The following is a 72,089-nucleotide window of genomic DNA, read 5'->3' as shown; positions in this document are numbered from 1 at the left end:
GAACTAAATGTGCAAGAAAGAGTCCTGAATCCGCCTACGACAACTCTGACTGCCTTCTTCACCTTATGCCAGGAAGATGCTTTTGCCATAACCTTGATGTATTCAGAAGTGCCCTCTTAACCACAATATGCCACAGAGAAACGTGGCGGGGTACAGCTAGTTTAGACATATTTTTTGGCCCTGGAAGGGAAATTATTTCTTTAAAGTTGATCTTCTTGGCATTTTTTTTTTTTTTTTTTGGTGTGAGAATGATAAAAAAGAAACGCCTTTAAACTAATCTTTGAGCTACTTACAACTACCTACCTTAAGAACGTACACAACGACAACCTATTTATTAAATTAAATCATAAAAATTATTCAATTCATTTCTTAGGATTACTAAATGTCCTAAAAAATAACTTTTTGAATGGGTTTAGTCATCTACTAAACGAATTATTATCAAGCCACAAAATATAATCGAGCGACAACGTTTTTTAATTCCGCTCACGACTATTCAGTAGGGAGCCAACCGCGCGAGTGAGCCGCGGGGCATGATTATTTCGTGATCTTAATTCCCTTCCCGAACCTTCATACTCGAGTGAGTATGACAACTCTACAACTCTACAACGCATAGTTAGCCGCCGACCGGATATTTTTCAAATTTTTTAATTCGAGATTTTTTTTGAACACAATGTCATTATCTAATAATTCAAAATGTTATATTAATGTTGTTCGGAGGGGGGCGATCCTGCCGCTACAGATCCTGTACGGGAAAATAGCTCCCGCGACGCAGTCAAAACATATATAACCCGTACTGGTTAAAATCATAAGTTGGGGCGTCGTGGAGGTCGAATAATTGGTTCAGCTTTATTAAGCATCAAACATGGAACTAACTAGCTTAAACATAAGGGCTGCGCTCCCAACAGATAAGCTAAGCTTAACGGTGCGAGTGAGGGCATGAGAAGTGGAGCGCGAACTAGCCGTCCCTCAGCTCGCTTAGCAGCCAGCGAAGCTCGGGAACTCGAGAGCGGGCGCTCGCGAACATCGAAGAGTGGAGCGCGGGAGCGCTTAGACTAGCCCGATGAGCAGTGCGCGAGGGGCCGACTTGCGGGAGTGCAAGAGCGGCAAAGCTTTGGAAACTTGGTGGACAGATGCGGAGCCGCGTCCGCCGCGAAGGGCCATCTGACGTGAACATTCTCCCCCCCCCCCCCAATCACTCGGGTTGCAACATATTCGTCCTGTATAAACGCTGCCAGACGGAAATTGTCTATGCGCACCGGAGAGCAGCTGTTGAAGTTCGGCTTAATATATTTCGGACGTGGAGGTTTGCTTATATTTTGCTCAGAAAATTGGTCACGAATTGTGGATGGATCCCGTAATAAATTAAATACGGATTTAGAAATGTATTGGTCGGAAGTAATTAATTGTTGCCAAATTTATTCATCACGGATCCGAAATGGTTCAAATAAACCCTTGGCTTTTGTTTTAGAGAAAACTCAGTGGGTGATGCCGTCGGCAAAGCAGTGCGCATGAGCGGAACTCAAAAGAACCAAGCGGCAAGAACAACACACCCGTTGCGGCGGCTAAGTTGAAACGATTAAATTAAAAATTAATTTACTTAAATTAATTATTCAAATTCAAATTCTGGGTCTATTGATGGATGTTGAACTATTTGTTAATTTTTAAAGTTATGAGCCGCAGATGTTTAATTATTTAAACGCCGGGAAGGTAGAATTTAAAAACAAACATCCGTTTTTGGTCGCGGAGAAGAGCTCACTGGGATAAGCCGTCGGCAAAGCAGTGGTGAGTGAGGGACCCAAAGAACTGAAGGGCAATAGCAACACAGCCGTTGCGGCAGCTAAATTGACGACAATTAAAAACAGTCTCGTTTGAGTTTGACTTTGGCTGCTCAGCTCAGAATAGTGCGAAACTTGCCTAATATATTTATGTAATGATTGTGGAGATCGATGCTCAGCACAGAATAGCGCGAAGCTTGCTCAATGTATATATGTACATATGTAAGTAAATTGGTATTTCTTTGATATAAATGAAAATAGGATAAATAAAATTCGGATAATTTTAAATCCTTTGTTCACGAACTTTATTTCTTTAAAGTTGTAGATGGCGGATTTTGTCTTGTTGGCACCGTTCAGCTGTGGAATGTATGAGAGCAGGTGCTTGTACACGCTATAGGCACAAAGAGGAGACGAAAAAAAAGACAAATAATTGCTTGATATGCCCTTATGCGGGCGTGTGTATATATGTATGTAATAGCTTGCAGATCGGTGCTCACCGCAGAATAGCAGGAAGCTTGCCCAATATATATGTATGTATGTAAAATCATCTTCAGGATTAATTCCAAGAGTGCTGAGATCGAGCGCTAGAATAGATTCGGTACCCGAATGTGCAGCGGGAGTGGCCGTACCGCCGGTGATTTCTATTTTGTTCCCTGGGGGGTCGCAAATACTGACCCCTCAAAGTACCGTGATTATTGCCCAGGGTGTTAGGCCCGGAATACCGGCCGACAATGGCACGGCAGATACCCAATCTTCCTTGCCAAAAGCCCTTATAGCGGTTGGTCCGACGAGACATATTTTTGTTTCGCGGCTCTCCTCTGATCAAACATCGGAAAATGTTCTAGCCTTTATAACATAGAAGGCAACACTAGAGCCGACAATTTTAAGATAAAGGTGGAAAAGTTTAAATTTTCTTATGCTAGGGGCATTTCATCTTTCAAAATAAATGTCCCTAACGAGCTCTTTAACACTATTTGCTCTCCCAACTTCTGGCCAGAATACATCGTTGTTAAGGAGTTCGAAGCGAAGAAAAAGAAAAAGCGGCCTGTAGGAATAACTCTTCCCGGGCCTGATCATACCACTGCGCCTTCTACGTCTTCCAATCCCGACCCAAAAAACTAACCTACTCCCTGGGTATTTCCTATCAGAGTGCAAGAGGCTTACGTAGTAAGCTTCCTAACTTGTATTCTAATAGCCTTTCGTTTGCTTCTCAGGTTATTGTGCTCACAGAAACCTGGTTAAATCAGGAGATTCTGAGCTCCGAGGTTTTTCCAGCTGTGTTCACAGTATATCGGCTAGATCGCCCTATCAGGGGGGGGGGGGGTGTGAAGTTCTTATAGCGGTGGACTCCTCACTCACGTCACAATTATTAACCTTCGAGGAATGCAACGATGTTGAACTCCTCTGTGTGAAGCTATTTATCAAAGGTAGCTCCATTTTTATTACCTGTTCCTACATACCTCCACTGTCGGAACTTCCTATTGGAATCACCTTTCCGCTATTCAGATGGTTTCCAGTAGACTTTTGGATAGAGACCAGTTGGTAGTCCTAGGAGATTTTAATACCTTGGTGCTATTTGGTGCTCAAATAATTCCATCAATACTCACCATACACCTACACAACATGACTTTATCGCTGGCTTGTTTGACATTTCGCTGTCTCAAGTCAACCATGTGCGAAATTCCTTACAGCGCTTGCTTGATCTTTGCTTCGTCTCTGATCCTGCGAGAGTCAGTTTAGCAAGGGTGGCGCCTCTGACGCAGCCCGAAGATCCTTATCATTAAACTTTCGATATGACATTGGGTGTGATGACAGAATATTTCTGACCGTCCAGCCAATAAAGTCCTATGTTTTACGCAAAACGGATTTTGAACGACTGAATAATTTTATAAACGAGTTCAATTGGTCCGATCTATACATGTGCACTGACATGGCAGTTGCCGTTGATATTTTTTACAGTGCCATGAATTCATTTTTTACTGAATGTGTTGTTTGCCGTGGTTTACTTAAGAGTTGAGCCGACTTAAAAATAAAAAATCTAGACTGTATGCTAAATTTAATATCACCGGTTCTCAATCTGCCCTTTCATTTTATTTATCAGCTCGGTCAAACTTTACCGTGCTGAACGCGCAGTGTTATAAAAACTATTTCAATCGTTGTAGGGCCCAGTTCTCACAGGACCCAAAACAGTTTTATAATTTCGTTAACACTAAACGTAAACCTAAAACAAATCCTTCCTCGCTTTAATTTGAAAATACTACCGCAAATAATGATCAGGCAATAGCCGATCTATTTTCGCAGTTTTTTCAAACAACCTATTCTAACTCTTCGTATATATACCAGACTTATTCCTACGACATACCCAAATCGAACTTAATTTTCTGTCCTAGCCTAAACGAAAGCTCTCTCCTTTTAGATCTTCATCGTGTCAAGCCAGTTTATTCGCCAGGTCCCGACGGAATTCCTGGCTGTGTGCTCAGGTATTGTGCCGACGCCCTGTGCTATCCCCTTCTGAAATTGTTTACCTTGTCCTTAGAAACCTCCCACTTTCCCATTATTTGGAAGGAATCGTTTATTATTCCTCTCCACAAAAAAAGGTAGCAAATTGGATGCCAGCAATTATAGAGGAATCTCTAAGTTGTCGGCCATCCCAAAATTATTTGAAAATATTATCACCCCTCACTTACAGCACCTTTGTAGATCGGTTATTTCTCCATATCAACATGGTTTTATAAAGCGAAGGTCAACAACAACAAATCTTTTGGAGCTCTCTTCCTATATTATAAAGGGCTTCCATAATAATTGTCAGACAGATGTAATCTATACTGATTTCACTAAAGCATTTGACTCTGTTAAGCATTCTCTCCTCGTTAATTGGATCTCAAGTTAATTGAATGGCAGGACGCAAAAGGTCCTCTTTAAGAATAATTTATCCTATGTTCTAAGGGTTACATCTGGTGTCCCGCAAGGAAGCCATTTGGGACCCTTATTGTTTACATTATTTATAAATGGCCTGCCCAAAGTCTAGACTAACTCCAGAGTGCTTATGTACGCTGATGACGTCAAGCTTTGCGTGGAATACAAGGACGTCGCCCTCCCGTCGGATTTACAAACAGATCTCAATATTTTTCAAACTTGGTGCCGTGTGCACTTATTAAACCTAAACGGCTCGAAATGCAAGCTAATGACATTCTCACGTGTCGTTCCAAAGTCTAGACTAACTCCAGAGTGCTTATGTACGCTGATGACCTCAAGCTTTGCGTGGAATACAAGGACGTCGCCCTCCCGTCGGATTTACAAACAGATCTCAATATTTTTCAAACTTGGTGCCGTGTGCACTTATTAAACCTAAACGGCTCGAAATGCAAGCTAATGACATTCTCACGTGTCGTTCCTAAGCTTGATACTTACACGCTGAACTGCTGCTCTTTGTAAAGAAATAATTCTGTTGATGATTTGGGCGTCCGCTTGGACCCAAAACTTGACTTTATTGATCATATTTAGTCTATGGTGATTAGAGCCAGGGGAGTGCTTGGATTTATTAAACGGTGGTCGAAGGAATTCAATGACCCCTATGTCACTAAACCTAGAACCTCCTTTGAACTGCATGAACCTTTTAGATTGTTATGTGCAAATTATAATGATTTCTACACACTTGATACCCTTCCCAAATTAAAATCTTTAATACTAACACACTTAGTAAGCATGCAAGCTTACAATCTGGCAGCACGCCGGTAGTCAATTTCCTCGTATTCTGTCCTATATTTTCCATCGCGCCTACTAACACTTAACCGAAACAGGCACGTGCCTGGAGTCATACGGGCCACTTGAATGTTCTGACCTTAGTGCATCAACGCGCATCGCCGACCGCATACGAGATCACGCTGGCTTGGATTGGACGAGCCCGAGCTGCCTTCATATTAAATCCGAAATGCGGATTTTTATGAGACAAACTCATTTAGAGTTTCAATCTTTGGCGGCTGGGTTTAAGGATTTGGCAAGCCGTTTCCAAAAAACGGAATCTTTTTTTAAATCCATGAAACTGATAAGTGTCACGCCAAATAACAACACGGGACATATTCCTAATAATTTTTTGCCTGTTGCAGACCCTGCGAGCCCTCTTTTGCTGTTTAGCCCACGCAACCCACCAAATGGTCATACCACGGGTGTTGCTGATGACTCAGCCGCCGATGTCGCCGCGTCGGGTCAAGCAGCGAATGCTTCCCCTTGTCCTGGACTAGCTGATACCGTCGCATCTCCAACCATGCAGCCAGTCAACATGGATCTGGCGTCTACGTCGCATGCTGCCGCAGCAAACAAAGCCCTGCCGGCCTCAAACCATCTGAAGAATGCTCACTCTGCGATTGGCCCGGCTGTCATCATCGCATCTCCTCTGACTTCTAGTCCCAGAGTTCAACTTTCAACTATCTCTGGTGTCGCCCCAAGGAGTCCGGCGCCTCTTGCCGGCGTTGCCCCAAAAAGGCTAGTTTTTGTCTCTCGCCTCAATCCAGATGCAACCGCGAAAGATGTCGCGATCCACTTGAGCAACAAATTGAATGTTCCTTTAACTGAACTCTCTGTCTCAAAGTTCAATTTTAAGCAGAAACGAGATATTTCCTCTTTTAAAATTGCACTTTCCGACACGTTATATAGTAAGGTTCTTGATGCTTCCGTATGGCCCGTACATGCTATTGTTCACGAATATCTTTACAAGAGCAACCCACGGGCTGGAGTGCCCCTGACTCCCTCAACCAGGCCTCCAAAAAACTAATTAACTCGTTTTCTTTGCATTATCAGAATGCTCGTAGTTTGTTAGGGAAACTTAGCAAGCTGCACGCTAATAGTGCCTCCTTCGATGCCAACGTTATTTCCTTCACCGAAACGTGGCTTAACTCCTCTGTTTCCGATTGCGAATTATTCGCTGGCAACTATATTGTCTATAGGCGTGACCGTCAAATGCGTACTGGCGGCGGCGTTCTTATTGCCGTGAAATCTGACCTTATTTCTGAACTGGTTTCCACAACCTACTCAGATAATATTTTGGAGTTTGTTGCGGTTCGTGTTCAAGTTCACGACTATTCTCTCTATGTATCATGCTCTTACATCCCACCCCGGTCTGACGCTACTATTTATCTACAGCACCTGTCCTTAATCCAGGGAATTCACTCAACTCTGGGTGTTAATGACCATTTAATAGCTATGGGCGATTTTAACCTTCCTTCCATATCTTGGTTGCCATCACCAGACACCAATTTTCTGGTTCCCACTGCAGCTCATGACTTAGTCCAAGGTCTTATTGACCTTTCTTTGGGCCAATTGAACTACGTCAAGAACTGTAGTGATAAAATCTTGGACCTTATCTTTGCGTCCGAGTTCGCCAACGCCCTTGTCTCAAGAATTGACCCGATCTTCTATCCTGAAGATGCTTATCATCCCACTCTGGAGATAATTCTTGAAGCGTCGTCTCCTTTACTTCCTAGTCCAGAAGTTGAACCGACAACTTTTCGCTGCTTCCGCAGAGCTAATTTCAATGGCATTAACTCCTATTTATCCCTAGCTGATTGGACTTTTTTGGATTCTCTAGACGACCCCAATAACATGGTTATGCGCTTTTACGATATTTTATATTCTGCCTTTGACATTTATGTCCCATCCTTTCCTTCACCTGACGCGTCTTACAAAAACTTCAAGTCGAGGCTTCACAAGAAATTCACTAGGACTGGGTCACAGGTGGACCTTTCTAGATACTTGACAGCTCGCACAAAATTCTTAGCCCACAACTCTGTATGCTACAGAAACCACCTAAATCGGTGTAGGGATGAGTTCCAGGCTAATCCTAAGCAATTTTACGCGTTTGTAAATTCAAAACGAAGATCCCAAAATTTTCCTTCTTGTCTTCATCTCAATACTGAGTCCGCGTCTAACGAGCCTGATATAGCGAACCTGTTCGCAAAATTTTTCCAGTCTACGTACTCATCCATTGGCTACAATACAACCTCTTCGTATCCTTATTCTCTTCCACTTTCTAATTCCATTTTCATGCCCGCTATTTGCGAAGACGATGTTTTTCAGAACCTCAAGACACTAAAACCTTCCTTTTCTTCTGGTCCTGATCGCGTTCCTAGCTGTGTTTTGAGACACTGTGCTGGTGCTTTATGCCGACCTCTGTCAATTCTTTTTCAAATGTCGCTTCGTCTTTCATTTTTCCCTGAAAGTTGGAAGGAATCTTTCATCATTCCTCTCCATAAAAAGGGCAGTAAATCTAATATCGAAAACTACAGAGGTATTGCAAAGCTTAGTGCTATTCCAAAGTTGTTCGAACTTCTGATTACTGCGCAGCTGCAGCACCAATGTCGGTCAATTATGTCCCCCTCTCAGCACGGCTTAAGAAAAACAGATCAACGTCTACTAACCTTCTAGAATTTTGTGCTGTCATTAGAAACGGTTTCAAATTAAATTTTCAAACAGACGTTATCTTCACCGATTTCAGCAAGGCTTTTTACTCGGTAAATCACCTACTATTACTTAGAAAACTTACGCTTCTTGGTTTCCCTGCTTTATTGACTAACTGGATTGCAACATATTTATCCAACCGTAGTCAACGTGTTGCCTTTAAGCGCTCTCTCTCAAACCGGGTTTTTGTTTCTTCTGGCGTTCCTCAAGGGAGCCACCTTGGGCCACTTCTGTTCGGCCTCTTTATCAATGACTTGCCTGAAGTGGTTCTACACTCAAGTGTGATGATGTACGCAGATGACGTCAAACTTTGTTTGCCATTGACGAACTCTCATTCACACAACCTTTTGCAAACTGACCTTAATAACATGCAATCCTGGTGCATTAATAATCTCCTCTTTCTCAACAACTCCAAATGCAAATTTATGTCATTTTACCGGAAGAATTGCCTGCTCGCCAATTACTCTATAGGTGCGTGCGATCTTGAACGCATTTATACGGTAACAGATCTCGGAGTCCTATTTAACCACACCCTTAATTTTAATGACCACATTGGTCTAATTATTAGTAAAGCTCGAGGGGTTTTCGCCTTTGTTAAGCGATGGTCAAAGGAGTTTGATGATCCTTACACATCAAAACTTCTTTATATCTCACTCGTTCGCCCTATTCTTGAATATTGTTCGTGTGTGTGGTCACCTCAATATGCGAAGTATCAAGACCTTATTGAATCTGTTCAGAAACAATTCCTTTTGTTCGCTCTACGTGGATTACACTGGGATCCACATCGTCATCTTCCATCGTATGCCGACAGGCTAAGACTTTTAAGCCTTCCCACCCTAAAGGATCGTCGAACCTGCCACGGCGTTATCTTTATACTTAAGCTTCTCAATGGTCAAATTTGCTCCACGTATTTATTAAGCAAATTACGTCTCGCAGTCCCTGTAAGGCCTTCTCGTCATTTTCGTCCAATAGCCCTTAACGTTTGTAAGACGAATAATGACGAGCATGATCCTTTCCGTGTTCTATGTTCCATGTACAATAAGTACTATTTTCTGTTACATGTTGAAATGTCCTACGAGTTAAATGTCCAAAATCTGTTAACCTACCTATCCTTACCTCTGCCAACCTGATGTGAGTCGGAGCACATCGTTAAAAAACACTCCCTTTTGTTGTGCAGAGGTAAGGGTACAATATAATTTTAAGAATGGCAGTTCATTGCTATTGTCTTTTATAAATAAATAAATAAATAAATAAATAAATAAATAAATAAATAAATAAATAAATAAATAAATAAATAAATAAATATGATATTAATATAAAAGTTTTCTGGAAGGGTATGTGAATATTTAACAAATGGGTATTTTAAGGTTGAGAGCCAAATCAAATTAATAACGATGGAGTTGGGCCTATCTGGGTGTCCCGCGCAGAAGTCGTTGGTAACTCGTTTTACTGGTGATGGTGATTTGTGGAGTGAGAGGCTCAACCTAGTAAGTGCGAGCGGGACAACAATGCTTAATCCTAAAGTATATTATTGTTTTAAAATAGATTTTTTTTAAAGTTAAGCAAAATGTCATGTTGCATAAGGGTTAATGTTAGAAAAAAATTTGTCCGCACACAACCTTTCACTACGAAAAACGACGACGCACTGTATCGTGATAAGATATTTAACTGCAGATTTCCGGAGTCGTTTTTAATAGGAGCTAGTGCTCTTTATTCAATGAATCTCAAATGCGAACTGAGCTTAAAGGTTCGCCCGGTTAACTTAGTTAACTTTTGGTTTATGCTAAAATGTAATTTTGACTAATGATGCACAGATAACAAAAATTGCTTTACTGAATATTATAATAACAAATTATTTCCTTATCTGCTTAGCACGACCGAATTTATTCTCCCTTGTAGCTCCAAACGTGCCTTTAGACAGCTATTTATATTGTGAGACAGGACAGGAAAGCCAAAACTTTAAATATTTCACCTTTTTTTTTGTATTCGTATTTTTCTTAACTGTGTTATTATACCCTTGCAGGTTATTATAATTTCAGTAAGAGGCTTGCAACGCAGTGAAGGAGTCATCTCCGAGCATATTAATGTTGGGAATTTTGTTTAATGATTCACATACAATAATTTATTTACAGGATTGGTTTAAACATAAGTGATTAGATTAGGTTCACAAGTTCCTTTTCTTTTGTTTTTCACACACAGTGTCGTCTCTTCTCTACTTCTCACTAGCTCTCTCAAACGACGACTCTCTTACTTCTGGCTTTTTATTACGTCTTAAAACTATCGACTATTTTTTAAATATCGAAACTGATTATGGGTTGCCAGATAATTCTTGGACGTTGATGCACTAAGGTCAGTACATTTAAGTGGCCCGTATAACACCAGGCACGTGCCTGTTTGGGTTAGGTGTTAGTAGGCGCGATGGAAAATATAGGACAGAATACGAGGAAAATTGAACTACCGGCGTGCTGCCAGATTGTTAGCTTGCATGCTTACTAAGTGTGTTAGTATTAAAGATTTTAATTTGGGAAGGGAATCTACGTTAGAGATTAGTGTGTACAAATCATTATAATTTGCACATAACACTCTAAAAGGTTCATGCAGTTCAAAGGAGGTCCTACAGTGGCGCAACACTAATGGGATATAGGATCTAGTGGTTCTACATGGTACATGGAAATTAAGCTGACTCAACAAGTCAGCACTTTCCACATCACCATGGATAAGGTTAAAAATAAAGGTTATCCCTAGCATCGTTCTACGATTGGCTAAGGACGGCAAGTTTATTAATAGGAGTCTACTAGAGTAGGAAGGTAATCTTTGGTTTGCATCCCAATTTAAACCGCGTAGAGCGAAAAGTAAAAAGTTCTTTTGAACCGACTCAATGCGTTTACTATGGACGCCGTACTGAGGGCTCCAAACGCAGCATCCATATTCTAGGATAGGACGAACTAAGGAAGTATATAAGGATTTAGTAACATAGGGGTCATTGAATTCCTTCGACCACCGTTTAATAAATCCAAGCACACCCCTGGCTCTATTCACCATAGACGAAATATAATCAATAAAGTCAAGTTTTGGGTCCAAGCGGACGCCCAAATCGTCAACAGAATTAATTCTTTCCAAAGAGCAGCAGTTCAGCGTGTAAGTATCAAGCTTAGGAACGACACGTGAGAATGTCATTAGCTTGCATTTCGAGTCATTTAAGTTTAATAAGTTTACACGGCACCAAGTTTGAAAATTATTAAGATCTGTTTGTAAATCCGACTGGCAGGCAACGTCATTGTATTGCACGCAAAGCTTGACGTCATCCGCGTACATAAGTACTCTGGAGTTAGTCAAGACTTTGGGCAGGTCATTTATAAATAATGTAAACAATAAGGGTCCCAAATGGCTTCCTTGCGGGACGCCAGATGTAACCCTTAGAACATTGGATAAATTATTATAAATTATTGCGTCCTGCCATTCAAATAACTTGAGATCCAATTAAGAAGATCACTTGGAAAACCCATTGAATCGAGTTTTCTAACGAGGAGAGAATGGTTAACAGAGTCAAAAGCTTTACTGAAATCAGTATAGATTACATCTGTCTGACAATTATTATGGAAGCCCTTTATAATATAGGAAGAGAGCTCCAAAAGATTTGTTGTTGTTGATCTTCGCTTCATAAAACCATGTTGACATGGAGAAATAACCGATCTACAAAGGTGCTGTAAGTGAGGGGTGATAATGTTTTCAAATAATTTAGGGATGGCCGACAACTTAGAGATTCCTCTATAATTGCTGGCATCCAATTTGCTACCTTTTTTGTGGAGAGGAATAATAAACGATTCCTTCCAAATAATGGGAAAGTGGGAGGTTTCTAAGGACAAGGTAAACAATTTCAGAAGGGGATAGCACAGGGCGTCGGCACAATACCTGAGCACACAGCCAGGAATTCCGTCGGGACCTGGCGAATAAAATGGCTTGACACGATGAAGATCTAAAAGGAGAGAGCTTTCGTTTAGGCTAGGACAGAAAATTAAGTTCGATTTGGGTATGTCGTAGGAATAAGTCTGGTATATATACGAAGAGCTAGAATAGGTTGTTTGAAAAAACTGCGAAAATAGATCGGCTATTGCCTGATCATTATTTGCGGTAGTATTTTCAAATGAAAGCGAGGAAGGATTTGTTTTAGGTTTACGTTTAGTGTTAACGAAATTATAAAACTCTTTTGGGTCCTGTGAGAACTGGGCCCTACAACGAGTTAAATAGTTTTTATAACACTGCGCGTTCAGCACGGTAAAGTTTGACCGAGCTGATAAATAAAATGAAAGGGCAGATTGAGAACCGGTGATTTTAAATTTAGCGTACAGTCTAGATTTTTTATTTTTAAGTCGGCTCAACTCTTTAGTAAACCACGGCGGTTTATTCGAGCTTGGCGGATAATATAACGGAACACATTCAGTAAAAAATGAATTCATGGCACTGTAAAAAATATCAACGGCAACTGCCATGTCAGTGCACATGTATAGATCAGACCAATTGAACTCGTTTATAAAATTATTCAACCGTTCAAAGTCCGTTTTGCGAAAACATAGGACTTTATTGGCTGGACGATCAGAAATATTCTGTACGTCACACCCAATATCAAGAGTCACATCGAAAGTTGGATGATAAGGATCTTCGGGCTGCGTCAGAGGCGCCACCCTTGCTAAACTGACTCTCGCAGGATCAGAGACGAAGCAAAGATCGAGCAAGCGCTGTAAGGAATTTCGAACATGGTTGACTTGAGACAGCGAAATGTCAAACAAGCCAGCGATAAAGTCATGTTGTGTAGGTGTATGGAGAGTATTGGTGGAATTATTTGAGCACCAAACAGCACCAGGGATATTAAAATCTCCTAGGATTATCAACTGGTCTCTATCCAAAAGTCTACTGGAAACCATCTGAATAGCGGAAAGGTGATTCCAATATATAGGAAGTTCCGACAGTGGAGGTATGTAGGAACAGGTAATAAAAATGGAGCTACTTTTGATAGATAGCTTCACACAGAGGAATTCAACATCGTTGCATTCCTCGAAGGTTAATAATTCTGACGTGAGTGAGGAGTCCACCGCTATAAGAACTCCACCCCCGCGTCTGAAAGAGCGATCTAGCCGATATACTGTGAACACAGCTGGAAAAACTTCGGAGCTCAGAATCTCCGGCTTTAACCAGGTTTCTGTGAGCACAATAACCTGAGATGCAAACGAAAGGCTATCAGAATACAAGTTAGGGAGCTTACTACGTAAGCCTCTTGCATTCTGATAGGAAATACCTAAGGAGTAGGTTAGTTTTTTGGGTGGGGATTGGAAGACGTAGAAGGCGCAGTGGTATCATCAGGCCTAGGAAGAGTTATTCCTACAGGCCGTTTTTTCTTTTTCTTCGCCTCGAACTCCTTAACAACGATGTACTCTGGCCAGAAGTTGGGAGAGCAAATAGTGTTAAAGAGCTCGTTAGGGACATTTATTTTGAAAGATGAAATGTCCCTTGCGTAAGAAAATTTAAACTTTTCCACCTTTATCTTAATTTTTTCGGCTCTGGTTTTGCCTTGTATAAAGGCGAGAACATCTTCCGATGTTTGGTCAGGGGAGAGCCGCGAGACAAAAATATGTCTCGTTGGTGGAACAGCTATAAGGGCTTTTGGCAAGGCAGATTGGTTATCCGCCGTGCCATTGTCGGCCGGTATTCCGGGCCTAACACCCTGGGCAGATATATTTATGTGAACGGGACTTTGAGGGGTCAATATTTGCGACCCCCCAGGCGATAAAACAGAAATCACCGGCGGTACGGGCACTCCCGCTGCACATTCGGATACCGAATCTTTTCTAGCGCTCGATCTCAGCACTCTTGGAATTAATGCTGAGGTCGAGGGCTGTGCCGAGGGAGGCTGCTGCTGAGAGCCCGTTGCAGGTAGTTGGGGTCCGTCTACATGCTGCCCACCAGTAGCAGTTTTTTGCGCCTAGGAGACTCATTTAATTGCGTAAGGCTATTAAATTGGGTGTCCAGCGCCCTTAAAACCGCTTTTGGTTTGCCGCATGAAAGACGTCATTTCCCTTTCTACATCGCGACAGGCCTCACAACAGTAACGCAGACCAATGTTTTTTTTTACATCGTCCACCGTCCGAGCTGAAACTCCAATACACTTGGCGTGCATGACGTTGTCGCACAGCCAGCAGCCGATTGTAAGGTCACCTGCAACAATTGCCTTTTTGCAGGCTTTGACGAAACAGACAATATTTCCGGACATTGTATAGACTTACCACTGTACTTGTACTTTGAAAAAATAAAAACAGAGCAATTAAGAAAGAAGTGAAGAGTCTCAGCGAGAGCGAGAGAGCGGGAGAGCGAATAAGTTCAGATTAGATAAGAAGTGCAGCGGCACAGCTAAAGCGAGAGAGTGAGAGAGCGTGGGAGATGGATAGATAAATCGTTTAGCTGTTGCGATGGCGCAAACAAAAGCTAGACGAAGAAGGCACAAAAAGGAATTCAAAATATGCAAAAGCTAACACTAGCAGCACAACTAAATTGGAAAATAAAGCCAATTATGTACACAAATTAGAATAGCTGCATGCACACGCGAAGTGAACGGGAAGTTATAAACACAAATTAGAAAATTTAAGTTAACCCCGGTGGTTAGAATCAATCTTTAATACAAAACGAGAGCGCAAGAAAAAAACACTACCGTTCACTTGGAAAGATGAAATGATTTAACTTAACCCGCTTCGAGTACACCTCGAAGGAAACCCACCTATTTCGAATCCCACATCCGGCCCTCCTGACTGTTCATTCGCCCCGAATGGACCTGGCCATGGTTTCATGAATTCAGAAACGGTTGATATTTTGAACGGACCCTCTGTGTCCCCTATGCGCTCTACTTCATATCGCCCATGATCTTTGACAGCAACTATTTTGTATAGCCCTAAGAATTTCCCTTAAGCTTTAACCCTACTCCGTACTGGGTCCTCTTAATCGCTACTAGGTTATTGACTTTATAAACTCTTTCTTGTTTCCTTTTCAAATCAAACGCTTTCTTTTTCTCTTCCTGCAGCTGTTTGATACTTTCTCTGGCTGTTTGGCGATATTTCTCTCTTCAATCGCATTTCAACTCCTGTTAAAAGCTTAAAAGGCGTGATCCTGGTACTTCTTGGCTCGGTGCTATCTATAATCTGCTGAACTTTTCCAACGTGTTTATACCATGCAAAAGGACTTTCATAACTCAACTTTGCAACCATTGGTACGACGATCTTGTGAAGCCTTTCGACTTGACCATTTCCGCGCGGTACACCTGTCGCTTTGAGCAAATGCTGTACATTTTTCGACTCGCAATACTCTTTGAATGCTTGAGAAGTAGAAGCAGTGCCTCTGTCGGTCACTATGCGACAAGGATTTCCAAAATTTACAGTTTGCTTCTCCAGACTGCTTACGACTTCATCCACACCTGTGCTACAAGTTGGGTAGAGCCAAACATACTTCGAAAAGCCATCTACTACGACCAGAATATGATTGTAGCGCTTGGTCGTTGTCTCCATTGGTCCGAAGTGATCGATGTGGTATGTTATGAAGGGTCGGTCACCTTTGTCAATTGAAGTAAGAAACCCTTCCTTTTTACCCGCTTTGCCATTTACAATTATGCATCTGATACAACTCTCGACGTTTCGCTCTGTCTTTTCTTTCAACTTGTGAATAAAATACAACTTTTCGATGAGTTCTTATGTCTTCTTGGCTGAGAAATGTTCTAGATTTTGTGTATTTTGAATTCTTTCATTTTCCATCGTGGAAGGTACAAAAACTAGTTTGTGATTCGGGTCTTTGAAAAAAACGTCATTCTTCATATAGAAATCTTGGTATGCATCCCTTTCTACAAGATTTCTAACTGCTTGTGTCCATTCATCCTTAGTTTGGGCTTCTTTCAAACGGTGGGTTATAGAGTCTGATAAAAAGAAACACGAGACTCGACTCAGAACATCCGCTCGTTTCATTTTCGTACCGTAACGATGCTCAATCTTGTAGTTGAAATCCTGCAAGTATAAAGCCCAACGAGCTACGCGAAGTGAAACTTCCCTCTTGTTTATGGTCATCTTGAACGCGTTACAGTTCGTTACAATTGTGAAATTTATGTCCAACACATAAACTCGCCACTTCACTAGAGCTCCATTGATAGCTAACACCTCCAGCTCGTACGAGTCATATTTGTCCTCAAATGGTGAAGTCTTTCGGCTCAGTTATTAAACTGAATGAAATAAACTGTCTTCGGGATCCTTCTGCAGCAAGACTGCGCCAAAACCGTACTTAGACGCATCTGTATGGATCTCAGTTTGTAAAGTTGGATTGTATAGCTTGAGGACTGGTTCACTGGTCTTCAACTATTGCCAATCGTTGTTTCTTCCCGAATTTAAGCTTGGAATCACCTTTCAATAAATCCGACAAAAGCCTGGCCAGCGTATGCCTCAATGAATTTTCTGAAGTATGAAGTCAGACCTAGGAATCGTTGAATACCTTTCTTGTCGCGTGGATCGGGAAAATCTTTTACGGCTTGTATCTTCTCGGGACCTGGAGTGATGGTTCCACCTTGGATGATGTAGCCTTAAAACTGTACTCTGCTATGTAATAGTTGGCACTTACTCCAATTGATACGCAAACCGTTTCTAGCAGCAACTTCTAAGACCTCCTTTAACTTAACAAGTCCTTCTTCAAATTCCTGGCTGGGTATAATTCCGTCGTCCATATACACAACAACCATGTTGGTGACGATGAGGTCCCTTAGAACTGCCATGATGAATCTGGTGAAAACTGCCGGTGAATTAGATATGCCAAATGGAACATATAGAAATTCAAACTGTCCTGACTGGGTCACAAATCTCGATTCGTCTCGATTCGTTCCGACGCAGAAACTCAGTGCCTTCCTTGGTAACTCTCATGTCCACTATCTCCAAAATAGTTCTGCCCAATATAGCTTCGAAGCCCATGTCTTCCTCCGGTACTACGTGGAATTCCACATTCATTTGTATGTTGTCTATTTCGGCAGGAAGAGTTATGCTTCCAAACGTCAACACCAGACTCTCGCCTATTCCTGTCAAGCATTTCACTTTCCCAGTAAGAAGTTTACTGCCCAGTTTAGGGAAGATATTCCTGCGCAGTAAACATAAATCTGCACCTGTGTCGACAAGTCCTTTGAATTGGACGACGGAATGCTTGATAACTTTTAGTTCAAGGCCGGAAGCAGTAAGCTCGCTCTTGGGTTTCGAGACTTCACTCTCGAAGTGAACGGCATTGGAGTTTCTCTCCTGTTTCACCTCGACCGTGCACTGTGCAGCACGATGACCTGGCTGTCCGCAACGAAAACAATTGAAGTTGTGCTATTTCTTGCAATCTTTCTTTAAGTGGGACAAATCTCCGCACATAAATCATTTACGTACAAAACTCGGTTTCGAATCCAAACTTTTTGATCCTTCTGTCTCCGTTGCTCGCTCTTCATTCTTGTACGATACCTTGTACGTGCCCCGTACTTTCTTGTAGACTTCCATTTGCTCCCTTAGATCCTTTATCGTTTTAGCCTGGTACAACATTATCATATTTGCCTTTGCATCCGGCACTCCCTTCACAAAGTACTCGATCAAACTCTCTTCATCTAATTTGACTTGCTTAGCAATTTTCATTAAAGCATGCAAATATTCTTGTAATGTTTCTCCTTTTTTTTGCACCCCTTGACCTAGCTTACGATGCACCTCAGCAGCCGATATTTTGATATCAAATTCCTCACGCTATGCTGCCTTAAGAGAATCCCAGTTGCGAATATTAACCTGACTACGAATGAATGATTTTGCGGCTCCACTGAGCAACTGCTTGGCGTAAATGAATAATTGAAGCTGGTTCCACTCAACTGTCAATGCGCATTCCTCTAACTCTACTATCCATTGGTCTACATCTGGGCTACCTGTTCCTGCAAAAATTGAAACGCTGCCTTCTTCGTCTTTAAGTGTAAACAAAGAACGTCTTTCCTGCACGCTACGATCGAGAGCGGTAACTACAGATTCGACCTCAGAAGAATCGTTACCTTCATCATCCTAAATGCCAAAATGGGTAAGAAGCCTATCTTGTAAATCACGCTTCCTACCGGTTGTTACTAAATGTAATTCTCCTAGCTTTGCGCGCAAATCGCTACATCTCATTAACATTATTTCCTCGAGCTGCATTTTGAGAAAATTCGTTTACAATGGTTGATATTATCTTAATGGTAATGTCTGCTTGGACAGCTTGCCATACCATTCCAATTGGTTTTCCGTTCCGTTCCGGTTTACACCTATTTCGATGCACTGCTTATATCGCACTGCTTATCGTATCGCGGTTACTATATAGACCTGCTCTCCAGATTTTGTCACCGCGTCTCTGCTTCCGCCTGCTCCAGCCTGCTTGCTTACCCAGATCTCCTGGCCAACTGCCTCGCCACAAAGATTTGCTTGCCCACTGATGGAGGCTCGTGCCCTCCAAATTCTAACCGTCGCTGATTACCCGCTTGCTCCGCCTGCTCCAGATTTCGTCACCTCGCCTCAGCTCTTCCAGTCTCCGCCTCACGCTCCTGACTTTCTCCCCTCTCCTCTGCCTAACGCTGCTCCCAACGCCTTCCACAGATCCACAGCCGAATCTCCGACTGCCGCTCTGACGATCTTTGACGCACTACCTCCTGGACTGCAGTCGCTACTTCTACAAGCATGTTTTCCAGCTCGTCTCACAAGCACTCACACATGCCAAGAAATGCTGCTCTTCGCCGTCGTTTTCTTAGGAATCTGCAACTGTACTCATGCTGTTCCCTCCAGTTTTTTATTCTTTGTTCATATGTATTTGTGTGTGAAAACGCACTTCGCCACTTCCGGTTGAGCCCCAAATTGTAGGGAATTCAGTTTAATGATTCACATACAATAATTTATTTACAGGATGGGCTTAAACATAAGTGCTTATATTAGTTTCACAAGTTCATTTTTGTTCGTTTTTCACACACAGCGTCTTCTTTTCTCAACTTCTCACTAGCTCTCTCAAACGACGACTCTCTTACTTCTGGTTTTTTATTACGTCTTCAAACTATCGACTATTATTTAAATATCGAAACTGATTATGGGTTACCAGATAACTTAACCCGCTTCGAGTACGCCTCGAAGTAAACCCGCCTATTTTGAATCCCACATTAAGTATATATTTTCTTGATAAGCATCAAAAGCCGAGTCCATATAGCCATATCCGACCATCTGTTTGTCTGTCCGTCCGTCTGTCCGTTTCTGCACAAACTAGTCTCTTAGTTTTGAAAGTATCTGAATAAAATTTTTTAGTTAGTCTTTAATTTACTATCACTTACATAAGTCGGAACGTGCCGGATCGGATATAGCTGCCATACAAACGATTGTTAGATATAAACAAAGCAGTGAATGTGAAACTGTAAAGATAATACGTATAGGTGAATGAAATTAAAGAAGTCATTACTTCTTGTTTTTGAATGTAAATATGTATATTTTCCAAATTGCAATAACTCCTACTATTCGAAGTACTATCTGCAAGGGTATATTAACTTCAAGATAAAAGTAATAAAAAACGAAAAGGGAAACTTTTCTTTCTTGTTTTTTTATTATTTTTACCCCTAGCCATACGTTTTTTAATTGCTAAATTTTTATGCTTTCGTGCTGAATAGCTACCCCATTTAGAACAAACATTACAATATATCCAAATTACAGGTTTACATCAATACCCCTTCTATTCCTTTTGACAATAACATCGGCACACCTTACGGACTACTTAAAAGCTAAATACATTCCTATCATTAATGGTCGAATTTTAGTATGAGAAGAATTCGCATTCGTAAGACTCTTAGCGAATCTCTCAGAATATAGGCGCATAGTGGAGGAAACTGTTGGCATGACCACCCGATCCCCGAAGGTCGCACAATTGAAAACCGATATATCGGAATAAATGTGGGATCCGGTAGGATGCGGACTCACATACTAGTCTCTGATTCTATTCGATAGAATATACTAAAGAAGTAATCGATTGCAGAAAAAGTCTGGCATCTCTTCGCAATGACATTCACCGCCAGAATCTCGTTTTGCTCGGACGTTCTAAAATTAAGAAAAGCACTTAACAACGTTTTCTTAAATTTAAGTTACAAGTTGAATGGATTACTAATCACTGATCACTAAATCAAAGCCGGTGTTACAACTTTATAAAAGAGGACACTGCAATTTTGGGGGCTCGACCGAGGATATTGCCCAGCATTTGACAACTTGGACCTTAAATAAAATATAATTAACAAAACATTGTGCAGTGAGGTGGATGACAAATTTAGAACAATTTGGAACTGGTGAAGAGTTCGGAAAAGCCACGTAAATTGGTCAACGAGTAACAGAGAAAGCATTAGACGCGCAAAGAATTTCATCACAAGGCGTAAAGAAATTCATCGGAAGGCGAAAAGCAGACACACACATGGGCGAGTGAGACGGATGCAGCGAGTGATGATGACGAAACCGAGTGGCGGCGTCTAAATATAGACACATCGAATCAGGCTGATAAAGAGCAGAGATTCAAGAAGCAGCAAGTTTCAAAAAAGGGGATTCCAATTCCTACGTAGCTGAGTGGATAAGAAGGAGGCGAACGCAACAGAAGGCGGTGGACGTGAAAAGAAGCGAGACAGCACAAGGCAAAACAGGGTTGTCGCAGGCTATGTAACAGTCTGATTGTATGTGTGAAGAAGAAGAAGCAAAAGCAGGACTGTTAGTTTGTTTACAATTGTATCGAAAAGAATTAGAGTTAAAAAACAATTTTGTCATCATATTAGTGTAACTTTCAACAGGTTATTTTTGTAAAATGGAGAGAAGCGAGATCTTGGCATTGCGAGTGGAAAAATTGCAACGGATGCTGTCAGAGCTGCAGTTGAATACAACCGGATTGAAAGCTGAATTACAACAACAATTGCTAACTCATTTTGGGTTGATGGATGAGGGTGAGTCAGAGACGGAGGGTGAGCCCGTAGAGTTGCCACACCAACCACCAACCATAACAGAGCAGACAACCAACATGTGAAAGTTTCGCAATATAGATCGGGGTTTACTTTAAAAGATGTAGAAGGAAATATAGATTTGTGGATTGAGGAGATGGAAGATTGTTCAGCTACCGTAGAGTGGAGCCCTTTGCAGCAGTATGTTTATGCAAAACAGCTACTATGTAGAGCAGCCAAAATGTTTGTACGTAGCCAGAGAAACATTAAGGACTGCGAAAGTTTGAAGTTAGCTCTCCTACAAGAGTTCGGAGTGTAGGTTTCTACAGCCGAGATTCATCGCAGGCTAGGAAAGCGTCGTCAGCAAAAAAGTGAATCTTTACGGGAGTATTTATATGGCTTAATTGAGATAGCTAAGCCTATACGGTTGGAAGATGAAAGTCTAATCGAGTACTTCGTAGAAGGTATACCAGATGTTAGATCGAATAAAATAAAATAGTTCCGAAGCATTCTCGTGCATCTTGTGGCTTAGAAGTAAAGTCCGTATTTTGTTCGTATATTGAATTCAAAGAACTTGTAGATACAGGAGCAGAGTTGTGTTTGATGCGTCGGTGTGTATTTTTAAAACTTGATGTAGGCGTTGGCAGTTTGATGGGTAGGCAAAGAGTTTTGACAGGAATTAGAGAAAGTTAGGTGCTGACTTTTGGCAGTTTCAATGCACCAGTTAGTATCGATGGCATAGAAATGTGGATCGAGTTCCACGTGATTTCAGATGAGGACATAAATTTGATGCAATTTTAGGCACTACAATTTAGGAAAATATAGACATGATGGTCACAAAGAAAGGAACCGTGTTTTCAAAAAGAGCTCAAAGTGTGCAGACAGAAGAGGTTCAAGAAGAGAAAGTTCCTGTATGCAGCTTTTGAATGAATTTGGCAGCCTTTGTATGTTAAGTACAGAAGATCATAAGTCAAGGTTGATATTGGATCATTTAAGAGAAAATGACGCTGTTAAAGTACAGTTATTGGTAAAAAAAATTACAATCCAAAGAGAGGCCACAGTTCACCTGTGGAGATGAAAATTTTGCTAACAGACGAGTTGCCGGTATTTCAACATCCAAGGCGTTTGACCTATTGTGATCAAAAGATTGTAGATGATCAACTGCAGGAATGGCTTAGGGAAGAAATAATCAAACCAAGTACGTCAAAGTTTGCTTTGCCAATTGTTTTGGTAGATACGAAAAACGGGAAGAAGCGTTTATGCTGTGATTACCGGAAACTGAATGAAAAGATAGTCAGAGATAATTTCCCAACAGTACACATGGATAGCGTTTTAGAAAAACTTCAAGGTGGAAAGGTTTTCACGACTTTGGATTTGACAAATGGATTCTTTCATGTTCCTGTGCCTCCAGAATCTCAAAAGTACACATCATTTGTAACTATGAATGGGCAGTATAAGTTCATGTTTGTACCTTTCGGTATCACAAATTCTCCAGCAGTGTTTAGCAGGTTTATAATGGCCGTCCTTCGAGAGGTAATAAGAAACGATGATGCAGTAGTGTACATGGACGATGTGATCATTGCCAGCAAAATCGTAGAACAGGGCTTGGAGAAATTAAAGCGAGTATTGAAAGTGGCAGATGAAAGTGGCTTGCGAATATATTGGAGCAAGTGTCAGATATTGAAGAAGAGAGAAAATTTCCTAGGATATATCGTGGAGTTGGGTACAATCAAATCAGGTGAGGAGAAAACTAAAGCGGTTGCAAATTTTCCAATCCCTCGAGATAAAAAGGGAATCCAAAGGTTTTTAGGTTTGACTTCGTATTTTGGAAGGTTCGTAGAAAATTATGATATGATTGCTAAGCCATTGTCTGATCTATTACGTAAAGAAGCTAAGTTTGAGTTTAAAGAAAAGCAAGTAAATTCGTTTGATAAATTGAAAGCAGCGCTAATCAATGGGCCTTCACTCAAAATGAAAATTCATACTGACGCTTCAAAATTCGGATTTGGAGCTGTGTTGCTTCAGCGAGACAAGGAAGATAGTTTGTGGCACCCAATTTTTTATATGAGTCCGAAGACCAAGCCGTGCGAAGAAAAGTACCATTCTTATGAACTCGAAATGCTTGCACTCATTGGAGCCTTGGTTAAGTGGCGAGTTTACGTTCTTGGGAAAAGATTTAAAATAGTCACAGACTGCAATTCGTTTGCCATGACTATGAGAAAGAAAGAGGTTCCGCTCAGGGTTTCGCGTTGGCCAATGTACCTGCAAGACTTCGACTTCATCAGGTAACAAGATGAGACATGTAGATGCGTTGAGCAAGGTGTTTTTTTTGTTGTGACAGATAGCTTAATACACCGTTTACGAGAAGCTCAGCTATCAGATGACTGGACCAAGGCCGTGAAGAGTGTTGTTGAAACAAACGAATATGAAGATTTCTATATATCGAATGGAATCTTATTCAAAGATCCGAATAGGGAGTTGCTTGTAGTTCCATCGCTTATGAAAGACGAAATCATACGAAACGCCCACAAGCAAGGAGTCTTTTCTTCAAAAAAGACTCAAGAATTGATCGAGAAGTCTTATTACATTCCCAAGGTGAAAGAGAAGATAGCGAAAATTGTTGAGAGCTTTGTAGAGTGCATTTTAGTGAATACAAAAGCCGGAAAGCAGGAAGGGTTTTTGACGCCGATAGACAAAGGGGACAAACCGTTGGTTACATACCATATTGACCATGGGGGCCTGATGGAGATAACCAAGAAGCGTTATAACCACATTCTCGTCATAGTCAATTCTTTTTCAAAGTATGTATGGTTATACCCTACACGGAGCACCGGGGTTGAAGAAGATTTGAGTTGTTTGGAGCGTCAATCTGTTCTTTTCGGTAACCCATACAGAATCGTGTCAGATCGAGGGGCTGCATTCACTTCATACCTGTTTAAGGAGTATTGCGAAAAGAAGAGAATCTTGCTAATCGCTACAGTAGTTCCCAGGGGTAACGGACAGGAAGAGCGTATGCACCAGATAGTGGTCCCGCTACTCTCGAAACTGAGCCAGGAAAATCCAGGTTCTGGTATAATCAGGTGGGCAGAGTACAACAGACGATTAACAACACTGAGCCGAGGAGCACTAAAGTTTCCCAGTTCAAGTTGTTAACTGGACTGGATATGCGTGTTTCAAATAATCAGGGAGTGAAAGAAGTTATCGAAGATTGTCTGATTTCCGAGCTACACGATGAAAGGGAAATGTTACGAGAGATAGCAAGGCAGAATATTCAGTATATTTAAACAAAAAATAAAATGGCATTCGACACTAAAAGAAAGATAGAACGTAAGTTTGAGATTAATGATTGCTATTAAACGCACCCAATACGGAACAGGCTTGAACCTAAAAGGAAAGTATTTAGAACCATATAAAGTAGTCAAGGTCAATAATCATGGACATTACGACGTGGAAAGAATAGGACAAGGAGAAGGGCCATATAGAACTAAGACAGTTGCAGAGTCAGGAAGGCCAAATGTGGGATCCAGTAGGGTTAGTAAGGTGGCCAAGGTTACCAGAAGCGGACTCACATACTAGTCTCTGATTCTCTTCGATAGAATATACTAAAAGGAGTAATCGATTGCAGAAAAAGTCTGGCATCTCTTAGCAAAGATATTCACCGCCAGAGTCTCGTTTTGCTCGGACGTTCTAAAGTTAGAAAAGCTCTTAAACAACATCACTTAATCAAAGCCGGTGTTACAACTTTATAAAAGAGGACACTGCATAATTAATCACCGCTAACAAAAACTCACATCACTTAATACAAAAGAAAATATAAATAAATAAATAAACAAACAAAAATATACGGACAACACTTTTGGGATCGAATTGGTGGCATTGTTGTTTCCGCCACGACGCACCCACCTATCCTGTAATACCTCCTGGTCGTTTTGCTGGTCAACGTAGTCCTCTATTTCCCTGGCGTGGATTTCTTCGCCCTTGAATAAGTATTTCTCCCAATACGGCCGAAGTCGGGTCAAACGCCTGCCAGAAATCTACGCCAAGGTACGCCGGCTACTCCAGATATAGAATATAACGTTTACTACCCTTCCTTTGTACTCCTATGATCCTCGCCCGCGGCAGTTCGCAACACCGAAAAATATTTCTGGACCGTCACTCCGAACGCGTCAACCAGTTCCCTGCTGCCTTTTTCGAGGAGGGTGACACTCGCTTCGGTGTCTAATAGCCCAGTCAGCAAAGAGATCGTTATCCGGGCGAAAGGTCTGGGATCGTGGATGTCACCCCGCTTGACGGCCGCGATGACGTCTCTACGCGTTTCCTGGCGTTTTCCAAGCCGATGTCGGGCCAAGCTCATGTTTCGGGACACCTTTCGCATACCACTGATTTTGCTCGAGAATCCGGATCCTTACTTCTAAATATCTCTGCATGCGCTCTTCATTTAGTATCTTAAATTTGCTTTATTATTATTCGTAGTACCTATTTTTTCCCTTTCAGGCTCTTCTATTTCACGGTGTTCCTCCCTGAAGCAATGGTGTCGGCTTTCCCACAGCGGAAATAGAAAATCATGGTTAGCTCCTTCCCGCAGTCACGAAAACTGTGGTCTATGGCTCCGCAATTCCAGCAGCCTACTCGGAATGGATTCCGTGGCCTCTTCCGGACTTCCTCCGCTTCAGTGGGGTAGGCCTCCTCGTCTGACTTCGGTCCCGCTATCTCTGTGACTTTGCTTCGTTCCCCGCCTGAATAGCGCGTCGCTGGGAAAAAAGGGGCGCTACCTTTACCAATTGGCACTCTGACATTGGTTTTTGGGCGAGAGGCAAGAATCTGCATGGCGTGCAGGTAGTCGTCCACGCTCTCCTCTGGCTGCTGCCTCCGCTGCAAAAGCTTAAGCATCCCCTGTGGCTCCATTTCATGGTTCTGGAACCTGTCCAGCAGCTCCTGCCTTAACTGGTTTCAGTAATCCAGCCAGGCGCTCTTCCCGACAACAAAGTGTGGAAACTCTGCAAAACTTCTGCCCACGGGCAGCGAGTCTGCCGCTGTAGGTACTCTAGCCGGAACAGAAGTCGCTCCGCCGTCTTCCTGACGCATCTCCTCGGGCTCTCTTGAGCATCCTGGACTGCTGCTGATGAGGTCACATGAATTCGGACGGTCTTAGCACCTCATTCATTAGCCGCATCAGTTCCAGGAATCCAGCCCGCATCTTGTTCCGCAAGCTTTGGCTGATTCCTTCTTGAACCTGAGGTACGTTTCCACTGCCTGTTCCACGGCAAGGTTCACCGCCGACTGGATGGTGGAATCCACGGACGTATTCTGAAATCGGACTGATTTCCGCTGATCCGCTGTGGACCCGGTAGCATCGAATTCCAGAGATTTCCGCGTGTTCCGCTCTTCCGACTGTTGCTCTATCCGTGGTAATGGTGGCGTCCTCATCAACCCAGATGACACACGCCCGTGGATCACAATTCCTCTTCTTGAGATGGAAGACCGTTCGACTTAGGCTGGTAGGCATTCTATTAAACCCTTTCAATCAATAAGGTTTACCAGCAAAGGATTCCACTATCACGACCTCTACCGCGGTTATTTCCTCTGAAATTTCCACCCCGGTGGGATTAACCACCAAGGGCATGCAATATTGCGTTTGGTTTACCGGTCATCTCACTACTGCATTGTATGTATTTTAAGAACACTTCATTGTCTTGAAATTTCCAGCCATTAAAATATTTCTAAGTCAGTCATGTTCACAGTTTCTAATCATTGTACTTATAGCTTCCTTAGTGCTGAATTTACCAGAATGTTCAGCCGGTAAACCTTCGCCAATACAAGCATCTTTTAGAAGCTTCAGCAGATTATTGATTTCAGTAGTGTTCTTCTCGGGTGCCTTGCCTTTTTGAAGTGTTTAAAGCTCTTTTGCCTTTATTACAGCATGTTTAAGCTTCTCGCTTATTCCAATTATGGTGGTTTCCTCTCGTACTTCGTATAAAGTGCTTCCGTCAATATTTTACTTTTAACCTCCACGGCTATTCCTTCATACAAGCCTTTAGTAAGGCCTACAGCTGGCACTGTAAGATTATGTAAATCTTCTTCTTCTACTTGTAACTATAATGGTTTTCGTCCAGTTCAAATTTAAAAGGTATTTAATACAGAAGGTATTATTATATTTAGTGAATGTTTTTCTTATACGTTTTGTAATTTGTTCCTGAGCTGTGTTAGCAATCTAGATGTTTCTGACCAATGCTTGTTGGTTAATCTGTCTTTATACTCGTATATTAACAGTCGTTCTTCGTTAAAGCATTCTACTAGTAAATGGGCATGATTTTCGACAGTATCTCTGTTTTTAGACAGACATTTGTAAGATTTGACTAATCTTTTTTTTATATCTTGGATACGCTCAGATATTTCTACCCATTCCATAACACTTGAGCTATGGCATGCTATTTTTATACATTTTATTTATATATTAAATTTTTTTTTTAATTTTCTCAAGGTCGTTACACCTTCTGGAATATTTTTTCTTGAGACATCTTGTGAACTTTATATACATGTCTTGAAAGAGAAATTTGCTCATATGATCACCAAAACTACTACTACTACTACTTCTACTTTTTTAATTACATTGGCAGTGGAATCCACTATCTTTATGTCAACTAAACCCACGGTTACTTTAGTTTTCTCGAAATATTTTCCTATAGAATTTGTTTATATGAGTTTTTACTGATAGTATTACTATTCAAAAATTTATTTTTTTTTAGTTCGTCACTAACGATGAATGCCTACTATAATACCTCAGCATTCTCTAATATGGGTTACTCATCAACAACTATCATCAAAAACTGGCAGAGTTGCCAAAAAAAAATTACTTTTTTACGGTACTGAAACAAATAGGTAGGCTAATAATTGATGTCATATATTTCAAAATAATTCTGTTTAGCTTGTACACTGACACGAAATCGCTGATAAAATTGATTTAATTCATTAAATTTATCCATGCCGTATTTTATGCCGTATTTATTTTCGTATTCTTCTCTCGTCAGAACTGCAACTGCCGATCGGACGTTGGCTTCAATATTTATTAGCTTACAAATGTAGTTTTGCTTAATAGATAAGGCGACAGAAAAAAAGAGAGAGAGAGCAATAGATAACAAAGAGAAGAGCGCCTAAGAGCGCAGCAGGTCCAGCGATACACCTATGCGCGCATAATTAGGCGGTAGAGTTATCATGCCCCTCTCCCCTGCCACTTGAAAACAACAGCAACAAAAATCGCCAACACGCAGGACTTTGACGAACACACATACACTGATACATTCATGTACACCCTTTCGCAATTAACAGTCTTATTTTGTCATCCACTCAACACAGTTGATTTGTTCGCAAGTTCTAGCATCTGAAAAAACCTACTCTCATATTCTGATATGCTACTCGACGCTCCGGCCAATGGACTGTAAATCGAGCGGTCTGCTCCGAACATACTCCCCCCGTTGGAAGAGGTATTGTTCCAACTGCATCGTCATCGTGGGGCAGAACGGCTATCTACGAATTTGCGGCCTCCAATTGGCCAATAACTTTGCCGCAATGCGGCAAGCAACGGTTGTGATCCAACATGTAAATACAAAGGTAGTCAAAAGAATTTACACTTCGACCATTTTCACAGCCAAATTTCTTTTTGTTCTTATTCTTGTTGTTGTTCACCGTTTTTCCTTCATTGCGTAGATTGATTTATGCAGAAGCGAGCCAAAAAGGCATTCGAAGGTTAACGGTTCATAGAAAAGTGCTATAAGTAAAAGAATAGATGCACCTACAGTGTAATATTAACACATAATTTGTTTTTGTCTTCATTTTAATGCTATTAAAATTAAATAATTTTTTTGTGACAAACTCATAAGTTACTTTATTAATAGTTAACAAAATTAGCTTAGGTATTGATGAAGGATTTCAATTGGTTGGAATTGAGTTTTTTAAGCTATATTCAAAATAATAGACATATTTTTTTTTACTTTTAATATTGTCCTATGAACCGTATCTTTTGTTTTCGTTTTATGCTTGTTTCTGAATAGATCAATTTATGCAATAAAAAAATTGCATGGCAATCGGTCAATAAAAACAAGAATAATAACAAAAATAGGTGAAAAATAATTGTGATATTGTGTAAATACTTTTGACTACCCCTGCATTTCTTATCCCTAAACGCGACCTTTTACAAATGCGTCGAATGCGTAGACGGTTAAAATTATCTGAGTTGACCGATGAACAGTGGCTGGATTTGTTCAATAATGTTGAAACGGACGAGGAACTCTTGGGTAACTCTAGTAATGACGATGAAGACAGCTTGGATTTAGTAGAAGAAAAAGCCAAGAGTGCCTCGAGGCCCTTATTTACCTTTGTTCTATTTACAGGTAAACTAAGATTAGTAGACACTTCTTGAGGTCATATTTGAAATTAAAAGCTATCATTTACCCCAAAAAATATTATTTAACCTTTTTTTTTTAATATTTCTACAATTGGGACTTAGAGGGTTATGAAATTAAACTCTGATTGCCTTTGTGACTGCATGATCCTTGTGTAACAATATTGGATGCCTCCTCTCGCAGTCCAAGTTAGACTTCTGCAGCCTTCCGCCAATGCGAAGTAATCCATCCAATCTGAGTATTGGCCTCAGTGAAATCCGTTTGCTTTCCTAAGGACACGGCTTGCCCTGGCTGAGAACCCTATACTCTATGGCAAAGTAAAGCTGTTGGATGCTCCTCAGAAGCAGTACAGTCCCATGTTGATCTCCTCAACCGAAAGAAGGCCTTTTAACGGGACAGCTTTGGCTTTGCAATTGGCAATGAAACGATGAAAGTATACAAATACGCGCTGCAAATAATCAAAAGTGTTTATGAATTTGCAGCTCGAAAAAACGTCAATGCAAATGGCTCCAATTAAAGTTGCTAAACGACGCTCTGGAATATCCTTAAATGGCTCCAGCAGAGAGGGACAACTCGACGAGCTTTGACGAAGGAAAGAAGATCCGTTAGCCCAAAGGGAATGATCCAGCAATTCTCTTGGGGTAGATCCTCGCGACACGACATCTGCCAGGTTTAAATTTGTCGGAACGTGATGCCAAGTCATGTCTTTCGTCATCTCCTGTATTTTCACGATTCTGTTTGACACAAATACCTTGAAGTCCCTCGGGACTGGCGAATCCATGCCAACACAATAAATAAGTCAGACCAGCACTGAAATGCGCAGTCGAAATCTATACTTTCCTTGATGTTTACGATAAGCTCAGCCAATAATAGTGCTGCTGAGAGTTTCAATCTTGGGACTGTCAAGGCCTTCAAGGGAGATACTCTCGACTTGACACAAAACAGATGCACTTTTAATTCTCAATTAACCTCCGATCGCAAATATAAACACGCTCCTTACGCTATAAGACGCCGGATGCCAGGCCAATCTCACGGCCTCGGCGATGTCCGATCCATCGTGGAATTTTATGAACTGTTCCCTGTCGCAGTCAGACTCCCCTTCGAGGGTTCCTGCATCATTCGAACACCATTTGCGGATTGGAAATCACCACCAGAAATTAAATCATTCACATAGAAATCCCTACGAACAATTTTTGCTCCAACTGCGAATGATTTCACTTTCTCATAAGAGAGCTGATGCATTGCTCTTATAGCCAAGAAGGCAGCTGGCTTTACTACGGCAGCAAGTGTGTAATCATCAGTATGATGACTAGGATCCTTGACGATGGCAGCTAGGATAGACTTATGATTTGACGCATTTGGCAGCCCTCCAGACAAGGTGCAACCAAGTTTGGTGTTCTAGAGTGTTGGCAACGCGCTATCCAAATGAATTTGCCCCGTAGCCATTATTTCAAAAAAGAGTCCAGCACCAATTATAAGATATATTCGATCTGATCGATTGAGGTAAGGCTCAGCGAGCGATATATTTTGCGGAATTTTCAATGATGTGGCTTTTATGTTGAAATGAGGCTGATAATCAGTGATACTGTTCGTTACAACCGCGGAGAATTAGGCACGATAGCCTGCATCCCGGGATTGCGCTACAATGTCGACTGCCTTATCGGAATTCAAAGAGGATTTCCCAATCCCAAAGACTAGGGTATGCGATTTTCGATAATTCAAATGTAGATTGTTTGCTAGGCGAGAAGTTATGAAGTTTAGCTGCGACGCCGGCAAGTCCGAATTTTCCATCATCATACACCTTCTCTGCAAGAACGACTCCATAGAATCCCACGTAGCTAGGTTGTTGATGGACAAATCCTCCTCCCATTTTTCCCGCGTCCTCTGATCGAGCTTCCGTGCGACGATGTGAATCAGCGATCCGTCCAAGATTTGTTGCGTAGTGGCCAGGATACGGATTGCTCGCAGATGCGAATTAATGCAATCGCTTAACTCCCGAAGACCCTTGGCTGATCCCTTCTCGACACCCTTTGACCCAAATATTGCCTGTACGTGTGCCTGAAAATGTATAACTTTATTATCGAAGCGATTTTTGAGTAAGTCCAAAGCCTTTCTATAATTGGCATTCGAGGGCTCAAGCGAACGTATGGTCTCTAGAGCCACGCCGCCTAAACTTGACTTTATTGTAATTTTTTAATACCACTTAGCTCTTCATCATTTCAGATGACCGTGGAGAACGTCGCAATAAAATCCGGCCAATCAGAATAGGATCCATGGAACCGAGCTATCTCCAAAATTGGCAACCGAGGCTTCCTAGATCAGAAAGAAATATCCGGATGATTAATAATGTCTATGGATGTTGAATTTGCAGCGGTTGCAGCCGGCAATTGCGATTTGCGAAGCGCCTCTAAACCTCGATTTATCTTTACCTTCACATCCATGAACGCCGTGGAGAATTCGATCCGATGGTCGCTTGCTATCTCAGAAAAGTCCAATATTTCCAGCGAAGTCTGTGCGGAATTAAAGGCCAGGTTTATGGAATTAATCCACTCCAGTCGCGCCAGTAAATCAGCTTCATCAAACTGATCTACAGTCTCCGGGCTTATATAATAATTCATCGAGCTCAATTGCCGCAAAAGGGATTGGACTTTGGCTCGGTAGAAGTCCACTTCACTTGGCGGCTCATTTTGATGCTGAACCGAGTTTTCCGTATTGGACATTTTTACTTTCTCAAGCGAAAAGAATTAAAAGAAAAATGTCTGACCGCTTCGGTATGTATGAACCCGTTTAGTCTTCACCGCGCAAAGTTAGAAGTTAATCAGCATCACCGAGATGCAACGGAACCTCGACAATGTTGTTGTTGCAATTGTCTGCCTCGCAACAGCGGAGTTTTGGCACACGCGCGTCTTTGCTATATATGCATATGTATACATATGTTCAATAGGCGCTATTTACGACGCTTAAGCGCGAACCACCTTTGTATATAAGGTTTGGCACATCACAGCTTTGTTTCAACAGCGCGATGTAACCGAAAAACAGCGGGCGGCTATATGCACTCAACTTGTTATGTACAAGGTATATGTGTGAGTTTGCTTGTGTGCTTATGACCGAATGCCAGTAAGCGACAGCGAAGCAATGCGATTTGTCTAAACAATATTTAACAGTGAACACCGGGTTGCAGGATCCGAGTCAAAGAATCACGTCGGGGTCACCAAAATGTTTATGGGAAGACAACGAATTTGCCACCCTTAAGCAATAATAACTAACGCACGAACTAGGTTGATTAAACGCTGTGTATTTTTGTCGTTTTCACTTTTCTGGTCGGAGCTGTAACTACCGATCGAATGCTTGACTTCAACATATATTAAAACGCTTACAATGTAGCTTAGCATAAAGATAAGGCAACAGAAGAAGAACAGATAGAGAAATAGATAACGAAAGAGAAAAGCTAGGAGCGCAGCAGGTCCAGCCATACACCCATGCGCGCATGATTAGGCGCTAGCGGTCTGCTCAGAACAAATAGAGTACATAAAAAATCTGCGCTCAATAAATAAACACGTCATTAATAAATAAATAAATAAAAACGTAATCAATAAATAAATTAATATAAAAAAATACTGAATCAATAAATAAATAAATATATAATGATGAAATAAATTAATAAATAATGATGTAATAATAAATAAAGGGGGAGATGGAGACGATCAACCGCCGGTGAACTACGTGCCAGATTCTTGCGTCTTCAAGTCGTCCAGTGGTCCCTACTCGGGCCGTTCGTCAACTGGACTAACTTTCAGGTGTCCTGAAAGTCGCCAGTTGAGGACAACGGCCTTCAGCAGTATACCGAAGGATTTTCCTTAGAGAATGTGGCTTGAGGTTCCACTTGTGTTGATCGTGCAGTGCGCAGTGAATCCTGCGGGTCACGATGCCCCCTCCAAGATGATTTCCAGAAGTCACATCCAACTGGAAACCCCAAGGAGCTGCACAAAAATGACATTAACACAATGAAAACACCCACACTTTATGTTAATTTAACAGGATGACATGTATCGCTATCTAGTATATCGCTTATTATTATGGCTGGCTCAGGATGCCCAATGCATAATCGTGTACCGATATATCGAACTTCTAGCAAAAGATCAACGCTTAAAAAACGCACATCACTATATCTAACAAAATAAATAAACGGACAAATATCAATGAACAACACTTTTGGGACCGAAATGGTGGCATTGTTGTGTCCGCCACGTCCCATCCTGTGATGCCTCCTAGTCGTCTTGGGGCATCACTCATCTCCGGCAGGCCGGAGCCTGTTCTTGGCGGTCTGGCGACTGGCTCATTTGTTTCCGGCAAGAACGTGACCTCAGCCAGGGATGAGCTCTCGCCAAGGCTGCCTTAAAAATCTCCGAAAATTTGCAGAGTAGAAGCGGTGGTCCGCTAAGAACCTGGCCACAGCTTTTCCTCAAAAGACTCCCTCTTTCCTACCTAATAAAAGAAATAAAAGAGATTTGTTTTTTTTTTAAGATGTGCAGAGATTCTTCTTCTTCTGCGTTCTCTATCGGTTGCAGCACTTGTGTTCCACAAATCGCGGATAAAATCGCACGATAACGCGGAGGACAATGTGAGCAACTTAAGAACACAAACAATTAAATAAGAAGACTAACAGATAAATGATTATTATTATATTCGGCAGCACGGCGCTAGTTGGGCAGGCCAGGATTGGTGACCCGCATTGTGGCCTGTAGCTGCCGGGACAGCGAATATGGCCCACAACTCCCAGCCGGAACTGATGCTCCGAAGGTTGCTGCTGGCGGCTCTGGGCGACGGCAAGGCTGTGGTTTCCCAGCGGCTCTGGGCGACGGCACGTTTTGCCGGATTTTTTTCTAATCCCCCTTTCTGCCTACACCTCTCAATATACTCTCGGTCCATTCCCCGAGTTCCAATCTTTTGCAGAACCGTTATTTTTCGGAGTTCCGCCTAATGGCCGAGAGAAAGGTTAATTTCCCGGTCGCTCTGATCTTTCCTGGCTCCTGGTCCTACCGATCCTACCCCTATCGAGATATCGATAATCCTCCGACTTTATCTCCAACAGTATTAAGTTCTAGTGATCGAACTTCAATCGGCAGGGGTATACAAACTTCGGCGTTAGCTGCCTTTCTTTTTTGTACCTGTTTTATGACACTGTCTATAAACATACATACATATATATATATATACTTACCGTAGACATGTTGTGATAGTGGGCAACAAGCAAAAATGGCATAGTAAAAAGCGTAGAGTACATAACACCTGCAGTCCAACTGAAAATTAAGACACTTATTTTTGATCGTGATAAAGCCATAAGTGCCATTCCAACGCAATAGAAACCCAGTCCTCCTACATAGACCGTTTTAGCCCTATAAGAAATAAGGGCATATTATCAACTTTTTAAAATGGTACCTAAGTTTATTCCACTAACTTATTTGATTATTTTTTTATTATTTCATTTAACTTGGTTAGAGAGGACAACTATTATTTTTTTGGTCCACAGTGGAGTTATGTAAGCTCTTCATCATAACAAAATTGAATTTTAAAATGGTCAAAAGTTTGCTACAGATTTTAAGTTTTAGGGACTTACTTTAATATATGTTTATTGTGAAATTAAGTTGAGAAACTTATATTTTTAGAGTATTTTTAAATGATTATACTTTTTTTGTGTCTTATGTGAACGTAATTTTTTTAGGTTTAAATAGACTTTTACATTAGTTTCCCCCCGATTCCCCTTTGTGAGTTGCATCAGTGTGTTTGTTAATGTTTTAAGGTAACAAAAATATAAAATGTAGCTTCTGATATTTGTTGATTTGTCTTTACTCTTTAGTACCATTCCCATCGGATTCAGTTCTGAATCAAATCGGATTTGAGGGGACTCCTAGCTCAATTATACCTGAATGCGACCTAGCTAGGAATTTTTCGTGAACACAATACGAGTTCCCCCGATACGAATTCCCCCAGAATCAGAAATGATTTTAGAAGCGGACTCTGAACAGAATCAGCCAGGAATTCCAAAAGAAATCAGTCAGTAATCGTAAGGGAACTCAGAGCAGAATCAGACAGTTCCAGAGGAAAACGTGTCGAAAATCACACCTCCTAGTAAATATCTGGCGCAATTTATAATTTATTTATTTATAAAATTGTATAATTTTTTCTATGATTACCACAATTTTTCATATCACAACTCTGCATTTCTTCTTAACGGGTTTTGCGTTCCGACTGTTGGCCAGTTAATCTATTAATGAAATACCTATCTACATACATACATACATATATGTATGTTAGAATCTAATTGACAATATTTAGCATAAATATACATACTAATTAAAACGAAAACAAATTTCGTAAATATAATGACTTTCCCGTTCATACCATCTAGGTTAAGCGTCCAGGTACCTTTTAACAATATTTAATATCCCTTCAGTACCATTCCTTTAGGATTCAGGTCTGAATCAGGTTGGATTGGAGAGGCCTCCACCCTGAATCATTAGGGAGCTTTCATACAAGCCATCCAGGGATTTCCATACAGTAGGCCCCCTTTAGTACCAAAATTACTTTCCTGTTCGATTCCTGGTGTCATGTTCTAATAACAAATACAAGTCTCATGGGTTTCCGTAAGACAACTCCGAAACAAAGTAGGCAATGAAAACTCTATCTGTGTTCGGATACTGCCAAACAATTAATTTTTGTTTTCGAAAGGATTCGGAACAGCGGTTTAAAAATTAGATTGAGATGATGAAAAATATTATTTAACGAAGAAAAAGAATCGATAGTCTCGTTAGTGAAATCAATTTTTACACAGCTCTTATGACAGCTGAAGTATTCACAAGTGTTTGGCAATGTAATTTATTAAATATTGTTAAAGGGTAATGGGGCCCATCCACAGTAGAACATGTTGGCCGTTTTTTAAATAAATAAATAAATAAAAAAAAATGTATTATAAATTGCGTCAGATATTTACTATGGGGCGTGGCCCTTCAGTACCATTCCTTTAGGATTCAGGTCTGAATCAGGTTGGAATGGACTGGACTCCATCCTGAATCATTGGGAGCTTTCATACAAGCCATCCAGGAATTTCCATACAGTAGGCGCTAACAAACCTGAATTCGGACTACCCGAGGAATTTTCAGGGAATCATAAAGGAATCCTGCTAGGAATTTGTCGTGAATTTCGGCACGAAATCTCCCCTGAATCGGAAGGGAATTTCGGAAGGGATTCTGAACAGAATCATACAGGAATTTGGGACGGAATCAGGCAGTAATCGTATGTGAATTTATAGTAGAATCAGATAGGACTCTCAAAGGAATACCAGGCGGAATCACCAAGGAATCGTAGTGGAATTTAGTGTAGAATCAGATAGGAATCCCAGAGGAAAACGTGTAGAAGATCCCTGGAACCGCCCCCCCCAATTTATAATACATTTTTTTATTTTTTTATTCATTTAAAAAACTTTATAATTTGTTCGATGATTACCACAATTTTTCTTATCATTTCATATCTTTCATTATCATTCTTATCTTTTCCCCTAAACGTATGTTACGGGTCTTTCCTTCCGGCTGTTGCATCGTCAATCTATTAGTAAAATACATATGTATATACATATGGATATTAGAATCAAATAGACAACATTTTTAATAAATATACACACCAATTAAGAAGAAAACAAATACTGGATATATAATGGCCTTCCGTTCACACCGTCTAGGTTAAAAACGAGTCCAGTTTCAAAAGCAATTCTTGAAATGAATTTATTAACTGAATACAAATATGTCACTTACCCTTTAACAACATTTAATAAATTACATTGCAAAACACTTGTGAATTCTTAAGCTGTCATTAGAGCTGTGAAAAATCGATTTCAACAACGAGAATCGATTCTTTTTTTTTTTTCGTTATTAATTTCGACCAGCAGTGTGGGAGCACGAGCTTTCGCTCTCGCTGCTCCCGGCCGTCGCTCGCTCCCTCTCGTCTCGTAGCCGAAGGCGACTCCACGGTCCCAGCAGCCCTTGAGCGGGGCTTTAGTTTTAATTGGAAACGAAGTGCCTAATAAAACATACCAAATTGAAGCTAACTACCCTCTGTTTTACTGTGGAAGAAACATAAGGTGGAACAACAACAACAACAACATCAAAATCAACCCCTGCCATCGACACACGAGGAATTACTGGCTGACGGCGGCAATAGAGTTTTGGACACCATCCGCCCACTCCATTTCATGGTCCTTTGAGCCGGATCTATCCTGATCGCACCAGTGCCCCTTCGCGGATTTTTTTCCAAAGATAAGTACGACTCGCCTTCCAAAGTCCATTCGTCCGTAGTCGCCATATTCCTTTTACGACGGCGTTTTTTTCTTTCTATCCGATTCCGATCAAAGTGAAAAGTGCCAAATAAATATATATATATATATACATCCAAGTGCATACCTACATACATATGCCCAGCCACAGTGAATTTTCTTCTTTTCTAAGTGCTTAAGCGCTTGCCAATATCGGCCCCCTACTTCGTCTCACTGTGATCCGCTGTTCCAAGCATATGTATATATATGTACATATATATATATATATATATATATTATTTAATCCAGAGGCCTATTCACACACATAAGTACCAGTGTCCGTCATTAAACTGCACTTAATTTTTTTAATATACAATACGAAAATATATATATATATATATATATATATATATATATACACACACACACACATGCACAAGGCCACAAGGCTGCTACCTGCAGTTCCGGCAGAGGAGCCGGCCCTGGAGAGTCGAACCACCAGCCGGACAAAAAAAGGACTCCGGGCACAAATGGCGGGCTCGTCCGCTCAAGACCCGAATGCAGCTGATCCAACTCAACCTGAATCACTGCAGGGCTGCGCAGGACCTGCTGACGCAGACGGTGCGCGAGGTAGGGGCGGATGTAGCCATAATCAGCGAGCCCTACAGGGTTAGAGAGGGAGGAGTGCGGGCCAAGGACCGCTCTGGCAAGGCGGCCCTGTGGCTCTGTGCCGACGGCCTGCGGCAAATGTCCAACATCCTGGCTGCAGATGGATTCGTGAGGGCGGAAGTTGGCGGCTACCATATCTATAGCTGCTATCTGGCGCCTAGCCTCCCGCTGGAGGCGTTCAGCAGGATCCTTGAGGACCTCAGCAGCGACCTGCGTGGAAGGGCCAACGTCATAGTCGGAGGCGACTTCAACGCTTGGGCCCAGGAGTGGGGTTCGGTCCTGACCAACGCAAGAGGACGCGTGGTGCTGGAGGCTTTGGCCGCGACAGACGTCGTCCTCCTAAATAACGGGGGGCGGCACACGTTTGTCAGATCGGGAGCCGCCTCTGTCATCGACCTCACATGTGTGAGCAGAGCAATCTCCCACTATGCCAAATGGGAGGTAAGCGAGGTCTACACCGGGAGCGACCACGAGGCGATCCTGTGCTCCGTCGGAGTGCCTGTTGTAGGTACCCGTTCGGCTCTGCGGCCCGAAAAAGCTTACCAGCCGGACACGCTGTGCATCCGGACTTTTACTAATGTGTTGGATGGCATGGAAACAGGGGAGCCGCGTGGAGCTGAAGGGATGGCAAACCATGTGGCAGCAGCGCTGGAGCATGCATGCGACCAGAGCATGCGGCTGAGAGGGTCGTTTCGAGGAAGTCGCAGGCCAGTCTTCTGGTGGAGCGACGAGATCGCCGATCTGCGATCCACCTGCCACCGTGCCCGCAGGCAGCTGACTCGTGCGCGCGGCTCTCCGCGAGCCTTGGAGTGTAGCGAGGCCTTCAAAATTGCGAGGAAGGCCTTCAAGGTGGCCATAAGAGGCGCAAAGAGGGACCGATTCCTGCAGCTCTGCGACGAGGCGGAGGAGGACCCTTGGGGCGGTGCGTACCGGATGGTGGTCAAGAGCCTGAGAGCTGGCAGCACAGCTCCATCGGACCCCGAGGAGCTGGATGTCATTGTGCGAGCGCTGTTCCCGAGTGGAGCTCCGGTGACCGTGGAGCCGAGCGCGGACCGCCACCCTGATGTCGACTGCGAAGTCTCAGAAGAGGAGGTGATTCGGCTGGGAAGGAGCGTGCACCACAAGAAGGCGCCGGGCCGGATGCCATACCCAACAGGGCCCTGAAAATAGCTATAGCACTTCATCCAAGTGCCTGGAGGAGGGAATCTTTCCGGAGAGGTGGAAAAGGCAGAAGCTGCTGCTGCTCTCCAAGCCGGGCAAGCCACCGGGGGAGCCATCCTCCTACAGGCCAATCTGCCTGACCGACACCGCTGGCAAGGTGTTCGAGAAGATCGTGGCAGCCAGACTAGCTGCGGCCATCGAGGAGTCCGGAGGTCTCTCCCCGAGCCAGTTCGGTTTCCGGAAAGGGAGGTCCACGCTCGATGCCATTGAGTTGGTCAAGGACATAGCTGGTTCGGCCATCGCGGGTACGAGGTGGAAAGGCGGCTCCAAGAGCTACTGTCTCGTGGTTACGCTGGACATAAGGAACGCCTTCAACACCGCGGACTGGAACCGTACCTTGGAGTCCCTCGTCGCCCTGAATATCCCAGGGTACTTACTAAAAGTAGTAAGGAGCTACTTTAGTGAGAGAGTGCTCGTAGTGGCGTCAGCTATGGGTTCCAGAGCATACGAAGTCTCTGCCGGAGTCCCCCAGGGCTCCGTGTTGGGACCCCTGCTCTGGAACACCATGTACGACGGGGTTCTGCGACTGCCTATGCCCAGTGGCACTACGGTTGTCGGGTTCGCCGACGACGTGGCAGTGGTCGTAACCGCCAAGGAGCGTACCGCTGCGGAAAACCTGGCGAACGAAGCGATCGGAACGATCGAGGCATGGCTTTCGAGCGCCGGCCTGGAACTAGCGGCGCACAAAACTGAGGCAGTCCTGATCTCGAGCAGGAAAGCGGTGGAAACGGCCGAGATCCGGGTCGGTGGAACCGTGATCAGATCGCAGAGGGCGATCAAATACCTCGGCGTCCTAATCGACACACGGCTGTCATTCAGGGAGCACCTGGAGTATGCCCAGAAGAAGGCCAGCGGGACGGCAGGAAGTCTCGCCCGCATACTGCTCAACACCAGAGGGCCCAAACAGATCACCAGGAAGCTGCTGACGAGCGTCGTAACATCCCAAATATTGTATGCGGCGCCGGTGTGGGCAAAAGCAGCCGAGACGAAATCGTATATGCGGGGTGTTGAGGCCACCTACAGACTGTGCGCTGTTAGGGTGGCGAGCGCGTTTAGGACGGTTTCGGACGACGCCGTTCTGGTGATAGCCGGCATGGTCCCCCTGAGGAAGCTGGTCCGTGAGAAGGCTGAGGTTCGGTGTGCGCTGAGAAGTCACGAAGGACCAGGAGGCGGCGCTAAGGCCGAGGCGAAGAGCGCGGCTAGAGGAAGGAGCTACGAGAGCTGGCAGGCGAAGTGGGACGCCTCGTCCAAAGGGCGCTGGACGCACAGGCTGATCCCCAACCTAGTGGCATGGATGGAGCGGAAGCATGGTCAGGTGGATTTCTACCTGACCCAGGTTTTGAGCGGGCATGGTTGCTTCCGTAGCTACCTCAAGAGGTTCGGTCATGACGAAGAGGATGGTTGCCCGGAGTGTGGTTCTGGAGTTGCGGAGGATGCGTACCACATAGTTTTCGAATGCCGCAGATTCGACGAGGAGAGGGCCGCCCTGGAGGAGGTAGCAGGAGCGGAGATCAGGGTGGACACGCTGGTGCCGATGATGTTGGAGACTCCCAGGTTGTGGGAAGCGACAGCAGCATTCTCTGCCAAGGTGCTGAAGGCTCTCAGAGTGCTGGAGAGGGCTAGAAGGGAGCGGACGGGCTAACAGGCCTACTATTGTGCGAAGCATTTCTTTGCGGCCGTACCGCACAATAAGGGCCCTTGCCTCGTTCCTAGTCTCTAAGTATTTATGTTACGTTAGGTGTTGTTCTATTAATAAAGACGAATATAAAAAAAAAAAAAAAAAAATATATAAAAAAAACATGCACAAGAAATAAACCCTATTTTTAATATACAATACGAAAAATATATATATACACACACACACACACACATGCAGAAATAACCCTATTTTTATACCCTTGCAGGGTATTATAATTTCAGTCAGAAGTTTGCAACGCAGTGAAGGAGGCACCTCCGACTATATAAAGTATATATATTCTTGATCAGGATCAACAGCCGAGTCGATCTAGCCATGTCCGTCTGTCCGTCTGTCCGTCTGTCCGTCTGACCGTCTGTCCTTCTGTCCGTCTGTCCGTTTCTATGCAAACTAGTCTCTCAGTTTTGAAACTATCTAAATGAAACTTTGTAGTTAGCCTTCTATATACTCTCACTCGTATATATGTCGGAACGGGCCGGATCGGACGACTATATCATATAGCTGTCATAGGAATGATCGGAAAATTTTTACAAAAAAATTTTTAACTTTTTCAGTTTTCAATAGAATTGGATCAAATTTGAAATATAGCCATTTTACTATACTCTACAATTTTGCACAAAATTTTATGAAAATCGGATTACTATATCATATAGCTCCCATAGGAACGATCGAGAAATTAATACAATTAAATTTATAAGTTTTTCAGTTTTCAGCTGATTTTCATCAAACTTGAGGTATAGCCATTTTATATCAGTCTTAAATTTTGTGTCAAATTTCATGAAAAACGGACGACTATATCCTATAGGTGCCATACAAACGATCGTTTGATGTAGAGGAAAAATGCAAATCTGTGAATGTAAAACTGCAAATATAATATGTATAGGTGAATGAAATGAAAGCAGGTATTACTTCATTGTTTTTTAACACAAATATATATAATTTATATTGTATGGATTCCTATTCATGGAAGTTCTATCTGCAAGGGTATATAAACTTCGGCATGCCGAAGTTAGCTTCCTTTCTTGTTTAATATACAATAAGAAAAATATATACACACACACACATATATATATATATATATATGCACAAAAAAATAATTTTTTTAATATACATATACCCTTCAGTACCAAAGTTCCTTTCCTGTCCGATTCCTGGTGTCATGTTCAAAAAACAAAAACAAATCTCATGTGTTTCGGTAAGAGAACTCCAAAACAAAGTAGGCAATGAAAATTCTACCTGTGTTCGGCTACTGCCGAAGTTCTGACTTCATATTTGTTGTTGTTTTCCGAGGGATTCGGAGCATCGGCATGCAACCGACTAGCAAATTAGACAGAGATCGAAATGGTGGAAAGGGGGAAAAAATGTGTGTCAAAAACTAAAAGTGTATCGGATCGACATCAGAATACCCTTTTTAGAATTAGTTGGAATGTTAATAAATATTTAAGATTTTATTTAATTGATGTTTACTAATTTTATCGTATGGTATATTGACACGTATTAAGAATTTGCTTTAGGCAAAGACAAAATGTTCAAAACGAAAAAATCTGCCTTGTGTTAGAATATTTACAAGGCATCGCTTGGGTCGGCTATACCTTGGCACGCGCCAGAATTTTCGGTCGGCTATTTTCATATTTGCTTTGCTTCTCCATATTCCCTTTGAATTTGAAGTTGACGTGTGGCAGCAATTAGAAGTGCGTTTTTTCAATTAAATTGAATTCCAAATTTTCGGAAAAAATTTACAAAAGGTGAGTAGAGTGATTTCTTTTTCATTGCAATTTATATATTGCACTATTGGGTTCGGTGTTTATTCAGCGCATGTGCAAGTACATTCGCGGCATCGGCATAGTACATATGTACATATGTAATGTACATATGTACATCTATACATAAATTTTGTGTGTTTAAATCTACCAATCTACCTGCTCATGCGCGGTAAATGAATGCTTGTGAAGTTAAGCATAAAACATACGCCATAAACACCATTTAATGGAATCCAATTGTGCAGTATATTTATATTTTAACACAACATAAAAAGACAGCAGCTACACTTAAAAAAAAATGATTTATATATATACATAAATTTAAAAAATTGCATTTCTACAAAATATAATGTTTAAAGTGATGGTGTTGATTGCGAAAAAAATATTGTTAAGAAAATATTTAAAATAATGAAAAGTAAATATAAAAATAAATGAAAGTGAATTGTGTCATGACAAATTTGTCAAATGTCAAATTTTATGAAATTAAAGATGTAATTATTTTCCTTTATTTTATATTGCATCCTTTCCTCTATTTGTTTTTATTATCGTTTCTCTTTGCTCTCGTAAACAGTGCAGTGGTCTGCTTCGCAGGTAGCTCGCATTCAACCCTTTTTTTGTCTGAGAGGCGCATTCTTGAGAGAGTAATATGTTCTCTCGAGAGAGCGCATCTCATTGAATAGTGTGACCAGAGCATAATTATACAAATTGGTCTGTTACTCACCAAATTTGGTAGAAATACTATTTTTAATCAGAATCCCTACCGAAATTCCCTTCTGATTCTGGGGGGAATTCGTGTCGAAATTCACGACAAATTCCTAGCAGGATTCCTTTATGATTCCTTAAAAATTCCTCAGGTAGTCCGAATTCAGGTTTGCTAACGCCTACTGTATGCAGATTCCTGGATAGCTTGTATGAAAGCTCCCCTGATTCAGGATGGAGTCTAGAACATTCCAACCTGATTCAGACCTGAATCCTAAAGAATTGGTACTGAAGGGTATATACACACACACACACTCAAAAAATATAACCTTTTTTTTATATATAATACGAAAAAAAAAAAAAATAAAGATATATATATATACACAAAACCACATTTGCACAAACATTATTAAAAAATAATAATAATTAATACATACATACATATTGGGCAATCTTCAAGCTATTCTGCGCTGAGCATCGATCTCTACAATTATCTACATACATATGTATGTATGTATATACATATATGAATATTGGGCAAGCTTCGGGCTATTCTGCGCTGAGCATCGATCTCCAAGCTATTACATACATACATATACACACGCCCGCATAAGGGCATATCAAGTGATTATTTGACATTTCTTTTTTCGTCTCCTCTTTGTGTCTAGAGCGTGTACAAGCACCTGCACTTATACAGTCCACAGTCGAACAGTGCCGACGAGATAAAATCCGCCACCTACAATTTTTAAAGAAATAAATTTCGTGAACCAAGGATTTAAAAAAAAAAAAAGGATTATCCACATTTTATTTTATTTTGCTTAATTGCTGCATAACGAGCTACACACGTGTTAGCTATTTTTTAGCTGGTTTTTCCAGTTAGTTTGGCGATTTTTTTATTTTTTTTGGGTTTTTTCGTTTTATTTATTTTTTTCTGTCTTGCTTCGTGCTCACATCCCTTCTGCGATCATCCGTCGTATTCCGGAAGTTAAAATCGAGGCTGTCGGCTGGAAGCAATTGTCAAGTACCGCTCAATAGGCCTATTTTAGCTGGTTTTTTCCAGCTAGTTTGGCGATTTATTTTTGATTTTTTTTTTTTCGTTTATTTATTTTTTTTTTTGTTCTTCTGTCTCGCTTCGTGCTCACATCCCTTCTGCGATCATCCGTCGTATTTCGGAAGTTCAAATCGAGGCTGTCGGCTGGAAGCAATTGTCAAGTACCGCTCAATAGGCCTATAGCTAATTCCATTAGCTTGGCGAGAAAAGTTATTTTTTTAATTGTGTTGCGGTCTCTGTCCCTAGTTGGGGTTGTTGCGCTATTGTAGCCGATTCCCACCTTTTTTTTAGCCGAGTGTCTGCTACTATTTTTTATTTATTTAAAAAAAAATAAGAGAGCAATCCTTCTCTCATTTGGCTATTTTTTTTTTTTTTTGGTTTTCTAGCTAATTGCTTTTTTGTATAAAAAGGAAAGCTAAAGTTTTTTTGTTTGATGGTTGTTTTTATGTAGCGCAGTTGACCAAGCTAGAGGGATAGTTTTTTTTGGTTATCTGCTTTAGCTAACACTGGCAGCCGCATTTCAGCTATTTTTTTAAGCTAATTTTATTATGTTTTGTTTTTTTTTTTTTTTTTTTTGTACCAGTGAGGGCGGAGTTTCAATTTTTTTTCGAATTGAGATTTAGACTGGGTTGTTCATCCTAGTCCAGGCCTTGTCGCAGTGTTTTTTTTTTGTATTCTGGTTGAGCGGTGCGTCAGTCAGGCGGTCTCGATTTTGTCAGGCCCTAATTGAGCATGCCCATAGAGGAAGAGTCGAAACCGACATCAAAAAGATGGCATCCTCCGACCAGCCAACGGCAGCAACCGCAGCTGTGCACAAGATTATTGCGGTCAGCGATCGCGTAAGCCTCTTTGAGGCAAAGATAAACACTCCTGGTCAAGCGACACCGTCCTCGAATACACTACAAGTACGCCTCCAACAGGTGCGAGCCTTATGGGAATAAGTCAAGAGGGAATATGAGACCTGCTCCGACTTAATTGCCCTAGGAGGATCCCTCAGCACATTGCCGCTGCTGCAATCGAAATAATATTATTGCTACTCGGTATATGAGGCATGTGCAGCACAAATTGGTGAGACCCTAGAAAGGGTAACGCCTCCTACCGTTCCAGCTCCATCTCAACCCCAACTTTCGTCCGGTTGTCGTCTACCTCCGTGTGATACGGAAGTTTTCGACGGGGACTACCTCCGATGGCCCACTTTCAGGGACCTGTTCACGGCAGTTTATTTTAATAACCCCAGGCTGACCCCGGTCGAGAAGCTGTTTCATCTTCTCACTAAGACTAGTGGCGAAGCAAAGACCATTGTCGCAAAATCCCCGCTGACAAATGACGGCTTCGCTTCAGCGTGGGGGGCTCTTCAAGACCGGTTCCAGAACAAGCGACTCCTAGTCAACAGCCAACTCAAGCTCCTTTTCAACTTGAGTTCCATTTCTCAGGAGTCAGGACATGCTCTAAAGGAGCTCCAATCCACGATTCAGGGGTGTTTAACAGCGCTAGCACACTCCCAAATCTCCACAGAGAACTGGGATTGTCTACTGGTTTTCCTGTGCGCAAGCAAATTGCCAAAGGCCACCCTGTCCTTATGGGAACAGTCCCTCACTTCAAAATCCGAGATACCAGCTTGGGAGGAAATGAATACTTTCCCGAGTGAGAGGTATCGGACATTAGAGGCCATCGACGTTATGAAACCAACGCAGACATTTCCGAAAAAGCTTCAATCCTTCGAGACAAAGGTCAGCACCAAACAGAGAGGGTGTGACTTATGCTCCAAGGAGAATCATCCGGTAAGATTGTGCCCGCGCTTTCTTCAAATGCCCGTCGATGCGCGTTCCGGTTACATCAAAAAGAAGCAGCTCTGTCTGAATTGTTTTGCGAGAGGCCATCAGCTTCGTGATTGCTCAAGCACTTACAATTGCTTCACATGCAAGGGGAGGCATCATATGCTGCTGCATCGCGGCCCCCAAGTTCCGACCATGCGAGTTCCATTTCGCCCCCTACGCCCTCAAGACCCTCCAGCAGCAATGCATCTGCGAGCACATCAACGGTGCAAAATTACTTCGCCTCTGGCACTACAGCCGTTCTACTGGGAACGGCGATTATCGACGTGTGCCACTTGGGGACTAATTACCGAGCACGAGCCTTAATCGACGCGGGATCAGAGGCGACGTTCATTTCCTAGCGTCTCTTCAAGATTATTAAGTTGCCATTCCACAACATCCAGACGCATGTCTCCGGGTTTCGGCAAAGTCAACCAGACTTTGTAATTTCGCAATCCGCTCCCCATGATCATAATGATGCATTGGACACCCTTCTCAGCAAGTTCTGGGAGGTGGAGGATCTTCCAATGAAGATGGTAGGAGAGTCCGAGTCTTATTGTGGGACTAATTTTATTCGAACAACGAAAAGAGACGCAAGCGGGAGGTACGTGGTCACGCTCCCTTTCTGCGACCCTGAAAACTCCGGATCCAATCTGGGATATTCAAGGTTCATTGCGTTGGCTCAGTTTCTTCGAAACGAGAATCGTTTAAAATGAGACTTTTCCCTAAAGGAGCAATATGACAGCGTGATTCAGGAATATCTGGATCTGGGTCATATGAAGGAAGTTTCACCGACTCATAGTTCTCCTACCTATTACCTTCCACATCATGCAGTACTTCAGTCCGAGAGCACCACGACAAAGCTTCGCGTTGTATTTAACGCCTCCAGTCCGTCTGCAAATGGAACCAGCTTAAATAATATTCTCCATGCTGGCCCAGTCCAGCAATCCGATTTGACTATCCAGATTTTGAAGTGGCGGTACTTTCAATACGTATTTAGTGCAGACATTACAAAAATGTACCGTCAAATCTGGGTCGATCCGAAGCATACGCCCTTTCAAAGAATTCTGTTGCAAAATAAGGAAGGGGATATCCGAGACTTCGAGTTGCAAACGGTTACCTTCGGGGTCAACTGCGCGACCTTCCTCGCCATTCGAGTGCTAAAAAAGCTGGCAGAGGATGTCCAAGGGCTATTTCCAAAAGCCAGCCGGATTCTAAATCAAAAGATGTACGTCGATGACGTCTTGGGAGGAGCAAACTCCCTAAATGAAGCCCAAATCTCAATCCAAGAGTTGCAAGATGCTCTTAACTCCGCGGGTTTCCCATTAAGGAAGTGGACTGCAAACCACAGGTCCATTTTGGAGAATATTCCAGTCGAGCACATCCTTCAGAGCGAGTTCCTCGACATCGATGCCGAAACTACGGCCAAGACCCTCGGTATTCGTTGGAAGGCAAGGTCCGACGAATTTTATATCGTCCCTCCAGAAATAGCACTGGAAACCTATTACACCAAGCGCGAGGTGTTATCCCAAATTGCGAGGTTGTTTGATCCGGCCGGATGGCTCGCTCCGTTCATAGTGCGCTCTAAGATTTTCATGCAAGAAATTTGGCTGCAAGATCTGGGCTGGGACGATACGCTTTCTAGCGAAATGAGTCAGAGATGGCGATCGTTCCTCCTGGAGTATTCCGACCTCAGCCAGATCCGGGTTCCGAGATGGGTCCGGTACCAGCCCGATATAAAAATTGAGTACCATGGCTTCTGCGATGCGTCCCAAAAGGCTTTTGGAGCGGCTATTTATGTGCGCGTTGAGTTTGGGCACGAAACCTTAGCACACCTCCTTACAGCCAAGACACGAGTCGCTCCAGTAAAGACCGTGTCCCTTCCCAGGCTAGAGCTTTGCGGTGCCGTTCTGTTGACCGACATGGTGGCAACGATTCTTCCACATATGCCGACTGCCAGCTCCGACGTACGCTGCTGGACCGATTCCACGATCGTGCTGGCCTGGTTACGAAAGCCTGCTTGCAACTGGACCACGTTTGTGGCCAACAGAGTTGCCAAGATAACCCAGGCAATACCAGTCGACTGCTGGGCACACGTTCGATCCGAACAGAACTCCGCCGATTTAGCTAGTCGAGGCGTGTCCCTACACGAGCTAGCGGACAGTCAACTGTGGTGGCATGGACCTGAGTGGCTGCAAGGGTCACAAGAGCTATGGCCAGTGCAGAGCGATGTGCATCCGAACACAGAGCTAGAGCAGCGGGCGGTCAGAGTGCATTTCAGTAAGGCTCCCTCTGACGAGTTTTTGGAACGCTTCTCAAAGCTGGACAAAGCGTTGCGAGTCCTGGCGTATGTTCTACAATTCTTCAAGCGCTGCCGCAAGGGCTCAATTTCGCCCACTTCACGACTCACGAGTGAAGAAATTCGAGAGGCAGAACGAGCGCTGATCTCCATTGCGCAGCGTAGAGCATACGGCCAAGAGTACAAGTGTTTGCGAGAGAAACGGCCCCTTCCAGTGGCATCTTCAATTGTGAACTTATATCCGTTCATTGACCGACACGGTCTTCTAAGGGCATGTGGGCGCGTCACTGCGTCAAAAGCCCTGCAGTACGATGAGCGACATTCGATCCTTCTGCCCTACGACTGTAGGCTGGCCCGCCTTCTCATTCAGTTGACTCACCAGATTACGCTCCACGGCGGCAGTCAATTGATTGTGCACCTGATCCGATCAAAGTATTGGATTCCGAAGAACAAGAATCTTGTAAAGGCTGTGGTGAAGCCCTTTACCTATACGGGCATTGATTATGCTGGCCCTTTCGAAATCAAAAATTATACTGGGAGAGCATGTCTCGTTACCAAGGGATACGTGTGTGTATTCGTGTGTTTCTTTACTAAGGCTATACATTTGGAACCCGCATCCGATCTTACAACCGAGAAGTTCCTAGCAGCCTTTGCTCGTTTCGTAGCTAGGCGCGGTTGTCCTCAGCGGGTCCACTCGGACAATGGCAAGACCTTTGTGGGGGCAGCAGCTGTGTTATTAAGGGACTTCCTACAGCTCGTCCAAGAGTCCGTAAATGCAGCATACAGTCCTCAAGGACTAGTATGGCGTTTTATATCACCAGGGGCACACATGGGGGGTCTGTGGGAAGCCGGGGTGAAAAGTTTCAAAGCCCTTTTCTACAAATCCACGGCTACCTGCAAGTACACATTCGAGGAGCTAGCGACGCTTCTTGCGAAGATCGAAGCTTGCCTCAATTCTAGACCCCTCTCCCCCATGTCCGAAGATCCATCCGATTTGCTGGCCCTCACACCAGGCCATTTCCTAATTGGAGGGCCGTTGCTTTTCACGGCTGAGCCCGAGATAAAAGGCGAAGCAAAATCGATACTGAATCGATGGCAACATTTGAAGGCCCAACACCAGAAGTTTAGTGCACGATGGAAAGAGGAGTATTTAAAAGAGCTCCACAAACGCAACAAGTGGCAATTTCCGACCACGAATCTCAAAATAGACGATATGATAGTCGTCAAGGATGACAATCTGCCACCGAACGAGTGGCGGCTCGGGAGAATCGTTTCGGTTTGTCCGGGCGCTGACGGCTGAGTTCGAGAGGTGAAGATCCGTACGGCGCGCGGCACAATAAAACGGCCCGTCCACAAGGTCATCCGCCTCCCTGGGGAGATTAAAGTCCCCTACGTGTCCCTGGACAGCAGACGTTCACGAGGTATGAACTCCTACCGCTGCCGAGTCTGCTGGGGAATCCATCCTCTTCGGAAGTGCAAGAGGTTTCTAAAACTGAGCACTGAAAAGCGCCTTCGAGCAGTACTGATCAAGAAGTACTGCTCGAACTGCCTCGCCCACCAACATTCAGAAGGAACGTGTCGCAGCACAGATGGCTGCAAAAAGTGTGGCGAGAGCCACCATAAGCTGCTGCATCTGCACGAAAAGCCGCCGTGTTCATCGCCACCAGCACCTCCTTCGAAACGCACGGCGCGACCGCCTGCTCCGCGTCGGGCGAGGGAGCCGCGGCCGTCCGTGATGACCGTCTCCAGGTCTCCGTCGCCAGCCATCGAGGCAACCCGTCCTGCGGCCTCCACTCCATCCTCGTCGATGGCAGCGTTGCTGCAGCAGAAGGTCGTTCATGTGCTTCCGACGGCCTGGGTCGTGCTTGATACCGGGAAGACGACCTTCGAGATGGGGGCCATGATTGACCCGTGCATGGCGGTCAGCTCTATTGACAGGTCGCTGGCGGCGGCTACCCACAGTGGAAGCAGGAGAAGACGAGGTCTGCTCGGCGACCATCCGGCCCCGGACCGGCAGTTTCAGCCTCGAGGTGATTTTGAAGCTCGATCCCAGCCTCAAGATCAGAACTCCTACACGGACTCTGAGCGACGCCACCCGGGCGAAGTTTGATAACATCCGTCTCGCTGATCCCTTGTTCCATCGCCCAGCGACAATCTCCCTCGTGTTGGGATCTGACTTGTATCCAAAGCTGATCCAACCGGGGTTCCTGAAATTGGACGAGGGATTGCCCGTCGCCCAGAGCACCGTATACGGATGGACCGTCTCCGGAGCATGCCGAGAGGCCTAACGCGGTCTTGCGTGCGAAAGGGGGGGAGAATGTTCGCGCCACAAGGGCGCTTAATTTCGAGCAGCAGTGTGGGAGCACGAGCTTTCGCTCTCGCTGCTCCCGGCCGTCGCTCGCTCCCTCTCGTCTCGTAGCCGAAGGCGACTCCACGGTCCCAGTAGCCCTTGAGCGGGGCTTTAGTTTTAATTGGAAACGAAGTGCCTAATAAAACATACCAAATTGAAGCCAACTACGCTCTTGTTTTACTGTGGAAGAAACATAAAGTGGAACAACAACAACAACATGAAAATCAACCCCTGCCATCGACGCACGAGGAATTACTGGCTGACGACGGCAATAGAGTTTTGGACACCATCCGCCCACTCCATTTCATTCGTTAAATTATATTTTTCATCATCTCAATCTAATTTCGGAACCACTGCTCCGAATCCCTTCAAAAACAACAATTAATTGTTTGGCAGAATCCGAACACAGGTAGAATTTTCATTGCCTACTTTGTTTCGGAGATCTGTCATAGCGAAATCCATGAGATTTGTTTTTGTTTTAAAAAAATTTCACCAGGAATCGGACAGGAAAGGAATTTTTGTACTGAAGGGAAATTACAACGCAAAACACATGAATACATCATCTGTCATTAGAGCTGCGAAAAAAAAACGATTTCAACAACGAGACTATCGATTCTTTTTTGCTTCAGTGCGTCGTTTTTCGTAGTAAAAGGTTATGTGCGGACAAATTTTTTTTACAAAAAAGAATTCAACATCGTAGCATTTCATGAAGGTTAATAATTCGTGAGTGAGGAGTCTACCGCTATAAGAATTCCACCCCTCGCCTGATAGGGCGATCTAGCCGATATACTGTGAACACAGCTGGAAAACTTCGGAGTTCAGAATCTCCGGCTTTAACCAGGTTTCTGTGAGCACAATAACCTGAGATGCAAACGAAAGGCTATCAGAATACAAGTTAGGAAGCTTACTACGTGAACTTTTTGCATTCTGATAGGAAATACATAGGAGGTAGGTTAGTTACAACGTACTCTGGCCAGAAGTTGGGAGAGAAAATAGTGTTAAAGAGTTCGTTAGGGACATTTATTTTAAATGATAAAATATCCCTAGCGTAAGAACACTTAAACTTTTGCACCTTAATCTTTTTATCGGCTCTGGTGTTGCCTTGTATAAAGGCGAGAACATCTTCCGATGTTTGATCAGGGGAGAGCAGCGAAACAAAAATATGTCTCGTCGGTGGAACTGCTATAAAGGATTTTGACAAGGCAGATTGGTTATCTGCCGTGCCATTGTCGTCCGGTATTCCAGGCCTAAGACCCTGGGCAGTTATATTTGAGGGGTCAATATTTGCGACCCCCCAGGGGACAAAACAGAAATCAGCGACGGTTTGTGCACTCCCGATGCACATTCGGGTACCAAATCTCTTCTAGCGCTCGATCTCAGCATGCAATTAATGCTGAAGTCGAGGGCTGCGCCGAGGGAGGCTGCTGCTGAGAGCCCGTTGCAGGTAGTTGGGATCCGTCTACATGCTGCCCAACAATAGCTGTTTTTTGCACCTGGGAGACTCCTTTAATAGCGTATGGACGGTCGCGACAGCGTAAACAAAAACAAAATGAAGAAGGCACAAACAGAAATGCAAAATATGCAAAAGCTAGCACTGGCAGCACAACTTAATTGGGAAATAAAACCAATTATAAACACAAATTAGAATAGCTGCATGTCCACGCGAAGTGAACGGGTAGTTATTGACACAAAATAGAAAAGTTAAGTTAACATGCTATTCTATTCCTATTTGTGCTTTTTTCGTCTAGCTTTCCGCCGTCGCAATAGCTAAACGTTTTATTTACTTATCTCCCACGCTCTCCCACTCTCTCACTTTAGCTGTGCCTCTGCACTTCTTATCTTATTCGATCTCATTCGCTCTCATTCGCTCTCGCGCTCTCTCGCTCTTTCTGTGACTCTTCACTTCTTTCTTCATAGCTCTGTTGTTATTTTTTCCAAGTACAAGTACAGTGGTAAGTCCGTATAATGTCCGGAAATATTGTCTGTTTCGTCAAGACCTGCAAAAAGGCAATTGCTGCAGGTGACCTTACAATTGGCAGCTGGCTGTGCGACAACGTCATGCACGCCAAGTGTATTGGAGTTGCAGCTCGGACGGTGGACGATGTAAAAAAAAACATCGGCCTGCGTTTCTGTTGTGAGGCCTGTCGCGATGTAGAAAGGGAGATGATGTCTTTCATGCGGCAAACCAAAAGCGGTTTTAAGGGCATTTTAACGAGTTTTCGTAAAACTCTTGATATGTTCTTGGCGCTGGACACCCAATTTAATAGCCTTACGCTATTAAATGAGTCTCCTAGGCGCAAAAAAACTGCTACTGGTGGGCAGCATGTAGACGGACCCCAACTACCTGCAACGGGCTCTCAGCAGCAGCCTCCCTCGGCACAGCCCTCGAACTCAGATAACCAATCTGCCTTGCCAAAAGCCCTTATAGCGGTTCCACCGACGAGACATATTTTTGTCTCGCGGCTCTCCCATGACCAAACATCGGAAGATGTTCTCGCATTTATACAAGGCAAAACCAGAGCCGAAAAAATTAAGATAAAGGTGAAAAAGTTAAAATTTTCTTACGCAAGGGACATTTCATCTTTCAAAATAAATGTCCCTAACGAGCTCTTTAACACTATTTGCTCTCCCAACTTCTGGCCAGAGTACATCGTTGTTAAGGAGTTCGAGGCGAAGAAAAAGAAAAAACGGGCTGTAGGAATAACTCTTCCTAGGCCTGATGATACCACTGCGCCTTCTAAGTCTTCCAATCCCCACCCAAAAAACTAACCTACTCCTTAGGTATTTCCTATCAGAATGCAAGAGGCTTACGTAGTAAGCTCCCTAACTTGTATTCTGATAGCCTTTCGTTTGCATCTCAGGTTATTGTGCTCACAGAAACCTGGTTAAAGCCGGAGATTCTGAGCTCCGAAGTTTTTCCAGCTGTGTTCACAGTATATCGGCTAGATCGCCCTATCAGACGCGGGGGTGGAGTTCTAATAGCGGTGGACTCCTCACTCACGTCAGAATTATTAACCTTCGAGGAATGTAACGATGTTGAATTCCTCTGTGTGAAGCTATCTATCAAAGGTAGCTCCATTTTTATTACCTGTTCCTACATACCTCCACTGTCGGAACTTCCTATTTATTGGAATCACCTTTCCGCTATTCAGATGGTTTCCAGTAGACTTTTGGATAGAGACCAGTTGGTAGTTCTAGGAGATTTTAATATCCCTGGTGCTATTTGGTGCTCAAATAATTCCACCAATACTCTCCATACACCTACACAACATGACTTTATCGCTGGCTTGTTTGACATTTCGCTGTCTCAAGTCAACCATGTTCGAAATTCCTTACAGCGCTTGCTCGATCTTTGCTTCGCCTCTGATCCTGCGAGAGTCAGTTTAGCAAGGGTTGCGCCTCTGACGCAGCCCGAAGATCCTTATCATCCAACTTTCGATGTGACTCTTGATATTGGGTGTGACGTACAGAATATTTCTGACCGTCCAGCCAATAAAGTCCTATGTTTTCGCAAAACGGACTTTGAACGGCTGAATAATTTTATAAACGAGTTCAATTGGTCCGATCTACACATGTGCACTGACATGGCAGTTGCCGTGGATATTTTTTACAGTGCCATGAATTCATTTTTTACTGAATGTGTTCCGCAATATTATCCGCCAAGCTCGAATAAACCGCCGTGGTTTACTAAAGAGTTGAGCCGACTTAAAAATAAAAAATCTAGACAGTATGCTAAATTTAAATTCACCGGTTCTCAATCTGCCCTTTCATCTTATTTATCAGCTCGGTCAAACTTTACCGTGCTGAACGCGCAGTGTTATAAAAACTATTTAACTCGTTGTAGGGCCCAGTTCTCACAGGACCCTACTTACCCTACCCTACAACTTAATTTTCTGTCCTAGCCTAAACGAAAGCTCTCTCCTTTTAGATCTTCATGGTGTCAAGCCAGTTTATTCGCCAGGTCTCGACGGAATTCCTGGCTGTGTGCTCAGGTATTGTGCCGACGCCCTGTGCTATCCCCTTCTGAAATTGTTTACCTTGTCCTTGGAAACCTCCCACTTTCCCATTATTTGGAAGGAATCGTTTATTATTCCTCTCCACAAAAAAGGTAGCAAATTGGATGCCAGCAATTATAGAGGTATCTCTAAGTTGTCGGCCATCCCTAAATTATTTGAAAACATTATCACCCCTACCTTACAGCACCTTTGTAGATCGGTTATTTCTCCATGTCAACACTGTTTTATGAAGCGAAGATCAACAACAACAAATCTTTTGGAGCTCTCTTCCTATATTATAAAGGGCTTCCATAATAATTGTCAGACAGATGTAATCTATACTGATTTCAGTAAAGCATTTGACTCTGTTAACCATTCTCTCCTCGTTAGAAAACTCGATTCAATGGGTTTTCCAAGTGATCTTCTTAATTGGATCTCAAGTTATTTGAATGGCAGGACGCAAAAGGTCCTCTTTAAGAATAATTTATCCAATGTTCTAAGGGTTACATCTGGCGTCCCGCAAGGAAGCCATTTGGGACCCTTATTGTTTACATAATTTATAAATGACCTGCCCAAAGTCTTGACTAACTCCAGAGTACTTATGTACGCGGATGACGTCAAGCTTTGCGTGCAATACAATGACGTTGCCTGCTATTCGGATTTACAAACAGATCTTAATAATTTTCAAACTTGGTACCGTGTAAACTTATTAAACTTAAATGGTTCGAAATGCAAGCTAATGACATTCTCACGTGTCGTTCCTAAGCTTGCTACGTACACGCTGAACTGCTGCTCTTTGGAAAGAATTAATACTGTTGATGATTTGGGCGTCCGCTTGGACCCAAAACTTGACTTTATTGATCATATTTCGTCTATGGTGAATAGAGCAAGAGGTGTGCTTGGATTTATTAAACGGTGGTCGAAGGAATTCAATGACCCCTATATTACTAAATCCTTATATACTTCCTTAGTTCGTCCCTCAGTACGGCGTCCATAGTAATCGCATTGAGTCGGTTCAAAATAACTTTTTACTTTTCGCTCTACGCGGTTTAAATTGGGATGCAAACCAAAGATTACCTTCCTACTCTAGTAGACTCCTATTAATAAACTTGCCGTCCTTAGCGAATCGTATAATGATGCTAGGGATAACGTTTATTTTTAACCTTATACATGGTGATGTGGAAAGAACTGACTTGTTGAGTCAGCTTAATTTCTATGTACCATGTAGAACTACTAGATCCTATATCCCATTAGTGTTGCGCCACTGTAGAACCCCCTTTGAACTGCATGAACCTTTTAGAGTGCTATGTGCAAATTATAATGATTTGTACACACTAATCTCCAACGTAGATACCCTTCCCAAATTAAAATCTTTAATACTAACACACTTAGTAAGCATGCAAGCTAACAATCTGGCAGCACGCCGGTAGTCAATTTTCCTCGTATTCTGTCCTATATTTTCCATCGCGCCTACTAACACCTAACCCAAACAGGCACGGGCCACTTGAATGTACCTGACCATAGTGCATCAACGTCCAAAAAAAAAAAAAGATTTATTGGTGGATTTAATTGAAGTGAGTGATGTTGAAAGAGAAGTCAAGACTGAGTTAGAGTATTCTAACTAAGATGTGGCATTGATTAACTTTAATGTGGTCTTTTGGGTATACTGTAAAACGCTCAAAGCAGATGAGTACCTAAATGGTGTCTTGGTGGTAGATGACCATAATGTATTTAATAATCGACTCAAATTAAAAGCACCTGCTCGTTAATGAATCACTCTAAAATAATTTGTAAAAATATTGAAAAAAAAAGAAACGAAGCTTTCTTCGGCATGTTTGTATAGCCTTACAAATTACGATTAGATCATTAAAATACAAATTATATTTATTTATGTTAAAACAATAAGGTTTCTAGCTACGGTTTTATATTCACAGTTTTGCATTTTCTGATTTTTAAAAATTAAATTAAAAACTCTGAAATAAAGCTACATCTCTGAATGTGTTAAAACATTAATGTGCATTTTTTTTAAATTATCGGCATATCAAGGCAGCTATTTGAAAGTATAGAAGAAGACAAAATGGCTATATTTCAAATTAGATTAAAATATTTTGAAAACTTGAATTTTTTTCTAAAATGTTTCCGATTGTGTCTATGGCAGTAATATGATATAATAGTCCGATATTCATACAAATTGCAAACAAAATTGTAGAATAATATAAAATGGCTATATCTCAAATTTAATAAAATTATGTTGAAAGCTGAAAGTATTATAATTCTTTATGTATATGACATAGCCGTCCGATCCGGCCTGTCCCGGATATTTACGAGTAAGAGTGTATAAAAAACTGACTGCAAAGTTTCATTCAGTTAGCTTCAAAACTGAGAGAGAGAGACAGACGCACCTGGCTAGATTGACTCGGCTGTTGATCGACTCGGTTGTGTTGCAAAGTTCGGACTAAAATATAATTCCATAGAAGAGTTTAAAAAACGTACTTTATGTCTTTTGGGTTGAAAAATCATTAAAATTGGGATATTTTCATAGATTAAAGTATATTCTGGTTCACGGATTTGCAATTTCATTTTTTAAATTTTTTTGGCTCGTGTGGTATTCTTTATATCGTTAAGGGTCCTGCCGATTGCTCCCAGCGAATGATTGTGGGCCATCGAATATTAAGTTGTTATTATAATAAGGAAAATATAACTATACTCACCCAAAACGTTTAATAAACTTTTCAATCACAAGTGAGTAAAAGGAGCATGAGAGAGAATACATTGCCATTCCCCAACATCCAAATCGGACTCCTTCTTCGTAGCGAATTTGGACTATGGATCCGTGTGATGCCATTGGGTCTCCCTTGAATACAGCTTCTCCCACGAAATCGGTAAAATAAAGGGAATAACATACATGTGCCATCCAGCAGAAAAGGTTGGTAAGGCAAAGTATTCTCAAAGAAAATGGCATGTGTACAATAGACAGCAAATAGTGTTGTAAAGACTCTACTTCCATAGAATTATGGTTATGAATTAAATCTTCATTTCCTCCACCTGAGTTTGCTTGCAATAAGTCTTGATTTTCAACAAAACTGGTTTCTCCAACGTTTCCATTATTTATTTTGCCGCAGGATGGCCTTCCAGTCACCTTAGAATGTAAAGTTTTATATAAGTTGTAATTCTTCGAAAAGGTTTCTAAAAAATATAAAAAAGTATATTCTTAACATGGACTAACCAGGGTTATTTCAGTGGTAGAAAAGGAAATGGTTTGACCATTTGTAATGCAGAATATAAATAGATAGTCGGTGAACTGTCTCTTTTTTTCTCTATTGAAGATTTTTTTCTCCGGCTTTTGACTACTTTTAAGCTAGAAACACACGATGCAAGCAATTTGCAGCAAGTTGAAAATAATTTGCAGCCTCGATAACAAATGTTTTACGTATATAACAACAAAACTTAATGGCAGAATGAGATTAAATATAAGCCGATGGCCTGCTATCGGCGGAAATTCCAACTCTATTTTATTTTCTGCCTAATTAATTATATATCACTCAGTTGAACTGATTTTAAGGAGTCTTTAAATTAGGTTATTGCGTCAACAACTGTCTAAGATATTGAGAATATCACAGTGTTTCTGTCACCCGCCCAGGATGCAATTGTCCGTGTAAAGATTCCTACAAATAAATAATACATAAATAACAGTTGAAAACTGATCTGCATCATATGGAGGTACGACCTTATTAAATTAGATCGCTCAATGGTTCTAATAGTATCTGAGTTATACCAAATACTTACCATTTTATTGTTGTTCCTAAACATTTTCCGATCGTTCGAATGGAAGCTATTTGATATAGTTTTCCGATATGTCTTGCTCCAACTAATATACTATATAATATAATGTAAATAAAGTAAACTAAAGTTTCATCCATGCAACAAAAGAAATGCGGGACGGACGGACGATTGTAATACCCTAAAATGATAAGCGTATACAATTGCTTGGCAGGCTCTTACACTGTCCTGTGGTGGTTCCGTAACTTGTTTTAAAGGTTTTCAGGCTTCGCTTAGCTTCATGTTCAATCACTGTGGATATGTCTTCTTTGAGTGTATGAGTATGTTTTATTAAAGTGCAGTCTAGCATATCGGCTTAAAAATTTCATGAACTAAGAAGGAACCTCATATCGACATGTTTTTAATGATATGTATACCTGCTCTCGGAATACCTGTAGAGCTGGTGTATATTGCCTTAACGGCTATTCCAGTGATATGCACATCTAGGTCGATGTCGATGTCCTTCTCTCAGAGAATAACTTCCAGGTTAACTGAAGAGTGGATCATTCGACATAATTGCGGGATGATATCGTGGATGTGTCAGCGACTTCGCCCTTGAAGACATCGCCAGACTCGGCTAGGAAAACATTGATGTAAATTCCGTGTCTTACCTTGTGGTCGAGTAAAACTGGCTTTTTATGGACCATTCCTCAATGTCGACAACTGGCTCCCGGGCTCGCAGTCCCAAAAAGAAAATAAATTGAACGAAATGAAAAGAAGTAGAGAGAGTAGAGAGTCGTCTGGCAAAACAAGAGATAACGACCACAAAAACCGGCGGCAATGGGAAGGTCAAGATTAATGTCTTACTCACCAAGACAAACGCGACCTACTCCCAGACCAACATCTATGCTGACAGTTGTTTAAATTCATCTGAAGCGCAGCTGGCTAATTTAAAGATAATTTTAAGACAAACGGATGTCGACTTTGCAGGGCTTATGAACCACGGACTATAATCAACTATACACGAACTTGACCGGTGTGAATAGTGTCATTGCAGTGTTTTTCTCTATTATAATCCCAGAACATCTGATTTTGTATTTGGCAGGTTCATGTCAGAAGATGGGATTGAAGGCTCAGTCACTGCAGCATAGATGGCCCACTATGCTCCGCCTACGTCAGAACAGGTAGTCAAGCTGCTGCAACGGGCCGAAAAAGGGAAGAAGTACCTGGTGCTTGCGTTTAATGCGAGGAAAGTGTAAGTTCGGAAACTAATGAAAGAAGTAAGTAGAAAGTGTAAATTCTTAAACTAATGAAAGAAGTAAGTAGCTATTTTATTATATTATATGCTGTGAAGCTATTATATGTAGCGAAGGGACCATATCAATTTTGTATTTCCTAGCACGAAGGTTTTTTAAGGGATGGAGATGGTGTTAGATCTTACCTAACTATTAGAACATAGCCATTACACTCAAGTGTGTTGTTGCAACATTCCTCAGCATTAATTCCAAGAGTGCTGAGATCGAGCGCTAGAAAAGATTCGGTATCCGAATGTGCAGCAGGAGTGCCCATACCGCCGGTGATTTCTGTTTTATCCCCTGGGGGGTCGCAAATATTGACCCCTCAAAGTCCCGTGCACACACCATTATCTACCCAGGGTGTTAGGCCCGGAATACCGGCCGACAATGGCACGGCAGATAACCAATCTGCCTTGCAAAAGCCCTTATAGCTGTTCCACCAACGAGACATATTTTTGTCTCGCGGCTCTCCCCTGACCAAACATCGGAAGATGTTCTCGCCTTTATACAAGGCAAAACCAGAGCCGAAAAAATTAAGATAAAGGTGGAAAAGTTTAAATTTTCTTACGCAAGGGACATTTTATCTTTCAAAATAAATGTCCCTAACGAGCTCTTTAACACTATTTGCTCTCCCAACTTCTGGCCAGAGTACATCGTTGTTAAGGAGTTCGAGGCGAAGAAATAGAAAAAGCGGCCTGTATGAATAACTCTTCCCAGGCCTGATCATACCACTACGCCTTCTACGTCTTTCAATCCCGATCCAAAAAACTAACCCACTCCCTAGGTATTTCCTATCAGAATTCAAGAGGTTTACGTAGTAAGCTTCCTAACTTGTATTCTGATAGCCTTTCGTTTGCATCTCAGGTTATTGTGCTCACAGAAACCTGGTTAAGGCCGGAGATTCTGAGCTCCGAAGTTTTTCCAGCTGTGTTCACGGTATAACGGTCAATTCAATTCAATTGGTCTGATCTATACATGTGCACTGACATGGCTGTTGCCGTGGATATTTTTTACAGTGCCATGAATTCAATTTTTACTGAATGTTTTCCGTTATATTATCCGCCAAGCTCGAATAAACCGCCGTGCTTTACTAAAGAGTTGAGCCGACTTAAAAATAAAAAATCTAGACTGTATGCTAAATTTAAAATCACCGGTTCTCAATCTGCCCTTTCATCTTATTTATCAGCTCGGTCAAACTTTACCGTGCTGAACGCGCAGTGTTATAAAAACTATTTCAATCGTTGTAGGGCCCAGTTCTCACAGGACCCAAAACAGTTTTATAATTTCGTTAACACTAAACGTAAGCCTAAAACAAATCCTTCCTCGCTTTCATTTGAAAATACTAATGCAAATAATGATCAGGCAGTAGCCGATCTATTTTCGCAGATTTTTCAAACAACCTATTCTAGCTCTTCGTATCTACACCAGACCTATTCCTACGACATACCCAAATCAAACTTAATTTTCTGTCCTAGCCTAAGCGAAAGCTCTCTCCTTTTAGATCTTCATCGTGTCAAGCCAGTTTATTCGCCAGGTCCCGACGGAATTCCTGGCTGTGTGCTCAGGTATTGTGCCGACGCCCTGTGCTATCCCCTTCTGAAATTGTTTACCTTGTCCTTGGAAACCTCCCACTTTCCCATTATTTGGAAGGAATCGTTTATTATTCCTCTCCACAAAAAAGGTAGCAAATTGGATGCCAGCAATTATAGAGGTATCTCTAAGTTGTCGGCCATCCCTAAATTATTTGAAAACATTATCACCCCTACCTTACAGCACCTTTGTAGATCGGTTATTTCTCCATGTCAACATGGTTTTATGAAGCGAAGATCAACAACAACAAATCTTTTGGAGCTATCTTCCTATATTATAAAGGGTTTCCATAATAATTGTCAGACAGATGTAATCTATACTGATTTCAGTAAAGCATTTGACTCTGTTAACCATTCTCTCCTCGTTAGAAAACTCGATTCAATGGGTTTTCCAAGTGATCTTCTTAATTGGATCTCTAGTTATTTGAATGGCAGGACGCAAAAGGTCCTCTTTAAGAATAATTTATCCAATGTTCTAAGGGTTACATCTGGCGTCCCGCAAGGAAGCCATTTGGGACCCTTATTGTTTACATTGTCCATAAATGACCTGCCCAAAGTCTTGACTAACTCCAGAGTACTTATGTACGCGGATGACGTCAAGCATTGCGTGCAATACAAGGACGTCGCCCTCCCGTCGGATTTACAAACAGATCTCAATATTTTTCAAACTTGGTGCCGTGTGCACTTATTAAACCTAAACGGCTCGAAATGCAAGCTAATGACATTCTCACGTGTCGTTCCTAAGCTTGCTACATACACGCTGAACTGCTGCTCTTTGGAAAGAATTAATTCTGTTGACGATTTGGATTCCGCTTGGACCCAAAACTTGACTTTATTGGTCATATTTCGTCTATGGTGAACAGAGCCAGGGGTGTGCTTGGATTTATTAAACGGTGGTCGAAGGAATTCAATGACCCCTATATTACTAAATCCTTATATAATTCCTTAGTTCGTCCTACCCTAGAATATGGATGCTGCGTTCGGAGCCCTCAGTACGGCGTCCATAGTAAACGCATTGAGTCGGTTCAAAAGAACTTTTTACTTTTCGCTCTACGCGGTTTAAATTGGGATGCAAACCAAAGATTACCTTTGTTCGGAGCAGACCGCTAGCGCCTAATCATGCGCGCATGGGTGTATGGCTGCACCTGCTGCGCTCTTAGCTCTTCTTTTTGTTTATCTATTTTTCTCTCTTTTCTTCTTCTGTCGCCTTATCTATGCTAAGCTACATTTTAAGATTATATATGTTGAAGTCAATAATTCGATCGAGAGTTGCAGCTCCGACCAGAGAGAAAACGAAAATAAAATAAAGCATATAATCGATCTATTCGTGCGTTCGTAGTTATTGCTCAAGGGTGGCAAATTTGTTGTCTTCCCCATAAACAACCTTCCTACTCTAGTAGATTCCTATTAATAAACTTGCCATCCTTAGCCAATCGTAGAACGATGCTAGGGATAACCTTCATTTTTAACCTTATACATGGTGATGTGGAAAGTGCTGACTTTCTGAGTCAGCTTAATTTCCATGTACCATGTAGAACTACTAGATCCTATATCCCATTAGTGTTGCGCCACTGTAGAACCTCCTTTGAACTGCATGAACCTTTTAGAGTGCTAAGTGCAAATTATAATGATTTGTGCACACTAATCTCTAACGTAGATACCCTTCCCAAATTAAAATCTTTAATACTAACACACTTAGTAAGCATGCAAGCTAACAATCTGGCAGGACGCCGGTAGTCAATTTTCCTCGTATTCTGTCCTATATTTTCCATCGCGCCTACTAACACCTAACCCAAACAGGCACGTGCCTGGTGTCATACGGGCCACTTGAATGTACTGACCTTAGTGCATCAACGTCCAAGAAAAAAAGATCAAAGATCCTTGTATCTTAGGATCTCCGAGAAAGATGATGTTTAAAACATACGGCCAGCACCAAATCATGCTTTTAGGTGTACCGCTGCACCTGCTGCTCCCTTTTCACATTTTTTTAAAAATATTTTTTATCTATTCTGCTTACTATATTGGTATATATAATATTAAAGCCAAGCATCCGGTCAGCAGTTGCAGCTCCAATGATACTAAAATAAGCAAAATAAATGGCATATATTCCACCTATTCGTTTGTTATTTTTTATTGAAAGATGTAGACTGTGAACGTTTTCCTAAACATATTGCGAATTAACCTGTTCATCTAGGGCACTGCCTCAAATCGGGAAAGAAACTTAAAAAGTACACGTCAAGTATATCCAGTGACTGTGTCTTTATACTTTTGAATTTTACCATTGCCAATATTCAACAATTGTTCAAAGAATCCTAATTCCGATAGATCAATTTTCGGACTCTTTGCCATAAATAAGATTTTTTTAAATTTTCGTTTATTTGATCGGAATATGACTGAAGTGCAATGGCTGATAATGTTTGTCTGATATCATCAAACGGTACCAATAGAACACAACTGAAATGACTAGAATTTTGTTATGATGTAGAAATATTGTTTTCTGTTTTACAATCGTGTGGCTAATTTCTCAACTTATTTTGGTAAAGTTGTTGCTAATTGCTAAAAATGGACAGAACTCTTCAACAAAAATGCATCGATATGAAATCGATGAGGAATACCGCTGGAGCTTCCCCTGCCAAACTACGATCTAGTCTGCGTGGAAGTCTGATGGAGGGCCTCCTATATGCTGGCAGTACACCCAAATGGGTTCCCACAACCTAGATCTTGACTTCTTCAATCGCATCTTCAATGACAATCACTACCACCTTAAGGGGCAGTTTGTGTACCACTGCATCTAGTGCGAGGCAAGATCCTGCTCCTATTAGCACATCAAGCAACTCCACCCCAGGGTGGCAGGAAGTCACCGCAAGGCCGTAGAAAGGAGCAGCAAAGAAGAGAGCAGGTACCGCTCTCTCTCCTAAGGCCAACAATAAGACAAGCTACTTTGCTAATTCTGAAAATCCCTTTATAACCCTATCCGACGACGAAGAAATGGACATCGAGCCTTCCATGTCGCAAGCCGCGATGAATCGCGGCGCAAAGACGTGAGACGCAACATCGAAGCCCGCTACATCCAACAGCTCAGGACAAGTCCAAATAGCTGCACCGCGAAACATTCACCATGATGTCCCATCGGAGGAAATCATTGAGTGCCTGCAGGGAGGGGTCACTGCGCTCTGCGCATTTATACCCCTCTTAACAAGGCAACACAGCTTCCACTCAATATGAGGTTTGTGGACCTTAAGAAAGCTGATAGCAACAAGCTTCTCAAAAACATCTCTGCTGTCTGCAGACACAAAGTGACCTGGGAGAAGCCACGCAAGCAATCCGGCCCGATGCAATGCCACAGATGCCGAAAGACGGTAATACTAAAGCACACTGCACACGGCATTATATATGCAGAGATGTGGAGAAAACTATCCTACACTGGATTGCAAGCTTGGAAAAGGCGACCCTAGGTGCTGCTTTCACTGCGGCAACTCTCACGCGGCAAACTTCAAAGGAAGCCGTAAATACCTGCAAGTCGCATTTAAGCAAAATCACCAATGGAAGTTCTCAGTAGCCACAGAATCGAACACGATTCCTCCAACCCATCTCTTACCCAACGTTGGTAAGGAATCATTTGCTAGTGTAGCCAAAAGGAACCTACCCACCGCTTAACTCAGCCACCCTCGCAAAGAGATGGAAGATGCCCCTCCAACACATTCAACTGCAAATGCCTCTCTGAATGCTAAACTGGAACAGCTTTTTATGAGGCTCGACAGAATGATGTCCCTAGTTGAGACACTAATGCAAGAAATCCTGCAGATGCGTTCATCCTTCTCTGCTCTTCACAATGGGTTTGCTTAAAAGAACCTGCTGGAATCCCAATGAGCTTAACTCGAAAGCAAATGAGCTCATTGATTTCATTGAGCTACACGAAATTGACATCCTCTTACTGTCAGAAATCCGTCTCTCCTCGCGGTCCACCTTCACGATCCCCGGCTTCACCTTGCACAAAGCTGATCATCAGGACGACCAGAGACACGGGGGCGCAGCGATCCTCATCAAGTCTGGAATTTCCCGTCGACTCTCCTTCACTCTTCCGAAAGAGCACATTCTAGCTGTCTCCTTCGAGCTTTCTTCAAGAAGAGGGAAATTTAATGTTGCTTCGGGAACAACAGAATGTGTGCCAGAGGCCGAACTCTCAGCTCTGTCCTGGTCAATGACCCCTATCGTGCTAATGCCACCCCCAGTGCGATCGACTTTAGCATTTTAAAAGGCTTTAAACAACAGGAGGTCTCCGTTAGAGTCCTCACCGAGCTATCTCTGACCATCTCCCATTACTTTTCGTGTTAAATGAAAAAGCTTAACTTTTTAAAGGAGTCCCCAAAACGTTGCCCGCTTATGAAAACGTTGCGACCTTTAAGTCGCAGGATGCTAGCGAAATCCCGCTTTTTATACTCTGCTGGAGGGAGCTGGACCGGATAATTGCAGCGATTTCTCGATATGGAAGTTAACGAGAGGAGTTAAAAAAACAACAGCTTATCCAATCTCCAATTCAGAGTCACAGTGGCCAATGGCTTAAGAAGGACTGCGACAAAGCAAACGCTTTTGCTGAAGATCTGTCTGCTACTTTTACTCCTTTTGAACTTGCTAACTTGTCACACCGCGAAGAAGCTGCAAATTTTTTAAATGATCCAAGTTTGGCTTCAAAAACTCCCATGAGTGCCCAGAACAAGTCCATCGTCTGGTTAATCATATCCACCTGTATGTAAAACAAGCTTTTGACAAGGTGTGGTACGAGGGCCTGCTCTAAAAAATTAGGGATCTGCTCCCTGCACCCTACTTCACCATCCTGAGGTCATTCATTCCCGATCGAACCTTTGAAGTAGCAATAAGGGACTCACGATCCAACTAGGCACACATTCACGCAGGAGAGCCCCAAGGAAGTGTACTTGGTCCTTTCATATATTTATACAAGCGATAGGCTATTCAAGGCCCTTATCCCATATCTATACATCTATACATACATATATATAAAGAGGAAAGGTTTGATTTTTTGTTTGTTTGTATGAATTGAATAGGCTCCGAAAGTACTTGGCAGATTTGAAAAATTCTTTCACTGTTGGAAAGCTACATCATTCCTGAGTGACATAGGCTATATTTCATTTAAAAAAAAAAAATAGGCATCCTTACTAAAATTACGATAACGTAATCCAAGGTGTTAAAAAAATATCAAACAACTACCTTACATCGCGTGCGCTGCGAAAACTATTGATGATAGAACAAAATGATATACTACATTTTTTTAGAACACACCATTATCTACAAAAAATCAGCGGCAGCATATCTCTAACTATTACAGTCATGTCACAATAAGCGTTTTTTTTATTGAAAAAAAGAAATTAAAATACCACCGCTACAAAAATGGCCCAGCAGGTGGTCAACTAGTTCATATACCGAGGATACCGATGATCCAAAATGATATGACAATCCCATTTAAACGGCTTCAATTTCCGGTAAAAACATCTTTCGCATTAACAATTAACAAGTCCCAAGGCCAAACCTTCGAATTAGTAGGGATCGATCTGCGAAAGAAATGTTTTACTCATGGTCAACTGTATGTTGGTCTATCGCGAGTAGGAGCCCGTGAAAATCAATTTATTTTGCTGCCACAAAATAAAACAACATCAAATATTGTTTACAGAGAAGCTCTAACAAAATAAATGTATTTTCTTTTAGGGTTATGACCTCAATAATTGAAAAAAAAAAATAAAAATAATAAAGGATGAATATGTGTCATATTATTATTATTATTATGAATGTGTTAAAATTGACAATTCTAAATGTAATGTTTAATGCCCGTGCGAAGCCGGGACGGGCCGCTAGTTATACATAAAATTAAAATTGAACATGTTATAACAACTGTTATTTTGAAAACTCTGTGTTCATGGTTGTGTTCAAAAATAATACCTTTCTTTTCAATATACGATAAAGGTTTTAATTTTTGTGACATTTACGTAAAACTTTTGGTTCGTATTTTAGGCTTGTACTAGATACTGAAATTTCATTCAAAATTACAGAACAGTTGTGAATTCTTAATAGATTGCTTCCCTCAATTATAATATTATCTTTCGGTAAATTCCAAGTTATTATTATATTTGGTTCAATGTAATTAGTTTATGTAGTTCAATGTGTTTTAGTATACCTACAGCTAGTGTTAGCTTGTTTAATGATGCCTATTTTTGATTTCGATTCTCCTGCAAGTATTTACTTTTATTGAATTTCTTTTGTTTTTCGAAGTTAGTTTTGTAGTGTTTTATCTTACGACCTCTGTTAGTTTCTTCAAAATGGTCTTAATTATGGGTTATAATGGGTTATCGAGTTTACCATGAATTAGGGGTGCCTTTCTGAATTTAGTATTTACTTGGATTCTTTTCTATTTTTATTGATATTCTGAATTCTAAATTCTTTTATTTGTTGGTTATCATAATTGGGTGTACCTGCGTAAATAAAAATGTCATCTGGGGTCTCCCAGTGGAATTGTGTTTTATTTTATGGTTATATTATTATTTCCATCTTCATTAGACGATTTTCTTCATTTTCATCGGTATTGATAATGCGAGTTTTCTGATTAAGAGTTTTGTGAACCCGTTCTACGTCTGCTATACCATTCTAGCTTGTTGTTATTTGCAGTTCAACGCCCTCTTTATCTAACCATTCTTTAAGTGCAATACTCATACAAGCGCTATGTCTATCTGGTTCTTCCATCCAATCCTTACCAAGTAACTCAACTGCACTAGCAAATTTTGCTAATGCATGTCAATGCATGTCAGATAATTTTGATTTCTAATTGTGTAAACATCTAATACATATTTCTCCCTGCAATTTTCCACTTCTGGTGTAATGTTCAATGTGTGTGATGTATCTCTGTGCTCGATCTTGGCACGATAACAAACATCACATTCGTTAATTATATTTTGAATACATTTTTGAAAATCTGGGTAGTAAAAGGGTTCTTTGAAAAGCCTGACCATTTTCTCGATTCCTAAATGCAACAATTTTTTATGGTTGCTTAAAATAACTTCCTTGAATTCTGCGTAACTTTCAATGTTTCTTAGTTTTATATTAGTTCTTAATAACTGAGTTGTTTTTGAATTAATGATTTCTTGGAATGCTCTTTGAATTATTTCGAAGTCTGCCTCATTTTCAATATACAATGTACTCACACAATTTTATTTTCCACTTTTTTAACTTCATATTGGGTTCTTTAATGTTGCTGAGCCAAACCAATGGTTTATGATCACTTAATATCTCAAATTTTCGTATGTACAGGTAGGGCCTCAACATCTTTGTTGCCCATACTTGCCAATAACTCTTTTTCAATTGTGCTGTAGTTTTCTTCGTGTTCATTTAATGTGCGGCTAATACAACTAATGGGCCTGTTTTCTTGAGAAAGCACTGCTCCTAAAGCAACATTGCTAGCGTCAGTAGTTAGTTGAAACATTTTATTGAAATCTGGACAAGAAAGTATAGGATCATTAATTATTAATTGTTTTAATTTATTGAATGCTTTAATGTAGCGTTGGTAATTTATTATTATTTAAGCTCCTTTTCTCAAACACTGTGTTATTGGTTTTGCTATATTAGCAAATTGGGGAATGAATTTTCGATAGTAGCCACAAAGGCCAAGAAATGATTTTATTTCCTTCTGAGTTTTTGGAATGGGAAATTTTACTATAGCCTGGAACTTGTCCGAATTTGGTTTGACACCATCTGGTCCAATTTTGTGACCAAGAAAAACTACCTCTCTTCTCATAAATTCGCATTTATTCAATTGTAGTTTAAGATTTGCCTCTCTTAATTTTTTAAATACTTCCCTTAAAGAGTTTAAATGTTCGTCAAGTGACGCAGGAAATATTATGATATCGTCGAGCTATACTGAACAATGTTTCTTTATAAAATCTTTAAGTATGTGATTCATACATCTTTGGAATGTTGCGGGGGCATTTTTCAATCCGAACGGCATACGTGTGTACTCAAGATGACCACATTTAGTAGAAAATGCGGTCTTTTTTATGGATTCCTCGTCCATTTCAATTTGATGAAAGCCTTTGGCCAAATTAATTGTTGTAAAATATTGGCAACGTCCTAGTTTGCCGAGTATTTCATCCATATTAGGGATGGGAAATATATCGCTTATTGTTATCTCATTTAGTCCTCTATAGTCGATTACGATTCTAAACTTCTCTATACCTGTGGCATCAGCCTTTTTTGGTACAATCCACAATGGACTTACTGTAGGGTGATTGGCTTTGCCGAATAATTTTCTGATCCAACATCTCTTTGATTTGTTTCTCAACTTCCTGTTCGAAAGCAAAAGAGTAACCATATGGTTTTCTGTAAATTGGGATTTCGTGTTGTGTATTAATTTCATGCTTAACGACACTCGTGAAAGTCAAATTATCACCTTCACGATATTTGAAACTTTTTTTCTTCCCCCTTCTATCTCATTTTTTATTGCGTAATTAATTTCTTCTGTATAGTTTTCTGGTTTTAAAAATGCTTCACATGTTTTTTCCTGCATTTCGATCCCTCGAAAATTCTCTTATTTTAAATGTTTTTTTTATTTATTAATACTTTTCTCAAGGAATAATCGATAATGGCATTGTTTACCAATAACAGGTTTCTACCTAAAAGCATGTCATAGTGGGGTGAAAAGTCATGTATGTAGAATATCTGATCTAGTCTAAAACGATTATTTGGTGCGATAGATATACGCTCCTTTCATTTTGTAACTCCTTCCATAGTTCTTACAGAAATTTGATTTACTGAAGTTGGTAAATAAAAAAAATTTCCTCATTAAATTTATTGAGGACCCCGCGTCAACTAAACACCTGTATAGTCGATTATTAATCATGATTTCTAAGTATTAATTTGTCTCGGAGGCTTCCATTGGAAAATGTTCATGTAACATTGGTTCATTTTGTTGAGTATTTTGATACTCGCTATTGTTATTAAAACCACGTTGTTCATAGCAGAACTGGCCATTGTTTTCTATTTGTTGATAATTTTCATCAACCTGCATTTTTTGTGAATCGCTATTACTTTCCCGTACACGTTTGTAAGGTTGGTTTGGTATATTACTGTTATGATTATAATTGAGTGGATTATTTCTTTGTGCTTCTTGCAAATTTTGATTAAACTCTTGGTACGATTTCCTATATTGGTCGAAAGCATTGTATCTATTATCTTCCATTTGGGCCGCTTGTTTTAATTTTGAAATGGTTGAAATATCGTATCTAGCCAGTGACATAAATAGCCTATCTGGTGGTTTTCTTTGAATAAGACTCTTTACTGTATTATTCATTGCATTTGTGTATAATCTAGAATTCTCAAGATTTCCTTCTAATTCTAACTTATAGCTAATAATTAGGATTCGGTCTTCAATTTCGTTGCAAAACTTACGAAGATTGCCTTGGAAGTTGGTGTTGTAGAGTCTTCTAAGAAGTTCCTCAACTGGTATCTGCGTCTTATATTCAGAGATTAGGGCCTGTCTGAGGTTGCTGTGTTGATTTGTAGTATCGGAAATTTGGAGCTCAATTGCCCCAAAGATGATACTTTGTTGTTGCTCATTAGTCGTGGCATATAGTTGCAACAAAAAGTCGATTCTTCTGACAAATGGAGCCAAGGTGGTACGCTCACCTTCGAATTGTGGCACATTTCGAATTTGTTGTAAAAGTTGATTTAAGTTTTGGTCATTTAGTACACTTGGTATAGCTATCGGAATAGCAATATTGTTTTCTTGTGGTGGTTCCATTTTATGTTGTGTTTATTTTGTTTACGATCACAAATTCAATGTTTGTTACGACGACCAAATTTGATTTATAACATATGTCGATTGAACTTTGTTGACACGTAAGGATCTTTTGCGGATACAATTTAAATATTGGATTGGATTTAATGGTACCAAATGTTAAATTTTTG

At 41.8% G+C, this 72,089-nt stretch overlaps 2 protein-coding genes across 3 annotated transcripts; both read right to left on the bottom strand.

Annotated features, from left to right (window-relative positions):
• Nucleotides 1-31,117: 31,117 nt before the first annotated feature.
• Nucleotides 31,118-32,364, bottom strand: LOC147643035 (uncharacterized). 2 transcript variants are annotated; one of them, XR_015272653.1, is made up of 3 exons: nt 32,051-32,364; nt 31,822-31,934; nt 31,118-31,679 (listed from the first exon to the last, which is right to left on the bottom strand). XR_015272653.1 is itself a non-coding variant. In XM_086837125.1 (2 exons), the coding sequence occupies exons 1-2, from the start codon at nt 32,339-32,341 to the stop codon at nt 31,881-31,883; spliced, it is 345 nt and encodes a 114-aa protein (XP_086693251.1). In that variant the 5' UTR covers nt 32,342-32,364; the 3' UTR covers nt 31,695-31,880. The 2 variants fall into 2 exon arrangements, 1 of the variants encoding a protein (XP_086693251.1); XM_086837125.1 differs by lacking the exon at nt 31,118-31,679 and having other exon boundaries at nt 31,695-31,934.
• Nucleotides 32,365-32,896: 532 nt separating this feature from the next.
• On the bottom strand, nt 32,897-59,290 carry LOC147643034 (proton-associated sugar transporter A-like). Its single transcript, XM_086837126.1, has 5 exons — nt 59,267-59,290; nt 58,707-58,838; nt 58,192-58,619; nt 34,843-35,017; nt 32,897-34,789 (listed from the first exon to the last, which is right to left on the bottom strand). The coding sequence occupies exons 1-5, from the start codon at nt 59,288-59,290 to the stop codon at nt 34,673-34,675; spliced, it is 876 nt and encodes a 291-aa protein (XP_086693252.1). The 3' UTR covers nt 32,897-34,672.
• Nucleotides 59,291-72,089: the final 12,799 nt, after the last annotated feature.

Source organism: Drosophila serrata, unplaced genomic scaffold, assembly GCF_035046125.1.
Source record: "Drosophila serrata isolate PLE 108 unplaced genomic scaffold, ASM3504612v1 contig_300, whole genome shotgun sequence".
NCBI classification, from domain to species: Eukaryota; Metazoa; Arthropoda; class Insecta; order Diptera; family Drosophilidae; genus Drosophila; species Drosophila serrata.
The sequence above is the reverse complement of the archived record's forward strand: the minus strand, read 5'-3'. Positions and strand labels throughout refer to the sequence as shown.

Bases quoted from the DNA above. Each gene is read 5' to 3' on its own strand.
- LOC147643035 (XM_086837125.1), bottom strand. From the start codon at position 32,341: ATGTCCAATACGGAAAACTCGGTTCAGCATCAAAATGAGCCGCCAAGT. The intron at 31,935-32,050 runs GTAAAGATAAAT...TTTCTGATCTAG, and splicing joins CGGCGTTCATGGATGTGAAG to GAAGCCTCGGTTGCCAATTT.
- LOC147643034 (XM_086837126.1), bottom strand. From the start codon at position 59,290: ATGTTTAGGAACAACAATAAAATG. The intron at 58,620-58,706 runs GTTAGTCCATGT...TTACATTCTAAG, and splicing joins CTACCACTGAAATAACCCTG to GTGACTGGAAGGCCATCCTG. The intron at 35,018-58,191 runs GTGAGTATAGTT...TATTTCTTATAG, and splicing joins AAGTTTATTAAACGTTTTGG to GGCTAAAACGGTCTATGTAG.